The 72,089-nt window shown below is 35.6% G+C and overlaps 1 protein-coding gene across 2 annotated transcripts; it reads right to left on the bottom strand.

The window, feature by feature from the left end:
- Positions 1-34,257: 34,257 nt before the first annotated feature.
- On the bottom strand, positions 34,258-49,659 carry LOC149779569 (twist-related protein 2-like). 2 transcript variants are annotated; one of them, XM_089940303.1, is made up of 2 exons: positions 48,895-49,659; positions 34,258-36,194 (listed from the first exon to the last, which is right to left on the bottom strand). In XM_089940303.1, the coding sequence occupies exons 1-2, from the start codon at positions 49,436-49,438 to the stop codon at positions 36,148-36,150; spliced, it is 591 nt and encodes a 196-aa protein (XP_089796429.1). In that variant the 5' UTR covers positions 49,439-49,659; the 3' UTR covers positions 34,258-36,147. The 2 variants fall into 2 exon arrangements, with proteins under 2 accessions (XP_089796429.1, XP_089796427.1); XM_089940301.1 differs by having other exon boundaries at positions 48,757-49,657.
- Between the last annotated feature and the right edge of the window lie 22,430 nt (positions 49,660-72,089).

The raw sequence follows: 72,089 nt of genomic DNA, 5'->3' as shown, positions 1-72,089 counted from the left end.
GTTCAGTCCATTTATGTAAATGGACATGGTGGCCTCCTCAAACAAAGTCTGCCATCTTTTCCCAATCATGATACTTTTCAGACGCAGCGTTAATACTGCGTTAATAACCCGTCCACCACCTAAAATTTCAGCTCTGTTGTCTGTGTAGACCCGACGAGGTACGTAGACAGGTTTCCGCGAGCGGCGTGCACATGTATATTTGCCACACTCCCTTTCTTTGCTATTTTAATGGATCGTCATGGCACATGTACAGCACGCTTCGTCACTACTATCTCTTCCCCATTGGTATGGCGGTCGGCGCTCCGGTTAGTTCTTTTGACATATTCTGGTATGGCGGTCGGCGGTCCGGTTAGTTCTTTTGACATATTCTGCACCATTCCTGGCAGTCCCGGGCAAACAAGTAGTCCATGTATGCACGATGTTGCCTGGTCGACGTCCTCTTGCTGAATAGAATATAAAAAATATTTAAAAAATGTTTCTATCGTGCGTCCGCCATTTTTGTTTATAGTAGATATTTAAATTAGAAGCACGTCCGCCGATTTTGTTTATAGTAGATATTTAAATTAGAAGCACGTCCGCCAATTTTGTTTATAGTATATATTTAAATTAGAACCACGTGACTCATAACCCGCCCACTCTACGAAGATGACGTGTCCGTTTTTGCTGTCACGTGGGGTTTCCGTAACAGTTCGTGACCTACAAGTTTCAATTAAAGCGAACCCCCCATAAAAATTCATTTTCTCTCGTTTATTTGTCAATTATCTAATTTAATATTCACAAACTCTAGCTTTTTGTGAATTATTTCAGCTTATAAGTTGACACATTCATTATTTTCATGATCTTTAGAATTCATAAAATTACAGACACTCTGCACTATTGTGCCCTTAAGTAATTCTCTTTCACCAAAGTTCATCCTGATTTAAATTTACTATTATATTTCAATACTTATATTAAACTACTAATATTTATTCAATATAAGCATGGTATGTATAAATGTTTAAGTGTCAGTGCCATTTTATGCATTACATATAATCTGGACAATGAACATTTCCAACAGTACGCGAGAAAACAGTGGACGTTCATCCACTGACAGTAAGCAGAACTTGTGTACTGAATACGATCGGCAAATGCTAATTAACAGACAATCGCAACAGAATTCTCCTGCCTATTATCTTTGGCTATTACAACAACAGACCAGTCAGCTGTTGGCGCGTGCCTCCGTCTGTGGTAGACCAGTTTTACAGAGATTATATCATCTATTAATTAGTATCCCATTGGGCTGGTAGAGAATCTAAGACTGATTACCGGACGGAACATTCCAACGCTCCTGGATAATGGACAATACCATCCATTGTTTTGACCTATTCATAAAACTCTCTCTCTCTCTCTCTCTCTCTCTCTCTCTCTCTCTCTCTCTCTCTCTCTCTCTCATGGATTCATGCAGATGCGGACGCGCACGCACACATACTTACGCGTCACGCATGGTAGAGAATCAATGCAAGTGATTGTGTCAGTACGAACAATTAAGGTACTCCTTACTTGTGTATATTTTTTAAAAAATAAAAAAATAAAATAAAAAAAATATAAAAAAGCAAAACAGCAATGGATTCACTGGTTTCAGGAAATTCAGACCTTCACTTAATCCGCATTGCTTCTTAATGATTGGATGGAAATTTAGTAAGGAAAGGATGGTAATTTAATAAATAAAGGGTGAAATCGTATTAACTCAGCTAAAAGAAAATAATGAAACAGTCAACTATTGTGATATTATATTATTCAAGTACTAATTTAACTAAGGCAACACTACTTAAGTTTTCTGCAAGTGTCAGTTATTACTTCTGTATCCTAAATTTACTACAACTGACAACTTATCAGAGACCTGTGACTCTGCAACAAAAACTGTGCCAATTAAAACAACTGTATGTTTAAAGGCAGCCTATGTACATTTGTAATGTTATTTCTCCAAGAAGATTCACTGTGGTCATGTTTATGTGTTTAGCATATCCTGTATGTGTGATATTGTGGTAAAGTTTGCCTGCTCATCATGTCCTATCTGTGTGTCAGTGTGGTACATTTTACGTGTTCAGCATGTCCCGTATGTGCGTTTTTGCGATAATGTGTCCGTGTTCAACATGTCCTGTATGTGTGTTATTGTGTTCAAGGGCTCGTATTTAACATGTCTGTATATGCGTTATTGTGGTAATGTGTACATCCTCAACATGTCGTGAATGTGTGTTACTCTGAGAAAGCTTATGTATTCATCATGTCCTGTATGTTATTATGGTAAAGTGTACGAGTTCAACATGCCCTGTATGTGTGTTATTGTGGTAAAGTGTATGTGTTCAACATGTAATGTATGTAAGGATCTTATTCTGGTAAAGTGTATATGTCCAAGTGTAAGTTGTCATTTCCTGTATGTTATTATGGTTAAGTCAATGTATTCAACATGCCCTGTATGTGTGTTATTGTAGTAAAGTGTATGTGTTCAACATGTCCTGTATGTGTGTTATTGTAGTAAAGTGTATGTGTTCAACATGCCCTGTATGTGTGTTATTGTAGTAAAGTGTATGTGTTCAACATGCAATGTATGTATCTTATTGTGGTAAAGTGTATATGTCCAAGTGTAAGATGTCATTTCCTTTATGTTATTATGGTAAAGTGTATGTGTTCAACATGTCCTGTAATGTGTGTTAAGGTTCTCAAACTTACGTGTTCAACATATCATGTATGTGCGTTATTGTGACACGAGATTTCAAGTTCGCAGCAGTGCAAGAAACAAAAAGAAAAATACATTTCTTGAGATCACAGATAATCTGGAGTAGTTGAAATGGTCTTGTACAGAGTATCAGAACTCGTATTTCCGACAAATCTGCACGTTTTTTTTTCTCTCCAAATATTACAAACGGTATGTAAGAAAAGAAATGTGGTGCAATTGGTTAAAGAAAGAATTGAAAGAATAGATAGTGACATGGTGAATTTCTGTTTAAAGCTTTAGGAGAACAAGGTATAAACTGGCCTTAAAACGTCAACTTCTATACAACTGCTTAACTTTTGGAAAACAAAGTACATTCAAATTTAGCTAAAATGTAACGGTAACTTTCATTTCGAATATTAGGTTTTTTTTTAGTTTCCATTATCTCCCAATGGTTTGGTGTATGTTTACATGCAGTTTCCATTATCTCCCAATGGCTTGGTGTATGTTTACATGCAGTTTCCATTGGCTCCCATTTGATTGGTGTATTATGTATACATGATAGTTTCCATTAGTTCACAACAATATGGTATACGTTATTATTTACAGTATCGAACAACAATTGCTTCTCTTCTCTGCGTAAACAGTATTTACAGCTCTTAGTTTTGTTGTGGCTTTCCTCTGTGAGTAACGTCTTTTACGTCATTTTCTGACTACCTTCCCCAGTTTGTGTGTCTTGAACTTTAGATTTGTAAATTTATTGTTTTTATCTTTAGTTTCAATTTTACTCTCATGTTTGTGTAATGAGTTTTAGTGATTCAGATCAAAACAATCCAATTCAATCTAAGTTATGTCAACATAATTTAATAGCAGTGTCTAATTTGGATTTATTTCATCATAATAACGAGTGATGAAAAGAGCACTTTGTCCACGACTGATTGCATCACCTTCCTCTCGTGACCCGTGTATCACGTCTTCCTATTCTCTAGTCTTCCTATTCTGAATGCTTCATCTGTTCCTGGACTTCCTAGTCCTTTATTCTGAACACGTGATCTATTTCCAGACTTCCGACTTCCCTCTTCGAACTGGCATGTCCCTCTCTGAAAGATGTTTCCTTAAAGGACAAAATTACCCCTAAATCTCGATACGTATCAATTTCTATGCGTTCCTAAAATTTTCTCACTTACGTTACTCAGAAGCATATATACTATCCGAACACTGCATAAATTCCGACCTAATTCGAATTTCGACACTTTACAGGATGTATGTATGTATGTGTGTATGTATGTATGTATGTAGGTAGGTAGGTAGGTAGGTATCGGTATGTATGTATGTATGTATATATGACTGACTGACTGACTGACTGACTTTATTTCCTCTTCAACAGAGATTACATCAGATTAATCAAATTCAGGATAATACAAGATCAGGAAATGCAACAGAAAAGTGACAAATATACAACAGTAGCACTGTGTGAGCTGTGTACTGACAAAACGAAATACCTCAATACCTGCAATCATACAAATCTGTAGTCAGAGCTAACTAGCATTTGGCTTAGCATGACACTGATCTTCTTTGCACATTATCTTGATGATGATAATACTTCAAAAATGTTAGTACGTCTATATTTGCATGTGCTTAACATTAACTTTGAAATAGTAAGGATAAGGAAATGGAACACTTATACCAGTGTAACTATATATGTATTTCTTTCTACATGACAAATGGATGCATGTAATTCTGTTTGTACGCATGTATGCAAGTGTGTATGACTGACTGACTGACTGACTGACTGACTTTATTTCCTCTTCAACAGAGATTACATCAGATTAATCAAATTCAGGATAATACAAGATCATAAAATAGAACAGAAGAGTGAAAAAAATACAATAGTAATACTGTGTCAGCTACCGTATTGACAAAACGAAATATCTCAATACCTGCAATTATGCAAATCTGCAGTCATTTGGCTGAGCATGGCACTGATCTTTTAACAGTTGTTTGATGATGATAATATTTCGAAAAGTTAATACGTCTATATTGTTATGTGCTGAACATTAAGTTCGAGATAGCAACGAAAAGGAAATGGAAAACTTATAACAGTGTAATTCTATATGTAGTTCTTTTCATATGACACATGTATTTATGCATATATATACTTGTTTGCGCGTAAACGTGCGTGCATGCATTTATCTATGACTGACTGTCTAAATGACTTAAGATACTGACATAAGCGCATAATGAAAATCTTTTTCCAGATAAAAGTCCAATCGCCCTTACACAATCGGTTGAAAAAGATCAATTTCATCCTATCTATGTATGCTTCCATTGACCAGAGTCCTAAGGTACTACTCGTTGCCTCCGTAGGCGAATATTTATCGAAAGCTTGCATACGTCGCGCTGCATATCTCTGGCATAACTCAAGAAGAAGCAATACCATCTGCCATCACCAGTATGAGTCTACTTCATACATACTCATAATACCATAAATGCGTGCATGTCTGTCTGTCTATGTATGTATGTATGTATGGACGGACGGACGGATGGACGGGTGGATGGATGTATGCATGTCTCCGTGTGAGTGTATCTATTTATGTAGGTAGGTATTTGGATTGCATGTATATATGTATGCATGTATGCATGTATGCGCGAAAGCAGGCTAAAATACGGGTAAGTAAATACCTAGAAGTGGACAAAATCACACACACACACACACACACTCATATATATATATATATATATATATATATATATATATATATATATATATATATATATATATATATATATATATATATATATATATATATATATATCACAAACTAGTAAACCCTCCAGAACGGAAAATGTAAACGAAGAACAATCAAAAAAATACAGGGATGAAGAAAATGCAAAACTCTTGGAAGAACAGGAATTACTGACATTTGACTAGCATCTTTAAAATGAATTATAGCATTAGCTCTTCCTCGTAACACACCGCGGCTGACAGTTGTAAATAATATGTATGGAAGTCAAACATAAATTGGGTCAGTTAACCTACTCTAGAAGAATATTGTCACACATCATATTCAGGTTCCTTTTGTTCTTCTGTACATCAAATATATTCCTTCTGCTGCCAAACACATGAATTTGTGTTATGTCCGGTCATCCATTAAGGCCATGTTTTCCACTCTCTTACCTTACATGACATGAAATAGTGTGGCATACTCCTGACTTAAAGCCAGTGTCTAGCGAGCTTGTGATTATGCCAAACGATTAGTTTAAATTATCGTCTAGTGTATGAGTTTCTCGGTTTTCAAAATGCTGACGTCACACGTCACTAATCAAAACGAGACAGCCGAATTATGTCTTCTTTTACTTTTATTTCAAAAATAAATTGTCATTATCCCTTCTTATGTCGTCTTACTATTCGAGAGAAATTCCCTACATCCAATTTTGCAGCCTTTTCCATCTCATCGAATTTTTTTCTGTGTCTCTGTGTCGTGTCTAACTGTTTTTTGAACTTTCTCTTCACACTCTTGTATTCTGCACATGACTGTGACGCTCGTCTATCATACGTAAAGTTCGTTTCCTTCTCATCTCTTTATGCAGTTCGGACACGTTGAGAAATTTGTAGTAGTTTTTAGATGCATAGAAGGGTTTTCTTCTCGATATCTTTATAAGCTGAATCGCGTAAAACCCACGCAACAGTACCAAGGTCATGATGGATATCTCCAATGTCTATGTATTGCTTAAGTAGTCTGATTGTTTTTATTTCACTTTTGTGCATGTCAAACTGGTCTGAAGAAGATGTTTTCCAGTTCATTGTTGGTTGATAATGCGACAATAAATATATGTTTTATGTTCATTGCTTTCCTTCTGGATAAAGACACTTTTTTTTAAAACAAAGTACACAAAGTGAAGGATAATATTTACAAACGGCTTACAAGTTTTACAACATTTGAATGACGCCAAAACAGGTCAATAACTATGCCCTTAAAATCATTTAACATTAGAATATATCGCATTCGTACCACTAGCAACAGACAAATAAAAATATAGCTTGCTTATTTTCAAAGAGGTCATAAATGTCAATTAAGGTTCAGTTATGTACCTGGATAAATGCATGAATGCAAATCGTTCGTATCATTTTCATCCATTTGCATTTCACGTTTAACATAGTAGTATGTCTTTTATTAATGAAAAGGATGGTGCTACATTGTACTGGCCACGATGATCCAAAAGTGGGGTGGTTGTTGAGAAATTTAGAATGTCAATAACAACGTTATCCTTTAACGGTTTTCAAACAGCAAACTAATCAATTTAAATGTGGCATCAAACTTTATGGCAGGTGAAAGCACAATTAAAACAACATTGTGTGTCAATACAAAAATATCATAAAAGTATTTTTCTTCATTGTTCGCTGTTTCTCTTATCCGCATCTTATCGTCAGCAGATAAGAACTTCTGGTGGGATGTCTGCTGACGTAGTCATTAGTTGTTTAAATACCTCTTGTAATTATGTCTGACTAGAATCCATTCTTAAAACGCGTGAAATAAAATGACAAAGGCTTTACTTTATCCCAAAGTGAAAGTAAACAACCTACTTAATCCCCCAACCCCACCCCCCAACATCCAGTGCTGGTCTCCTCGTCAGATTTTAATACTGAGCAAAACGTAAAAAAAAAAAAAATATTATCACGTAAAAACATTTAACGCAAAGACAATTTCAATTTTCTCTCTCTCTCTCTCTCTCTCTCTCTCTATCTATCTATCTATATATATATATATATATATATATATATATATATATATATATATATATATATATATATATATATATATATATATATATACACACAAACGCATAATCCACCCAAAGTTTCGTACAGTCACTTATAATCGGTGCAAAAAATTATCGTTCTAAATTTATTATTTTGTATCATTACACCATTTTCATGAATACGTGTATAAATTGATGTTTTGGCGTATTTAAGAGCGATGTCTTTTGTTTTACGTAAAACTATAAAAGTCTAGATCATACAGCATGAGACAGTACTTGAAATTGTTTGTAAATCTTGTACATCAGTGAATAAATGTCCTGATGTGTCAGTGTTATTCTTAATGTCCTAAAGTCAAGAACTACTATGATTACCATAAATTCTGTTAGTCATTTAATTCCACAAAAAGGAGGTAAACATAAACGCTGAGAGGATTGCTACACTGACCTCTCGTAAACAAAAAAGTGGATAAGAGCGGAACGTTGTGCTAAATAAAATTTTTAAAATTTGTTTTCATTTTTTATTTTTTTTTATGGAACATTTAACACCTTGTTGGCTATATCATGCTGAAAAAAAAAACGGGAACGAAGTGCCATTCGCAAGGACACACCAAAACAGCCAATCCAGGCTAGCCTGCCCCTTTATAGAACCTGAGTCCCTTAGACTGCGAATTGGACGTTCTACCAACCGAACTTCCCCAGATGCGTTAAATAAATCTTAAGGAAATGTTGTAGTAAGGTTTTTGTGGATTAATCGCCAATAATTAAAACGTAAAAATCGTTAAATGTTCTTTGATTAAAAATGTCATAGGGAATACAACGGAATTTTTAGAATTCGTTTTTTTTCTTTCATTTTTGTATTGCAAGTTATAGAAACGATAGAGCTAAGGTTTAAACGGCGATGGTAAACACCCTTTCACTCAACATATTGGTATAAGAACTAGCTATAGTTAGTGGTGATTGGTTTGAGTGCAATTTATTTGTTTTGGTATTGTTTAATAATAATAATAATAAGAAGAAGAAGAAGAAGAAGAAGAAGATGAAGAAGAAGAAGATGAAGAAGAATAATAATATAATAATAATAAACTTTCTTTAACTAGGATAACACATTTTGTCATGACTAACCTATCTGCCATGTAGTCCCAAGTTTTTGTAATTGGCTATGCTAATAAAAAAGTTAAAATAATACAAGACTATGCACATAACCAGGTATCGTCGCACACTCATTCATACATATTTAACATGAATGACTATGTGTGACTATACTGGAAAACATGTACACATATGAACAATATTCTATACACAGGAACATACATTTCAGCATAAGTCGTACATATTATATGATATAATGATAAAGTCTTCTCTTCAGAACCTTTAATATGTATTGCTGCTGGTCAAGAAATAATTTCTTTAATGATATTTTAAAAGAAGCAAGGGAATTTGAATTGCATATCCTCAGTGGTAAGGAATTCTATGCAGTAGGTGCTGATACAGTAAATTAGCTTTAGTAAATATTGGTTTCCGATGATCGGAGATTACGCTCAGAATTTGATGATCTTAGTTCATTTAAGTTAGAGATATAATCTGGAGAAAGACCGTTTAAAGATTTATATGTCATGATTCCTTTAAAATAAAGAATACGTCTCTGTATAGGTAGCCATTGCAGACTTGAAAACAAAAAATTCGAGGGAGTCATAACATGAAGTTTCAGTGTGATTCGGGCTGTCCTTTTCTGGAGTTTATCAGTTCTGGACAGATTATAATTGTATGTGTTTCCCCATAAGGTACATCCATGATCTATCAGTGGTCGTATATAACCCGAAAAATAAAGTTCAAGTGATTGAGGAGGCAGAAATGTCGAAAGTAATTTTACCAGAGTTCTTCTTTTGACTATCATTGCACATAGGTTATCGATATATGCATTCCAGCTGATATGTTGATCAATGTAGATAACAAGAAGTTTTTGATTTTTGACAATAGATACGTCTAAGCCATTTTGAGTTAGAAGTAAATCCATGTTAGTAGATAGACGCTGCCTTGTTACGATTGTAATACATTTCTCTTTAGAGATATTAATATGCATTTAGTTTTGATGACACCAAACTGTTGAGGACGAATTGAAGTTTATTTTTAATGGAGCCTAGAGATTTACCAGATAAATGCAATGTAGAGTCGTCATCAAAATTATCTGTGTTAGAGTGCGCTGGATACAAGGCCATGTCATTAATAAACAGTAGAAAAAGAAGAGGCCCTAATATAGATCCTTGAGAACACCACTTAAGATATGACTTGATTAGGAAGTATATTTACCCATGCAAACAACCTGGTGTCTGTAGGTGAGATACAACGTGAACCAGGCAACGTGGTTTGGAGAAAACTTGTAGGCTGAAACCAAATCGAATGCTTTCTTAAAATCAATGAAGACTGCGCCAGTAAGTTCGCCTGATTCTACTGCTAGTAGCCATTGGTCTATAAGTTTTGTCAATGCAGTTTGACATGAATGATTCTGTCGAAATTCTGATTGTGATTTATGGAGCAGTGGGTACATGTTACGATATCTGAAAATATGTTTGCTGACATGTTTTTCAATACTTTTTCAAAGTACAGATACAACAGATATGGGTCAATGGATGGATGGGTCATTCTTTTCATTTCCCTTATAAATTGCGAATACTTTTTCTAACTTCAGTGACTCCGGGAATTCACAGGAAGTGATACAACAGTTAATTATTTCTTTCAACAACTCTGAGACTGATAAAGCCCACATTTTCAGAGTTTGGGGTGAATTCCATCTAGACCAGATGAATTTGTTTGTGTCACGTTTATTGCGAATATGTCATGTATTCTTATTAAGGGATTGTTGCAGCAAACATGATCGGATACCCTTTCATTCACGAATTGAGTACGTTTGTATAAGTTTGTTTTGGCTTTTATCGATGATTTTTTTTTATAACGGCACAGCCAACATTTTTAAGGTTATATCGTACTAAAAGCAAGCAGTATAAAGTGCCTTGCCGTAGAACTCACCACTGAAACCGATCCGGGCTGTTCCTATGGCGGAAATCGAACCCGTACCATTCTCTGGCCACTCGTCCAACACCTTAACCATTGAACCAGTGCTGTTCTCAGTCGTACAACTTAAATAACATTGTTATAGGCATTTTTCACCTGTCTTGAATTTCATGGGTCATGTGGCAAAGAGAATGACCGATTGGTAAATCAGTTTTTACATTCGATTCAAAGATACGATTATTAAGGTGGTTTTACGACAATACCCTCGTAAACCAAAATTATGTAAACATCAAAACGTCCGTTTCAGCATTAGTAATGCACACGATGAAAAATAACACAACTCTAAACATTAAACGATAAAAATTTAGTTTGAATCAACTGATGAAGCTTCATCATACTGGGTTCCAAAATTGGAAGACAGATATAATTCTAGAAAATTATTTCCAGAAACATTGTCACTTTCTGTATTCGTTTTGGATAGTAAACAATAACTAGTTTACATATCGGATAGGTTTTGCCGAATACACGGAATATACCTGAACACAGAGTAGTGCCTTGCCCCCTATAAAGAGTCATTATTTCTGAATTTGTTGTAGGGTTTTACCAAATACACAGAATGATTGTACCCGGTTATACCCGAACAAGGTGTGGGAACGCGCTGAAAAACCAGACAGAATATAGCCGGACACGAGGATGAAATTTGCCTAATGGGAGGGAACTGACCTTTATTAATATTGTTTTAATACAAAAAGGAAAATGGGAATCAGTCAGACTAATGTGTTCAGGTATTAAAAGTATTACCCAAGGTGGTCCGGTTTTCCTTGAGAAAATGCAAGAAATATTTATTAGTAATTACAGAAAATAGAACAGATAATGAAACAAAATAATGCATCGAGATCTTCTGTGTGTGTGTGTGTGTGTGTGTGTGATTTGGACTTTTAACGTAGCTTTAAAAAAAATTCAGTCATATCGCTACGATGTCTGCAGTGCGGCAGTTTATAATGATGCCTATCACTGAGGCCTCTTTCCACGACCTCTCGCATATATATGTGTGTGTGTGTGTGTGTGTGTGTGTGTGTGTGTGTGTGTGTGTGTAATCTAGTTAATCAGTGCCCTCTTTCTAGTTATTCGGTGCCATCTGCCTAGTTTGTACTATCTGTCTAGTTAGTACTATTTGTCTAGTTAATCAGTGCCCTCTGTCTAATTATTCGGTGCCATCCACCTAGTTTGTACTATCTGTCTAGTTAATCAGTGCCCTCTGTCTAGTTATTCGGTGTCATCTGCCTAGTTTGTACTATCTGTCTAGTTAGTACTATTTTTTATTGTTGTGTTACTTTCTGCATGCTATCTGTCTAGTTAATAATATTCATCTAGTTAATCAGTGTCATCTGTCTAGTTATTCGGTGCCATCTGCTTAGTTTGTACTCTCTGTCTAGTTAGTACTATTTGTCTAGTCAATCAGTGTCCTCTGTCTAGATATTCGGTGTCATCTGCCTAGTTTGTACTATCTGTCTAGTTAATCAGTGCCCACTGTCAGGTCATTCGGTGCCATCTGCCTAGTTTGTACTATCTGTCTAGTTAATCAGTGCCCACTGTCTAGTTATTCGGTGCCATCTGCCTAGTTTGTACTATCTTTCTAGTTAGGAATATGTCTAGCTAATCAATACTATCTGTCTACTTAGTACTATCTGTCCACGTATTCAGTAACATCTGTCTAGTTTCTCAGTGCTCTATGTCAAGTTAGTCATTATTACCTGTCTAGTCAGAGCTATCTGTCTAGTTAGTCAGAGCTATCTGTCTAGTTAGTCAGAGCTATCTGTCTAGTTAGTCAGAGCTATCTGTCTAGTTAGTCAGTGCTCTCTGTCTAATTTGTCAGTGCTAGAGCATAACTAAATGTAAATTATCGAGACGTGTATTGACTACTTAATGGAAAATCCATCATAAACAAATGTGCGCCGGCAGGTCAGGATGTAAGCTATTTCTTTTACTGATTACTACTAACAAACTGCATAGACCCAGATTTGCCAGTATGTTATGAGACAGCAGATCTGAGTCTGTTAAATGTGCTGATGGACTAAACATGTGAGCGAGTGTATACCTTGTTTTTCCCTTTTCATATCACATAAAGTAACATGTTCGTCTTTTATTGTGCAATGGCTTTAATTTCACATGTCCTGTGATACAGTATTGTAACAAAATAGTTACAAGGGGAAATGTTAAAGCAGCTGTCGTGTGACACTTCAATTACCCAGCGGAAATAATACTTTTTCCTCGTCTTGGATTGCTGACTCCGCGTCTTTTAGGTTTTTTCTCTCCAAAACCTTCAGTTGCATTTTTTCTCGAACCTAGTATTTTGACAAACTTGTAAAATGGTACTTCTCTGATAGATATGAGATAGCCCTCACGTTTGTTGTTGACATTGCGAATATCACGTTCATTCGTTTGCTTCTTTGAAAGTTCTGACTCAGTGAACTCGTCCACATCGTTCATTTTATCATCTATGCTTTCGATTGGACGAAACAGTCGCTTTAGTTCATTCACAAACAAATTTAATCAACCAAAACTTAAAGCGTCAACTACACGAGTGTACATGGTTTGTCTATGAAGTAGTTCCTCATACACTATTCTATCTCTAGGCACTCCTGTCGTGAACGTGTGCTATATGAAGGTGTTCAGTATCGTAAAATGCTGCACTATTCTGACAATCTAAAGTTAACGGAGACAAAACGAGCATATGATAATAACGCATTTATTTGTTGTTCTGTGATACAGTATTTATCTGTTCTTGTGTGATTCAGTATTTGTTTGCTGTTCTGTGATACCAGTATTTATTTCATGCTCTGTGATGCAGTATTTATTTCTTGTTCTGTGATACCGTACTTATTTCGTGTTCTGTAATACAGCATTTATTTCGTGTTCTGTAATACGGAATGTATTTGTTGCTCTTAAAAATTATTGCAAACTTTATATGATATTCGTAGGAGACATTTAGGATTTTTGTTAGAAGATTTTTTTTAGCGAGATTGGAATGTACAGTCTCTCCATCTGTCTCTATCTCCATATACTTCCTGACACACAGTTAATATGTGTTTCATTCACTCCTTTGAATATCATAATGTATTTTGTCGCCACTTGTCATGGCATTGAGAGACCAATTTAGGATACATTTCAGTAATACATTATTGTGAGCACGGCGATGATTGACTAAAATTCCTCTAATATTGACATGAATCTAACATTGTTTATGAAGTGTGACCTACATTATTACATTACACGCTCTTACATTTTTACATTACACGCTCTCGCTTCTACGTGCCTGTAATTATCAAGCACGTGAAAGGCTTCATTTAGTCGATTTAGCACTTAATGCATAGCATATGTGACCTGTATGCATCTACCCAGTCTCTTGCTTGCTTAATAGTCTTAGAGTACACTGTATTTTGATAATGTCAGGATTGAGGATGCCGCTATTCATCGCATGACTCCATCATGGTAGTGGGAAGGAATAGGACAATTTTTCTTTCAAGAGTGGTCGTGCAGTTGGAATGAAAAGTGTACGTTCTGCTAATTCGATGAGAAAAATGATAGGAAAGTTAAATCACAAAAATGGTACAATACCTTTAATTCATTTTCACCAAAAATGTATTCGAGATTCAATTCAAAGTAACCAACTTCCTTTATGTTTCATAAAGTACGTACTGTGTTCTACTTTGATGGAAGAAATAATATTTTAATTTACTGGATCCTTCCCTTTGCTAATTTCTGCAACGTATACGGTCGATTGTAAAAGGGAGGTCATTCTTACACACACATACTGACTGACAATTGAAAAGTTTCGCCTCATAAATCAACAGATTATCTGTTGTAACGATCATCTGACGTACAAGCTAGCTTGGGTATATATTTAAATAATCTGGGGATGACTGGGAATACATTGTGAATATACATATACATACACACACACACACACACATATATACATATACCTACACACACACACACACACACACACACACACATACATATATATATATATATATATATATATATATATATATATATATATATATATATATATATATATATATATATATATATATATATATATAGAGAGAGAGAGAGAGAGAGAGAGAGAGAGAGAGATCTTTAATTTCTTTGCCATTTATTCTAAAGATCATGTCATAAATGTAAAGTTATCTAAACACCAGATTGCCCCCATAAATGTTATTTATTTTTCTTATTTCGTTAAAACCTGTCAACTATCAAATCCTTGCTAAATGAAACAAAGCTTTCATCGTTGTTTCGTAAAACTTTCCTTTTTCATCTGAATTATGTTAAGCAGTGTCTTTTTGAATAAGTGATTGTTATAACTAAGACAAGTTATACAAGGATGACGGCGTTATTTTGTGCATATGGATTTTAAATTTCATTTTTTATGTGCGGGACTTCATTATTTGTTTGTTAGGTGATTATGGTCACGCACCTTTAGATTTGTTATTCTACCAAATACTCCTTGTCCTTGTGTCGCTGAAACTCATCTGGTACACGCTGCCTTTGGCACGCTTAAACCTTTTTTTATTATAGATGTTGCATGATTTTTGCTTGAGTTAAAATATTGCTCATCTTCCGTTTGTGAACAACATTTGTTTTTCAGGCTTTAATTATTTATATTAGCGCTGCAATCACAGAAACATGTCATATATTTTAAGACAGTGAGGTCCTCTGTAAGCTGTTGGTTTTGCATCTATCGTCTATTTATTCTACTGTCTATTTATTATATTGTGCATTTATTCTATTGTGTATTTATTCTATTGTTTATTTATTCCATTGTGCATTTATTTAGAATAAAAAGGAAACTCTGACGGAATGTACTTGGCCATTTTTTGTATACGGCAATATATATATATATATATATATATATATATATATATATATATATATATATATATATATATATATATATATATATATATATATATATATATATATATATATATATATATATATATATATATATATATATATATATATATATATAGTAATATTTATGTTGTTCAATGCTTTTATCTCAAGTTGTTATGATAGTATGTTCTTGGAGAGTTTGAAGACTTTGAGATGAAGCGTTATATTTAAGCTAACGTTGTCTCTTTACGCAATGAAAATGTTCCCATAAAGCCATATTGCTGCAATTAAAGCTAAACAATCTCTGTATCCTGATTAATAGGCAATTACATCTCACCACGGCCCATAGCCTTCTTCGACCAACCAAATGTCTGGTTCACGTGCAATGTCTGTCATTTCTACTCAAGCACTTCATCATCCGTCTTTCTGCCTCATCTGGCAGGCAAGAGTTACCACCGAGAAGATATTCAGATGAATTTAATCTCCACGCGCACTGTCAGTTAAAGGCGATGTTGAACCGCGTTCTCTAAACTAGTTTGAAGAATGAATTGATCTGGCATTATTTCCAGATGCGAAGATGCAATGACCCCCCAAAACACACACATACACACATTTTATGTCTTTTTAAATGGTTGATTTTATCGATTTCTTTACCTTCTTAAATAAAATGTTTACCATGTTTCCATCGACATTATCCCTTTTCATTCAATAAAAAAGAAGTTTAAAAGGTGTTTAATTTTGCCGACATTTTAAAACTCCATGAAAGAGTTATAACAGTCATTGATGTAAGGACTTGTAGCTTTGTTTTTGGTTGTTTATGAGGGTGGAGGTGGGGAGGGAGTTATACACACTCTTGTACTTAATACTTCACTATATATTTATTATTATCAAAGAATAACAAATGCCCGGTCTGAGCCATCTGGGTAAAGTCGATGTCAAGTCAATGCTGATGAGCATATCATACATTTGTGCGCAGGCCATCTATTTTGGTTACTTTATAGACAACAGGACTAATAATCACAAAACTGTGGGTGACTTTGAGATTTTAGAAAGTCATTTTACCTATGTGATAATCAAATTCGCCCTCAAAACTAAACACTGTTCTGTGATTTCCAGTCCAGATCAGTGTTTCTGAGAGACAGCTGATACAATCCAAACTATTATATTTGCAGTCCAAATATTATCATTCAATCCATTCTGTCAGGCAAGATGTAGTCTCCAATGACGTTTCATGCAGTATTTACATCTAAACTTTAAACACCTCGCATTTTACTTCGATTGGGCACCATACATTTAGATTTTTCAAGAAACATTACTCTTTTGAAATGTATCGTTATCTACTTAAACCAACACACTTCTTATTTGACATTATAACATCACTGGTTCATCAGTTGCTGACTGGAGCTATTTTCCTAATATCCTTTTCAGAAACCAAACGAGAAATGGGTATACATGTTTTAGAGACCGTGAACGAAATTCATAACAGTAAGTTAACGCGAACAGAGAAGACTGGTTCCGCTCCAGATGTCAATCGTATAGAAACGAAATCTTTGAGACCTTGTTTACTGTATTGCAAAGTATGTCTCTAGTTGAATCTGGCAGTTATTTTTATGACAGAGTATGGCTGGTTTTTGCGGAGTTCAAACTTTATAAAAATATTTTTTTTTTCATCATTTCCAGGAAGGAAACGGAACAGACGAACAGATGTCGTGTTACATTAAAGTATAGAGTAAAAAAACATTCCTCAAAGAGAGTTATTCTTGAAGATGAGACATTAATGAAGAAAACTAACTCGATAGATTGATGGATGGGCGATCTATGAATTGTTTTTGATGATTATCTTTGTATAAATAGTTCTATAATTCTTGGTTCTTTGTTTAATTTTTGCTGAGCAGATATTACATATTACTGACATGGAATGAGCTACCAAATCAATGTCTTCAGCACGATGTCCAGACTTGTGATACTGGTAACAATTAATTCATCGCATTGACTTCAGCACTATGTCAGACTTGTGATACTGGTAACAATTAATTCATCGCATTGACATCAGCACGCTCTAACCAGTAGACCACTGGAACGGATGCGGGGGGTCGTGGGTTCGATCCCCGGCCGAGTCATACCAAAGACTTACAAAAATGGTACTAACAGTTGCCTCGCTTGGCGCTCAGCATTAAGAGGTTACTGTTAGGACTGGTAGGCCGGGTGTCAGGATAATGTGACTGGGTGGGACATCATGCTACATGTCTGCGGCATGATGCCCCAGTGCTAGACATCACTTAAAACTGTCACACTGCAGACATCGTAGCGATATGACTGAAAAAATTGTTAAAGCTACGTAAAAAATCAAAATCACACACACACACACACACACACACACACACACAGACTTCAGCACTATGTTCAGACTTATGATACTGGTAGCAATTAATCATCGCATTGACTTCAGCACGCAGTCGATACTTGTGGTACTCGTACCAATTAATTCATCGCATTGTCCTCAGCACGATGTCCAGACTTCATATCATTGTCTTCAGCACAATATCCCCGCTTTGTCGCATTGTCCTCAGCACGATGTTCAGACTCATAGCATTGTCTTAAGCACAATGTCCAGACTTCATTGCATTGTCCTTAGCAATATGTCCAGACTTCATCGCATTGTCCTCAGCACGATGTTCAGACTCATCGCATTGTCTTAAGCACAATGCCCATACCTCATCGCATTGTTCTCAGCACCATGTCCAGACTTCATCGCATTGTCTTAAGCACCATGTCCAGACTTCATCGCATTGTCCTCAGCACGATATTCAGACTCATCGCATTGTCTTAAGCACGATGTCCAGACTTCATCTCATTGTCTTCAGCACAATATCCCCGCTTTGTCGCATTGTCCTCAGCACGATGTCCAGACTTCATCGCATTGTCTTAAGCACAATGTCCAGACTTCATCGCATTATCCTCAGCACGATGTGCAGACTTCATCGCATTGTCCTCAACACGATGTCCAGACTTCATCGCATTGTCTTAAGCACAATGTCCAGACTTCATCGCACTGTCTTAAGCACAATGTCCAGACTTCATCGCATTGTCCTCAGCACTATGTCCAGACTTCATCGCATTGTCTTAAGCACAATGTCCAGACTTCATCGCATTGTCCTCAGCACGATGTCCAGACTTCATCGCATTGTCTTAAGCACAATGTCCAGACTTCATCACATTGTCTTAAGCACAATGTCCAGACTTCATCGCATTGTCCTCAGCACGATGTCCAGACTTCATCGCATTGTCTTAAGCACAATGTCCAGACTTCATCGCATTGTCTTAAGCACAATGTCCAGACTTCATCGCATTGTCCTCAGCACGATGTCCAGACTCATCGCATTGTCTTAAGCACAATGTCCAGACTCCATCGCATTGTCTTCAGCATGATGTCCAGTCTTGAGATACTGATACCAATTAATTTATCGAATTGTCTTCAGCACGAAATCCTGGCTTCATCGCACTGTCTTCAGCACAAGGTCCAGACTTGTGATACTCGTACCAATTAATTAATCGCATAGCCCGCTACGCGATGTCCTGAATCATCACATTGTCTTCAGCACGAAGTCCAGACTTGTGATGCTGGTACCAATTAATTAATCGCATTGTTCTCTACGCGATGTCCAGAGTCATCGCGTTGCCTTCAGCACGATATCCAGTGATACTCGTACCAATTAATCGTATAGCCATCTACACGATGTCCAGAAGCATCGCTTTGTCTTCAGCACGATGTCGATACTTGCGATACTGGTACCAATTAATTAATCGCAAAGCCCTCTACGCGATGTGCAGAGTCATCGCATTGTCTTCAGCACGAAGTATTATACTTGCGATACTGGTACCAATTAATTAATCGCATTGTACTCTACGCGTTGTACAGTCATCGTATTGTCTTCGATACTTGCGATACTGGCACCAATTAATTCATCGTATTTTACTCTGAGCGATGCCCAGAGTCATCGCATTGTCTTCAGCACAATGTCCAGACTAGTGATACTCGTACCAATTAATTGTATAGCCTTCTTCACGATGTCTAGAGTCATCGTTTTGTCTTCAGCACGATGTCGATACTTGCGATACTGGTACCAATTAATTAATCGCATTGTACTCTACGCGATGTGCAGAGTCATCGCATTGTCTTCAGCACGATGTCGATACTTGCGATACTGGTACCAATTAATTAATCGCATTGTACTCTACGCGATGTGCAGAGTCATCGCATTGTCTTCAGCACGATGTCGATACTTGCGATACTGGTACCAATTAATTAATCGCATTGTACTCTACGCGATGTGCAGAGTCATCGCATTGTCTTCAGCACGATGTCGATACTTGCGATACTGGTACCAATTAATTCATCGCATTGTACTCTGAGCGATGCCCAGAGTCATCGCATTGTCTTCAGCACGATGTCCAGACTTGCGACACTCGTACCATACTTACTGATCAAAATATTTATCCCACGAAAAACATCAAAGTAAGAGCTCAATGGAGGCATAAGAGAATGAAGTCATTTAAGAAGAGACAGTGTACTGGTAGCTAATAGCTCTAGTAATAAATCGGATTTCATGGCAGGTGCATGCCATACATTATCTTGTGCCGTCGAACATAAATAACACAAAATGACTCCAACTGAAAATCAAGATTTAAACAGGGAAACATGATACGAAAAATTAAGGCTTTGATCTTAATGGGGCATCGGGAAGTAAAAGATAATGGAACGATTTTAGATTCTAACTCTGTCCAGCACACGCGTATAGGAAATCTACTTGGATATTTCGATTATTTCCCTGGCATTCTGGTGAATTACAACGATTGATGCACTGAACCGGTATATTCATTTTTGGACAATATAATATTTGGTAAAGTACGTTTCTTTTTTATTTAAATAGTGCAGTTACTTGATACAGAAATATTTATCATACATACGGCGATCTAAAATTATATTTTTCGGAAAGATTGACCATGCGGTTCATTGACACTAAACCATGCTCTCATATTTCTATGAAAACAGTAGCCAATAAGATTTTTTCTAGAGGTCGACACATTACTTTTATAAATTCGTTTCCCTCTACAACTTTCGTTGGTTTTAGTGTTTTGAGAAAAAAATATTTAGTTTTAAGTAACGTTGCATAGTGTGTACATGTTAGGAACGTCAGTATTTCTTAGCGCGAAAATCAATATCGCTGAGAGAAAGAGGGACGGGGGTAGGGTTGTTTGTTTGGAGTGTACATCATTCATATAGATATGCACAGTAAATTCAAAACTGAAACAGTTTTAACACTTCATGTTGAATGCGTTACCCAAAGTCAGAAATATCTCAACGATTCTATTAAAATTATACTCGTGTTATTAATGAGAGAGTGAGATGCAATAGCAATGTTCAAGTTTGTTTCGTAAAACAAAAAGCATCAGTATTAAATATGTAACAATCAGCATATATACAGTATAAAGAGGTACAAAGAAATTAAAATATCAAGCTCGGTCTTTAGTTTTTGTCACCGTTTTGACACATTTAGATAGAAAAAAATATAATTCCAATGAAATACATTATAAACTAGAACAAATATTAGACAGTGTTACAAAGAGCAAAGCAAACCCCGTCTCTCTTTAAAGGAAAGGTTGTAATCTACATTATTCGTACAAGTACTCGTGTTGCTTTTCACAACCTTAGATTAATTGATAAATTTAGATTTATTTCTCGTTGAGGTTCCAAAGCTTTCCCAAAGTTTTGTCTATTATAATAGCTGCAGTCCAGATATGTTGCTCTGTCCATTGGTTAATGGAAAAGACAAACCGATAATGAAACTAAATTCACACTTCAGACCGTCCCAATAAATTACAGCTTCTATTTCCTGTATGATATACTTTTGCAGAGGTCTGACTCATGAAGTAATATATGATTGCGCGCAGTCCTAAATTTCAGTAGAGGAATGTATAGCATTTTCGGTTGCAATGCTAAATAACATTCAATTCTTGTTTCAAAGTATAATATTTTTTCTTATATCATTTCTCTTATAGTTTCCTCATACTTTCACACGCCATACTGCGAAATGAAAGGCTAAAGAGGAGTTCAACCCTGTGAGATAATTAAAGGTAGGGACCGTGAGTTGATTCGACGATTTGTTCTACCAATCTGTAATGTTATGTTGCGGCTTAAGTGCCAATTCAAACAATCCAAATTTTCTAGCCAATTAGATTTACTTTATTTGCATGGATTAATGAAAACACATCAGTCAGTTAAAATGGGAAAGAACAAAATAAAAAATAACTGCAATTGCAAAATTTGTATTACAAGTAGCATAGTATTGTTGCGTCCTTTGTATCACAGTATATTCTCAGTTAATACGCGTCTGACATACGTTTCACCGCTTGATTTATCGACAAATTTAATAAGCATCTGTCGTTACCATGGACGCCAACCAGCTTGAGGAATGTCACATTCTTACGAGGTGGCAGAATACAAAATAAAGGAAAGAAGCTGAAAATGCGCTAATATGTTACTTGGCATGGTCCTTCGACGTTATTTACGGTATTTCAATGCGCTTAACATATTGTAGACTACATAGGTGCTAAAAGAAGTTTGGACTCTCATCTTCCAGTCGATGTGCCTTAATGATTACAATACTTGAGCATTTGCGTGTTCTTTGACGTTGCTGAGAGCTTTTATGGCTTGCAATCGCCGTCTAAATAACAAGGCTGTAATACTTATGGCACATAATACGCGTTGTCATAAAGGTGCCTTTGCGCATGATGTATTAGTGGGGCGATTTTGAGCGTGAATATTTTTTTGTGTGATTATTTTCCTTGAGAAATCGCAATAGAGAATTGACACAAACAGAGTTACGTTCCAACTGTTCCTCAACCTTCTGAGTAATTGCGTTCATGACATGCGTCCTATCAGGCACTTTTTTCCTGCGTCACAATGTTGCCCGGCCTGTATGAGTAGGTACATATTTAATCAACGGAAAGTCTTTATGCAAAAAACGAAACTTCCCAAACTATATAACGCGTGCTTGTCCAAGTTAAGTGTAAGTTAGGTCGATTTAAATTTTAATTTAGTTAGGAAGTAGAGAAAAAAATTCATTGAAGAAACCATTTGTTTTATTACGATCTCTGGTTAAACGTGTCAGGAAGAATTGGAACAATCCTAAACCAAACGCCACAATTTTAAATTTGTTGAAAACACTCGTTACAATCTGACATTAAAAATGGCGAAAATAATTAGGATCTGCAAGTCAAATGTAAGACATGGAGCAGTTTTATGTGGATCAAATGTTAATGTCTCTTTTTCTATCAGGAAATCAGAAAACATATATCCGAAATAAATTCAAAAGGGTATAAATATGTCAAAATGTTTTACATGATTCAGATTTGGATTAAAACAGTAGTTCTTTGATGTACACCTTCTATATTTTAGAGCGACTTTCAAGTCTTCTGGTTGCCTTTATCACATTCTCCGTTACAATCATTGCTTCATTCTGGCATCTTCCTACAGTATTTTCTGATCTTTACCAGACTTAATTCTTTAACTTTTGCAATCCAAGCAAACTTTAAAACAAAAGAGTTTAAAATGTATTTATCGACGCTAAAGCGGACCTCTGAACAACGTGAGTACTTTCCAAAAGTGCTCATTTCTTAACACTGTTTTGTTTTTGCATGCGATTATTCAATGGCATGTATTATGCAAAGGCATTTGGTTATATGGTTATGGATAATTTATTATGTTAAGCTTAATAAACTTTGATTAAGGGATAACATTTTTTGAATAATATTATACCAATATATAACAATCTGAAATCCATAATTAAATATAATAATGCGCAATGGGTGAACTATATTGCATATTTGGGTAATGCAAGGTGAATGTCTATCGCCATTTTCGTTTTCACTATAACTATTTCGATGAGGGGTTTCATACCACATGGTATTGACGGTATAGATATTGCTATCTTAAAACGGTTTTGTTCTTTTGAACGCAATTTATAATGTTGATGTTTTAAAGAAACTGATCCGGCGACCTAAGTGGTTGGAGCGTCAGCCTCTAATACAGGAGGTCGCGGGTTCGAACCGCGGCTGAGTCATACCAAAGACATAAAAATGGCACTTACAACTGCCTCGCTTGGATCTCAGCATTAAGATTTCAGTGTTAGGACTGTTCAGCTAGGTGTCATGATATTGTGACTGAGTGGGACATTATGCTACATGTCTGCGGCATGATGCCCAAGTGCTAGACATCACTAAAATCTGTCACACTGCAGACATCGTAGCGATATGACTGAAAAATTGGTAAAGCTACGTTAAAAATCTAAATCACACACATACACACACACACAAACACACACACTCTCTCTCTCTCTCACACACACACACACACACACACACACACACTGGGATTACCTTTTGTATGCATATTCCGAAAGATGGAAAACTTAAAGTCAGTGCATCAAAAGCAGAGTAATGATAATTAGAAACGGTGGAACTCTACTTAGAAATAAATACATTAGTTACCATAATGCAAAATTAGACTTTGTACACTAGTTCACAGATTTCGGTGTTGTTTTTACGACAGGTGGTCATTTACCAATACACAGACAGCATTAGCTGACCAAGTTCGGAAAGCAATATTTTAACTTGAGAAATAAAATGTATACCTTGTAAGTTAATAACCCCACTTATGGATTTTTGATCTCAGATCTAAGGGTTTATACCAGCCAATATTACTTATGGATTTCTGATCTCAGATCTAAGGGTTTATACCAGCCAATAGTACTTATGGATTACTGATCTCAGATCTAAGGGTTTATACCAGCCAATAGTACTTAATGGGTGTATGTACATTTTTGAAAAACAGATATTACAAAATATACTCAAACGGATCGGAAATATATTTAATATGTTTAGCAAAAAATAATAGTAATGATTTAGGAGAGAGACAAAATAATTTTTTTCTTCATATCTGGTTAGAGATTTAGTGTCACGATCAATACGTTATGAGGATTATTTTAATCAAAATGTCGCTATTATTTAATTATTTTACATCTCTTGAAATAAAGACTTTTGGACCCTTTTATTCAAAATTTGAAGGATAGAATTAAAATTTCTTTCTCAGTTATATAATATAAAAATATTGCATCCTTTGGGCCAAAATGTTTCCTGGATATTATCACCAGCTCAGTGTAGAATTGTTATTGCTAAATTACGAGTATCATCTCATATACTACAGACATGATATAAAAACTGGTACATGGGCATGGCCTCGTTAACCATGTTGTTTTTTCTTCGTGTACTTCTCGGTCATTCTGTTATGACTGATTGCATTTAATTATCAGTTTTCTATCGAAACAATGTTTTCTCACAGTTTGTTTTGACTATTGGAATTAATGCAAACTTTTTTCGTTATGTCGTAATTTTTATAAAATCATGGCGTTAAGCATCAGAAATATTTTTATTATTGAACAATGATTTTTGGACAAACATGACAGAATAGGCAGAATGTTCCAGATGAGACTGGCGATCTTCTGCAAAGAAGCGCAGTACATCAGAGAAATATAAGATGACTTTTAATTACTATCAGCAGTGAGTATACCGCAAAGATCAGAAAACATGCATATTTAGATAACAGATTGGCGATAAAATACGATAACAAACAAACACGAATTTTAGGCTAAAGACATGTTGCTCTATATAATGATCGTATATATCAACGGATCAACATATTTACAAGAGTGTAGTCTCGGCTATTCATCAATAATAGTACGTTTAAATCAACATGCAAAATACGGTTCACTTGCAAAATATGTTTCCACTCTGTCATGATAATTTTATAAGCTTCGTTTCTTTGCTTATAATTTATTATACAAAACCTAGTATGTTATCAAAGTTAAATTAAACGTTAACTGAAAGTTCATTTTTTCTCTAAATATTAAACAGATCCGAAATTTAAGTTCCTCTTTGGCACAGGAATTTAAACCTTAATTTATCCAACAGTTATTTGCTTTTGCAAGCTTAAATTTTACTACAGTTATTTGGTTTTTTATATATACTTAAATCTCATTTCAAGCTTGAACATGATGCTGTCGTAATCACCGGATTATTATAATATATCCATCTAAATGTAGAATTCTATTTTATTTTCTGGAGCCTTTTCAAGGCTTTTGAATCTCGTGTTCAATACATCATGACATAAAAACCGTCATCAATACTAGACTTAAAAGTCCTCTCAGTTTCATATTAAACGTATCTTTTTAATAGAGAATAGCCTAAATAAAACTGCATTGTTTTGTCCAAAATATTTGTGTCTTCCAGAAGCAGTTTTCCAATGACGGTAACAATTAAAGGACACTCGCACTAGTTTAATTTGTACGCAAGGATTCATAAAGCCGAGGGCACGTGCGTAAAAAGTCAACAGCACAATTGTAGGCCACATGATTATCACTATTCCACAATTCGGTTTGAAAATACCTATAGTTTACTAGTGCAAAACACGTCGAGAAATTGCATCTTAGTATTCATGTTAATTCGCATTTCATCTGATAGTACATGAAATCGAACCAGTGATCGTAAATGCTTTGCAGATTGGCTTTGACGGCAATTTGAAATATACAGCAGATCAAACTGAATGCCAGTTGCTGTAAGTAAACATGGTTTGGTGAAGGTGACGGAAAGAAGTTTATACTAAGTGGAATACACGGACATGGCTTCAGTGTATTTTGCTCCAGAAACAACAAGCGTAAACAGCGGAATTTACCTATGATGTTTCTTGCATGCAAAATAACCTCTGTTGCTGAGAGTGGATCTCTGCGAGTATTCTTTAATTTGACTCCGATATCGTAGCTGCTTCCGTCTGATCAAAGTCATCTTACTATTATACATGGCTTTCCGTATAACATTTTAAAAAGTTCACGCGATTTGTGGGTCTCTGAATGTACTTTTCTCTTGCACTTAGCATTGTCAGTCGTTGTTTGTTTTACACCATTTTTTCCTTAAACGATAGGCTTTAAATGACGATTGGTAAACCTTGTGGAAGAAGACACAGGGAAACCACCACGTGAAGCAACTGGCAAATTTTCTCCCATACCCACATTGGCAGAGACTGAGACTAGAACCTATACCCTTGCGAACGGCTTTAGCTGATAACAAACGTTAAGAACAATTGATAAAACATATACATGTTGTTCGACAGACAAGGATATTCAAACATTCAGTTTTTACTTCGGAATTTGTTTATCTATTTGCAAGCATGCGTTGAACATGCGATATAAAATATTTAACAAGGAGAGAGAGAGAGAGAGAGAGAGAGAGAGAGAGAGTTTGGTCTACGAATAGTGGACAAAGTAAGAAGCACAGGGCGAGAAAAATCATTGCTGCAATACATGTTGCATGTATTCAGATGAGTGCGAACTCTTCAACAGAGAGGCACGGTAAATTAGAACAATAATACTTTTTTCACACCTCAAACAGACAGGTAACCCGCCAAGAAGCCAATAAAATGCATGTCATGACGACTGGCGTGTGTTGGAAGATGGACGAGATGCGATAGATCAGCCAAGCTGAATGTAAGAGCAAACACAACTGGTACCATGCAACGGATGAAAAACACGCTTTGTAACAGACCTGGATGTTCCTGTTATGCGAATATAAAAACGAACAACAAAATCATACTATTTAAAAACTGTACAGATTCCTCTCACATAACGTTTGTATTTTAGGTTATGCACTGTATTAACGGAGAATATTGTAAAGAATATGTGTGACAAATTGGGAGATTTTTGCTTTCACTCGCTACGTTTAGGGGCCTAATGAAAAATTATGTATGTGTGCAGAAGAATTGCATACCTTACACAGAAATATTCTGGAAAAGCTCCAAATAATTTGGACATTTTCAATTTCTTAAGTCTTTGTGATGATTTAATATTTTAGTGTAGCCCATATTTCAGAACAAAATCGCCGTCCCAGATTTCAAAGGGAACTCACTCTAAGTATAAACGTATCTTTAGTAGTTACTTTCTAACACGTCGCTTTTTAAAATAATGCTTGAGAAACAGAGAAACAAAAGAAACACAAATTTCAGACCATCTGCATAATAAAAATAAACTAATTAGTGAATATATTGAATTATAGTGGGGAATGAGAAGTAAATTTACATTATTATATGCTCATTTTTTTTCCCCGTTAACTTTACATTGACAGAATCGTTTAATATTCCCCGATACTGAACGCGCGCGACAATACACATATAGCATTCACGTGAATAAAGGAACTACTTTCTTTTGTAAATAAACAATGGACTCAGACGCCAGCACTTTTGATTTGTAAACAAATCATGTACACTCGCGTAAGAGGCTCTTTACGTTATGGTTGTTTATTTGTTTCTGAATGAACTAAAACATGTTTCGTGGACTGCAATAAGCCCCAGCTGTCTTGACATTTTGCGTTGATACAATGTTACGGATTTAGGCTAGCTACCTTGTATAAATTGATGGATTAGGTCCTTACAAATAACAAGGTATATACTGTTTTCTTCAGCTGGTGATAAGAATGGCAAAATAAAATATACTTAGTTTTACATCCTGAATTTCCTCAAATTGTTTTTTCTTAATTCTGCCAAATCCGAATTACATGAGTCATGTCATAGGTTTTCAAATATTTATTACACATTTCGAAAGTGTGCTGTAATTTCGATGATAAGTGCAATTGCATCCTCCTTACTGCACTCAAAATGAAATGCACATTAAATTCCATAGCGTTTTTTTGAAAATTGCAATTGAAAGACTTCATATTTTCCCCACGTTATGATTTCAAACATTCAGTGACAGAAACAAAAACACATTTGCAGACGTAAACACGCTTCTCCCACGCCACTTCAATGCGATGTATTTCATGTATAATTTGCACAGATGAATCCAGTCCAAAATCACAAACTTTCGTCGAATCGAAACAAAACACCAAAATATATTCACTCCAGATCAAATGGAAAAGTCGTTGCAATGCCCAGTCATTCACAATATGACTGCAAATTTCAATTTTAACTAGACACGCAATTTTCTTTCGAAAGTTATGTCGACCGCGCGACTAAGTTCAAATTTATCTGGGCGGAGCTATGTGCGCATTAATAATGACGTCATTTTGTAATGTCAAATCTGCGCTTGTGTTTGGAATACGGCATTCATTCATTTACGTTGTTTCTTGTAGTGTATTTTGTTTACATAATTAAACCTTAGTTTGAATAAAAAAAAATGAGCATATAATAAAAAGGTTACTGCATTTGTATGGGAAAATATGAACTCGTTTTGTCGGAAGGATATACTGCACTCACAAGTTCGTGCAGTATTCATTCCGAAAAACTCGTTCCTATTTTCCCATACAAATGCCGTAACCTACAAAATACTGTGGTTAGAGGTGATAAACAAACAAGACTGAGAAGTAAATTTAAAACACTGTGGTTAGAGGTCATAAACAAACAAGACATTGGGCACAGAAAGAAAAATTGTTCGTGAATTCAATTTAAAAAAAAAAATATTCAGGGTATAGTTCATGTTTCCTCCAGCGACTCCAAATCACCACTATTATTTACATAACCCTCCTCGTTTTTAGACCCTTCCTGGGTGACGTCATAGACAGCCATATTGATAGCATGCTGACCTATTTACGATTAGTTTAACATGTTGTTGGGAAGCTGAAACAAAATCATGTGGAAGAAAATATGTGAAAATTACTAAAAGAGAAAGCGCACAACACAGGCTTTCTCGTGGTTCTATTTGTAACATATGTATTGATTCTGATTCTGATTATGTCTTATTGAAATGACCAATACTGTATATAGCCTCATATAGGAAGAAAACAGCCCAGATGTCTACCATCCAGGTATAATAGTCCGCAAATCAGTGGGAAGGGTCTATATGTAACAATCACTCTCGCTAAGATATTCTGGGGAAAAAATTCCTCAAATTTGCTTTCTGCTCGTTATTTGCACAGAAATTCGCTTGTGTCAGACAGTGTTGTTTTATTATAATACTGTATAGCCTCATATAGGAAGAAAACTCCCAAGATGTCTACCATCCAGGTATAATATTATAATAATCCGCAAATCTTATTGCTGCACTATGTATTGTGCTCCTCTGTGGACAAACTTTAGTGAATGTATGAAAAGAAAACTAGTTATTGGTTATAATAATAGTCTTCGTTTTCCTAAGGTCTTCCTAGGTGGAACAGTGCCTCCAACATGTTTGTAAATTACGTATTCAGTTTTGATGAAGTAATGAGAGAAAGTATGTTTTCTCAATGATGACAAGAATATCTAAAAGTAAGAACTGTATATTGAAATCCTTTTGGAACTATGACATTCATTTAAATTCTCATATTATTAGTAAATGGAACAAATTACTCTTTAAATGTGCCATTTAATTTCATTCTTAACAATGCATGGCAAAACTAATTGTTGTAGATGTATCTGTATACTTGTATGTATGATATATATGTTCTTTTATGTTTAAAATGTTTTTACTTTATCATTATATTTTAATTTTGAGGTATGGACTTTGTAGTCTGAAATAAAGAATTCTTATCTTATCTTAAATCAGTGGGAAGGGTCTATATGTAACAATCACTCTCGCTAAGATATTCTAGAGAAAACGTCCTCAAATTTGCTTATTGCTCGTTTATTGCACAGACATTCGCTTGTGTCAATGTTGTTTTATTTTTCCGTTTGATAAATGCCTATTACGTAGACATTAGTTTCATTTGCAAGCTAGAATTGCTGAAGCTGAGACATCGTGTGCAATAAATCAACAACACTGCCTAAGTCACGTGACTATCGCTGATACTAAATTCCTTGCAAACCTTTGTTCTTTATTGACACTAGCTTGCTAACACAAAACAGGTGCTGGGACGATTTGGGGGTATTCTTGTCGTTTTGCATCTCTTATGCATTACTTGAAGTTGTGTCATTGATAATATATAGATTGCACAGTGATCATAACAAATTTTTCTTAGGTCAGCATGGTCCATGCGATTCCATCATCGCATAGTATTCACGACCCTGTTGAGCATACCGTCCTAGCGTTACGCCAAAGTTCTTGTATCTACATTGTTCTAATACTTTTTGTCATGGAAAAGAAATTAGGAACCTGAAAAGGGTTGAAACTCGGAAATTTCTTGAAATAAATAAGCATCTTAAAGTGTTATCTTTATTATGACAAACCTCAATATTGTTTTTAGAAAACAAAAGACGGCCCTGTTGTTTTTCCTCGTCTTGGTCTTACTTACGTACATAAGAAGGTTTTAGCCCAAAGTGTATTAATCATCGTCCTAATTTGTGTACACTGAGTTTAACTCAAAAACTATATTTCATAATACCACGAAAAAATATTTGTTTTTACTGTTGTCACAAGATTCACACATTCTCGCAACCAAAAACTAATGCTTTCGCCTCTCTCTCTCTCTCTCATATTTAATTTGCAGTCAACGGAGATTCAACTCGGGTACGCATGATACGGCACCCATTGTCTTGCCTGCACGCACCAACTTCAATACTCTCTCGATCGTACACATCATCAAAAAGTTGTACTAAAATGACGCTGATATTGGCATTCTGCGTAGCAGAGAACCAGCTTTTTGTTTTAGGAAAGCAAATTCAATATACTTATTTGGTCCATATTATTATGATGGTTTATTTAGCCTTGCTTAGAGTTCAGATAATACCATTTGTCTAATGCTAAAGAACCAGTCACATTAAAAAAAATGACAAGCCTGATTTGATGAATTTCGTCCTTATTTTATCGGGATAATCCGTCAAAGTATGCACGAAGAACATATAAAGGTTTCCCCGATCTTTTGTAGAAACAACTAGGGGAATGTAACCGTTTCCCCGATCTTCTGTAGAAGCTAGTGGAATGTAACCGTTTCCCCGATCTTTTGTAGAAGCAACTGGTGGAATGTACACATTTATGAGACTTTTTATAGGAGCAACTAGTGGGATATAAACGTTGTTAGGCTCTGTTGTAGAAGCAACTAGTGGGATGTAAACATCGTCCACATCTTTTGTAGAAATAACTAGTGGAATATAAATGTTGTCCCGACTTTTTTTGTTCAAGCAACCAGCGGGATGTGAGCATTTTCTGATATTTTGTGTAGAAACATCTAGTGTGATGTAAACGTTGTCTTTTTTTAAAGTTTTTATTAATTGCGCGCCCTTGGTCGATCAGGCAGTACTAGACGAAGTAAATGCATATAACTGTACATCTAATGTCCAGAAATATTATATGTTTTCGATTTTACATCCTATCCAAAACAAATTAATCACGCCTGGTGCAAAGGACACGAAACACAAAATCCACTGGCATTCAAAACTCCTCATATGATTTAGTTTGTGTTATTATCTTCAACAAGTGTCACATGTGTAAAGAAAAAAAGCAAAAAATTAAAAAAAAGAACGAAGGAGGAATTGACCTCAGTTAAAAGATTCGAACATTGATTGTTGTACTTAAGATAACATTTACGAAGAATTGCTTTATTCATCAGAAGTAATAATAAGTTTTAGCAATATTTGGAAACGGAATGAGTGATAATCGTCCTTTGTTGACCAAATAAACACAGGTAAACCACCAATTTTCCGGCACTCTTGGTTCCAAAGCCATGCCGGATTAACAGTTTTGACGGACCTACCGAGGTCACGCATCGCGTATATAATGCAGATTCATCTGCATTGTACAAACTGCTCAGGACTGATGCGCTCATCAAATACAAGCTTCTGAAACTTGTCCACAAACTCGGCAGCTCCTTCGTGGTCTGCAGACCGTTTTGCTCCACACACTTTATGCATGGAAATTATATAACGCTTCTTGAACCTTTGAAGCCTTCCTTCACTATAGTCACACTCATGTCCATTACCATCCTGCCCTACAAGTCCACTCCGTCACTACGACGTGGTCGAAACTATTCCATCATCCACATGCTCAGTACTCTTACCATCTTTCATAGTTTTTCTAATGTTCATTCGCTTCTTGGAATCACTGTCTGAATAAAATTTCAATATTTTGTTCCTTTGCTTCTTTATATCGTAAACAGTTGATGAACCAATACCATACATGTCACACAGCTTTTGTACGGAAACACCACGGTCCAGTTTTTTCAACAGTTCTACTTTATCTTGTATCGATATTGACTGGTGTTTACGCTTGACACCACCACTGACACTTACATCTTTCTTAGAAGCCATAGCTAGGGTTAAATGTAAGTAAAATAAGCTAAGAATCGCACAAAATACAAGTATCACCAACAAGAACTGCACTGTAAACAATCCAAGTGAGTGCGTGCACAGTAAACTAATTTGGCAGTGTCGGGAATTTCAAGTGCCCTCTCGTGATTTTGTCTGGATTAAAAAAGGTGCCGGACCATCCGTTGCCGGAAAATCGGTGGCTTTCCTGTACGTAATTTTTATTGGCCTAGACATAAAAATGAGGATTGTAGTAACGCTAAAGATACTTGATCTTAGCAACAGGGTCGAGTTTTGATTCAACAGACATATACATTTTATCTCCACATCGCTATTAACAGTCGTGTCAATAATTTCATGTATGATACCCAAGTGGACGATTCTAGTGCATAAGCAAGTTTGTTGTGGCAGAGTTCAACAATAATATTCGGCTATTCATTTCTTCAAGTTTCTTTTGTTTGTTTTTTTTACTAAACGTCTTGTTAATGTTAGTCCATTCGTTCAAGTGAGGTCTGAGACGCAAACCTTTGCCACATAGTACACAAAGACAGTAGATATATTAAATGTATGTATGTATGTATGTATGTATGTATGTATGTATGTATGTATGTATGCATGTATGTATAAACGTATACAGGAATGCATACAAGAGCGAGTATGCATCTATTTATGTACATGCGTATGAATGTAATTTTTGTTATATAACTGAAACAATTAATAAATAAATGAATAGATTGCTGGATGGAAGAGTAGCGAATGTCTCGTCTATCTACAAGAATGACTGCCTTGCTCACAACAGTTTACTTTTACTTTCAGAATAAATTTCTAGGGCGCTTGCTGACTAACCAATTAAATACCCTTTGATTATTTGTTATGTAATGTTTCGAATTTTTAAAGTATACCCACCAAAGGCATCCAGTCTATATCTTTTATGTAGTGTGCAAATTAATTTTGAAAGACAAGATTGCAGACAAAAATGCTGCATCAACTGATAAGGCAATAATGCTGCATGAATTGTCAACTGACAAGACAACAATGCTGCATGAATGGTCAGCTGGCAAGACAATAATGTTACAAGAACGGTCAACTGAACAGACTAGATAAATGTCAATATGGGATTTATCAAACATCATACAATGGCAGGGGTATGAAAGATTTGTTTCTTGCATTAGTAACCTTATCTCGATCCTCCTACAGTAGCAACCCTGTCTCGATGCCCCTGAAGGCTATGGAAAGTGGAAGAGGTTCAACCCGCTTTCTCACGTGCTGTAAAAGGTGATATATAGACGTGCTCCAGAATTTAGGGTAAATCCTAATTCTATAGAGGAATGCACTTTTGTGCAAGAGTAGAAGGTTGGCATGGTGATTCGCTTGGGCAGTTTGATATGAGGTGCATCATGTGTCGGTCTTCCAAAAGCCACGTCTTCCACTATTTTTAAAAGATTGTGGCTCATGCAAGAATACAATTTTACTCCGTATTTTAGCGATTTTACCGTTTTTGCTTGTATCTATATTTGTTATGTTTTTTATTTTTTTGAAGTTTTCTTCAACATGTGTACTCTCTCTCTCTCTCTCTCTCTCTCTCTCTCTCTCTCTCTGTTGTAGGGGCAGAGTTTGGCAAGTAAGACTGGACTAAGCATCACATTTCTGTAATTTATTTCTCACTTGTAACGCATACAAACATGGAAAAGAAATATATTAAAATATACATGAGGAAAATAGAATAACACACATTGTAACCAAACCGTTGGTAGGAGCGTGCTCATTTCTGTTTGCAATCTCTACCACATCAAAAAATCTAAGACCAAAACGAAAGACGGTTTTACTTTCGATTTACCTTATACCCAGACGTCGCTATATTAATTAGAAACATGACAAGACCTACATTTCATAGAAATTAAATAGATCTAATTGTTCGACATGTACGTTGAGAATAAATTAGCTAACAGACTGCAAAGAAAGGAATTTGTTTCAATCGTACCTCTTGAGAAATAAAATATTTGACTGGAATCACTTTCAATTTCTGAATATTAATACGAGCTAAATTGGAAAACGAAGTTGAAAGATGCATGAAGATTTGCATGATGTATGATTATCAGGAATAATTTCGATGTTATGGGATATCTATTTCAATAAATGAATTCTTTATTGTTAGCATTATCATTCAGTCCATGCAAACACAAACAAAATTCTAACAATACAAATATCAATTTTTCTTACTAAACTGCGATTGTCATCAAATCAAATATTTTTAAAAAAGGAAAGAGTGAAAAACTGAACAATCATTCACGACAACAAAATATATAATGGATTCTAATAAATCATAGAAGATTGGTTACAACATTGATAGAGACACTGAAATCATGGGAGAACTACTAAATTTAGATCATTGTGAAGTTTTAGAAGAAATCTGGATTGAATCTTTCTTTTTCTTACAAATATATTCCTTTCTAAATAAGGATATATATTATAATCAGATCAAAGAATGGAAATTACTTGGATCTTCTTCAATTACTGACAAATGAATCAAATGAATTAGATATGTAGACAAATCAATGCAGGACACAGACATCTTAAGTTTAATATTGCCTTTTGAATCAGACATAAATAGCTTTTTCAACAGAAATGAAATCGTTTTTACAAATCAGTGATAAATCTATTTACATGCATAACAAAACGATTTTTGAAGCAAAAATAAACATAAGGCACGAACTATATCAATGACAAATTCTGTTATCTGCAGTTTTAAAATGTCTTATCTGTGCTTTTCAAAAGATAGATTTGAAAATTAGTAGTCCTTACATGGCGAAAGAAGACACCTAGGTAGATATATCAAAGTTCAGTACACAAACCATACTGTAGCACACATACTGATAAGTATTTGAAACTGATGAGAAAATCTTTTTCCCTCTGTAACTGACATTCTAAAGATTCCGTCCATACCGAAAGCAGATTAGGAGATGATTTTTAAAACAATAAAGTTGATGTAAGTGGATTAGGAAGTGACCCTTTAACGTTTGAATCACTGGACTCTTTTGAGTCAAAATGAAGGCACTCTGTTAAAACAGCACAAAAGCTTTGAACATCCTGTTTCTAGTAGATTCGATGCATACAAAATACTAAAGACTGTATAATATAACACACTGGTACTTTATGATCCTTCACAAAAATGTCATTGAATCCCGATATTTTCTGCATCCATCTTCAAATGTTTTCAGCCGAGAAAACTGGATATAAAAAATTCAAGACGATTGTTTCTCCTAATCCTGATAGGAATTTTGGGAGGTTTGATCAAATTTTCAGATAATAGATCGGTGATTGGGAAGTACTGATCCTGGAAAATGGATATAACATTTCAATGAGATCGAGTGTTTCCTCCAGCTGCTAGATCTATCGGGACGACTTTGATGAAATATCATGACCCATCAGCTCAAAAGGGTCACCAGCTGTGACGTAACGCAGAAGGTGATTACATCTTGGGATTCGACCTTTCAACTGCCTTAGTTGTCCACAAGTGATAAGTTCAAGATCAACAGGGTGTCTGGTAACTGATGGTTGTCCTTCCCGTAGTGGAATCTGAAAATTGAGAAAGATGTGTGATATGATCCATGTGCACAATAGTAGAATTAAACAGTAGTAGATACATTCGAATAAGAAATTTGATGATTGATACTCGAAACTTTGTCAGCAGCTACAAATGAACAGTTCAAACGCGATACATGGGGAACATATCCACATTCGCATCACGAGGATAAATATCCCGTGGTGGTCTTGCGAAACAAGATGAATTATGTATGATAAGGACAATACAAAGCCACATTCGAAAAAGCGATAGCAAGAAGCATCCAGATCGAATTGTAACACGAGCAGCTGAATACAACAAGTAGCTGATGCAAGTACACTACACAAAGAAATTATACGGAATTAAAACATAGTTTGTAAAACTGCAGCCGAGATATACAGAAACATCTTACGAATGAATATTTGCTTTCTACACGACAGAATGATTATAATTTACAACTGCTCTTCTCCTTCATGCCCTATGGACAACTCTGTCTGTCTGTTTGTCTGTCTGTCTCTTTCTTTCTCAGCCTTGATTGTAAATCCTTAATATACCATATTACGATATATGTTCTTAGTCATACCTAGGTTTGCTCCCACAAAATCAATACACCATATTATGATACTGTGTATATTCTTAATCATATAAAGGCTTGCCCTTTGTGGGGGAAATGGCATCAAGGTCAAGCGGAACATAGCGTGCGTATCTGAGGCAACAAGTAATTAAACTATGTCGTATTTATAGAAAAAATAACTCAGTCTGTTTGGTAATTGTTTGGAGTAGTCTGCAATACCTATCTTAAACTGAAGAATAAAACATCTTAGGCTCAAAAGCGGCAAGGGAATTAGAGGTGATTTAACCATGAAGGGAATTACAGTTGATGTAACCATGGCATGGCAATTACAGTTGATGTAACCATGGCAAGGGAATTACAGCTGATGTAACCATGGCATGGCAATTACAGTTGATATAATCGTGGCAAGGTAATTAAAGCTGACGTAAACCAAACACGAACATTAACAATATTAATTTTATGTTTTATTCAACAAAGCTTTACCAATTCTGTCATTTTTTTTAAATCATATTTTTTTCACGAAACTAATGTCAAAAAAGTTTCGTTTTTGATCGCGGCCGTACATTCTTCAAAGAACTCCCTTTAGAATACACGGTGCATTTCAAGAAACAAAGCCTATCTTTACGCGGCCGAATGATCTCAACGAAAGACACATAAGATTCGTTTAGGTTCAGTGTCTAATAGTGGTTTTATAGCCGTGTTCATCATTTAGAAATCCCTTCATGTAGTGTCATTTTCAAGTCGTAAATAAATGTAATCTCTCTACCCTAAATGAATATTGACGCTTCGCTTAAATAGCAGTTCACGTTAAATTAGAAAAATTATACAATTAAGGATTGCAAGAGTCGCAACATCGTTTCAAAGGCTTCAAGCCACATTTTCGGATACATGAGAATTATAGTATATAAAATCTCAAACATTATGACTTCAGATCAGAAGACGAGGAACCAAAAACGCGACTAAAGAGAAGAAACGCCTCTCCAGTGGAAACCGTAAATCAGCTAGTAGCATATTCTACTTTGTGTTGCATACATTCCGGATTAGCGTGTGGATTTACTTTGTGTTGTATACATTTAGGATTAGCGTCTGGATTAAGCATATGTATGACATGGGCACGAATATCAGAACAGATCCTAATGGCGCAAAAGCGACCAAAAGTCTTTGTCAGTAACTGTTCAGAATACTAACGCAAAGTAAAGACACGAAAGCATGGCAAGTTAAACGTTATGGTACTTCGATGTTGATAATCGATATAGCCAGTACAGCTACTAATTTCGGTTGGATACATGCGGCATAAATAACAAATTAGTTGTGTAGGTTCGGGCTACAAATATAGAATGCATCCAAATGATGCAAAAATTACGTTTGTTAAAAATAATGGGGCTATGTATATATGTTCCTTCGTACTTTTTATCTAATTAAGAACAATTTAGAAGACTTGCTTCTGAGGGTGGTGCTAGAATGGAGCGTAAAAACATGACTTGGGAGCGTTCCAAAAACTAATTAACTCCACTTTGTTTTAAATCTAATAAGAGAATCTATACTGCTTGATTACAAAAGTGTATACATAAAATGTAGAAACGTCCCTGTATCGACCAACATATTGAAAACTATGTTCAATAAAGAAGAAATCTGTGTCATGTCCCTACTCTAATTTAGCGCTTTCCCATTAGAGTCACGTATCCTCTCTAGGTAAGTACATTATGTTTCCTGTATTTTGTAACTAAGCAATTTAACGTCAAGTAGTTACAAAAATCACTTTGAAAGTATAATGTATCTATCAAAAGAACATCCATAATGATATAACTATGGTTCCAAAACGCTACATACGCACGCACAGACACACACACAGATATATATAATCTAGTACGTTTTTTGGGGTTCCAAAAGGCAGATGTGTGAATTCGAAATCATGCAAATAATTTATATTCCGCTATGTATAAAATCGGAATATCAATAGTGAAATAAAAATAACGAGAACATTTTACGAGTGTGTGGAAATGATATCAAAATTGTTGTAGTTTCTTTTTTGCTTCTCTTATGTATGTCTAACAACGTGCTCGCTCTGTTAGCCAGACTTTGCTTCCATATCACACTGAGACATCGTTAAGAGTTCGGAAAGCGACCTGACAAAGGCGATATGAAGAGCTGAACGGTAAAACAGACGCTAACATCGAACGTCGCTGGGGCAAACTCTGCGAAACAATTCTTCAATGATGGATGCTTCAAAATTGCTTATATATCCTGTTTCATTCCTACTTTTTAAGATATTTTCCCACGAAAATATTTTCGGTACATAGCGTCAAATATATAAAAACGCTTTAAAAAATATATATATGTTTAGTGAAAAAGAGATATACAATCATGTGCACTTATCAGAAATAAATGTTTAAGAATAAAAAGAAATTATTGGATTATATTATTGGATATAATACTTAAAAGGAGCTTGGACTGGTTTCACTAAATGAAATAATACACTGAAAAATAATATATGGCTGACAATCTATTGCATCTGCAACATAAGGTTTTCTTAAAAGCGTTGTAAAAAGGAATCCAAATTCAAGGTTTATTCTTTATATATTTTTAGACAAACTCTAACTGTATAAATGTTCAGTGCCGACTGATGCATCAGGGTACTTAATACACAACAGCTTATTTTTATAAAGCAATCCCACCACTGAGAACAGCTAATGAGATGTTATAATTCCAAAATGGCCAACAGGTATTCCTCATTCATTCGCTGTAAATGTTTTGACCTTTAGTCCGAAGACATTGTAGTAGCACAAACTTCCGTGACTTCGGTTTGCACGAAAAATTATGTTCATAACCAACTTCTTAATGCAAGGAGTTTGCATGAATTACATAATGGAATGAGTGGCCCTATTTCTTTCTATAACGATACGTAAAATGTCATTGGTATTTTTTTTAAGGTAATTTATTTTTCCCGCATTGGTTGTTAAAGGAGCTATTTCTTCTGTGTGCTTTGGTTGGTTGGATGTTAAAGGAGCTATTTCTTCTGTGTGCTTTGGTTGGTTGGATGTCAAAGGAGCTATTTCTTCTCTGTGCTTTGGTTGGTTGGATGTTAAAGGAGCTATTTCTTCTCTGTGCTTTAAACGTTCTTCTGCGGAAGGATTATACATTCGATTTTCTTGCTAGTCTACTACAAAATATTTAAAACCAATTAGTAAGTCTTGATTGCTCAGTGTTAAAATGGTCAGGACGACGGAATGTAGGTTCTCCCGTTGATAAATCACTCTCGTAGGAAATTTACACCCCCATCTTTCTCACCAAAACTTTCCCCTGATGGTTTGAGTTGTCTGGTAAAGTCGACTCCCTACAGGATACAGAATGCATCTCTCATAATGAGTGTTCCAGCTGACAAATGGCATGACAGTTAACTGAATGGAGCAAGAAAACCGCAACAGGCACGATCACGGCCGCCTGAACACGGTCCCATGATCAGATTTCTTGACAGCTTTGAAATTCTATTGACAAATGAAAGCCAGTCTGCGACATCGGTTTTACTCAAATCATAGAACTGAAAGCAGTCTATTGTCGAATTCCTTCTTTTCGCTCTGGGTTGAAATATGCAAATCCGAATTTCTAAATAGAAGATTGGGGCATTCTCTCAAGTTCTTAGAAATGATTTCGAAAATAAATTGTTTGATTTAGATACCGTAGTAGCCCTCAGTACTCGATAATAAAACAAAATATGTACCAACCTAATATATTGACCCCAGCCATAGCATTTATACGAAACTATGTCGGTATGATGTACAGTCAACACTCAGTTCAACTACATTCATTGTAACTAAATATTCGGATTCCAGCATGTAGGTTGCGAAATTTGTATAGTCATGTGACTCGGAATGCAAATGGCGAGATCCAGGTCAAATTTCAGCATCTATGTACTTTCGTCTCGTCTGCCAGCGGATTAAAAACATGACGAATACTGTGCTCACGATTTTTGAGCAAATAAATCATATTCCTATCGATTTCATACAGATATATCTCGATAGAAAGTCGTCCAAGTTTGCTAGGCCGGCTAGAAACCGGCTACCCTATGCCGACACCAAATGGTGTCGGAGAATTCCAACTTAGGCAGTTGACTCTGACCCTGCATCCCAACATAAATGTCCAAACATCAAAAATAGGGTGGCAAGAGTTGCGTGTTCAATACAAACTCGACTTCCGTTTATTCAATACAGCATACTCGACAACATTAAAGGCATGTCTGTTGGTCGTGACCAGACATCATCTGTTGTTTGTGATGAACAAATACCAATTAACAGACACACTCTCCGCTCCATTATCGTTCGCTATTACAACAACAGATCAGTCAGCTGTTGGCACGTGCCACCATAAACTGTAGAATGCTCTTATCGGTATGCTATTAATGAAATAGTCTGCCACCGTTCTCGAAGCACCGTGCCGGGTCTACCGCTTATTACTGACCGGTCGAGTTCTAATGATACGATGTAATGAACTGCAGCTAATTGTGGTAGGATATATTTATATTTACAAGCCTAATTGATAAGCTAACCTAACCCATTAAAGTACCTTTGTAGAACAATCAACTTCTTTATATATGCTAGGTCTATCCTCGGTTAAGTTTCTTTTCATATTTTAAGTCTTACTGGTTATAATTATTTCCCTTATTGTTTCAGTGACAAGCTGATTAGGTTTCATAATGTTTTCAGCCATTTTCAAGGCAAAATATAAAATATCGACCCTGTTAACATATTTGGATGGAACTGGGCCAAACATACATCTCTCTCTCTCTCTCTCTCTCTCTCTCATATCACGTGACTATGGCAGGTATGCGTGTAAGTTTATTTATAACTATGTAGCTTGTGCTGCTTTTAGAATCTCGTGTTTCACCCAGATCTGTCAGTTTTTGTTGTGTCAAGTGGGTTAGCCGACACAGTTGGTCAAGCTGACCACACAAAATAAGCTCTTGTATTTACTGGACATTAACACCTTATAATCCTCGTCCTATGCCTTTCCCTAATTTATTTCCTTGACATATCATTCTCCCTAATTTATTTCCACGACCTATCATTCTCCCTAAAGCATTTTCTTGACCGATTATTCTCCCTTATGTATTTCTTTGACCCACGATTCCCCTAATGTATTTCCTTGACCTATCATTCTCCCTAATGTATTTCCTTGACCTATCATTCTCCTTAATATATTTCTTTGACCTATCATTATCCCTAATGCATTTTCTTGACCTATTATTCTCCCTAATGTATTTCCTTGACCTACGATTCCTCTAATGTATTTCCTTGACCTCCTATTCTCCCTAATTTATTTCCTTGACCTATCATTCTCCTTAATATATTTTCTTGACCTATGCATTTTCTTGACCTATCATTCTCCTTAATATATTTTCTTGACCTATGCATTTTCTTGACCTATCATTCTCCCCAATGTATTTCCTTGACCTATCATTCTCCTAATGTATTTCCTTGACCTATCATTCTCACTAATGTATTTCCTTGACCTATGCATTCTCCCTTATGTATTTCCTTGACCTATCATTCTCCCTATTGTATTTCCTTGACCCACGATTCCCCTAATGTATTTCCTTGACCTATCATTCTCACTAATGTATTTCCTTGACCTATCATTCTCCTTAATATATTTCTTTGACCTATCATTATCCCTAATGCATTTTCTTGACCTATTATTCTCCCTAATGTATTTCCTTGACCTACGATTCCTCTAATGTATTTCCTTGACCTCCTATTCTCCCTAATTTATTTCCTTGACCTATCATTCTCCTTAATATATTTCTTTGACCTATCATTATCCCTAATGCATTTTCTTGACCTATTATTCTCCCTTATGTATTTCCTTGACCCACGATTCCCCTAATGTATTTCCTTGACCTATCATTCTCCCTAATGTATTTCATTGACCTACGATTCTCCCTAATGTATTTCCTTGACCTATCATTCTCCCTAATGTATTTCATTGACCTACGATTCTCCCTAATGTATTTCCTTGACCTATCATTCTCCCTAATGTATTTCCTTGACTTATCATTCTCCCCAATGTATTTCCTTGACCTATCATTCTCCCTAATGTATTTCCTTGACCTATCATTCTCCCTAATGTATTTCCTTGACCTATCATTCTCCCTAATGTATTTCCTTGACCTATCATTCTCCCCAATGTATTTCCTTGACCTATCATTCTCCCTAATGTATTTCCTTGACCTATCATTCTCCCCAATGTATTTCCTTGACCTATCATTCTCCCTAATGTATTTCCTTGACCTATCATTCTCCCTTATGTATTTCCTTGACCTATCATTTTCCCTAATGTATTTCCTTGACCTATCATTCTCACTAATGTATTTCCTTGACCTACGATTCTCCCTAATGTATTTCCTTGACCTATGCATTCTCCCTTATGTATTTCCTTGACCTATCTTTGTCCCTATTGTATTTCCTTGACCTATCATTCTCCCTAATGTATGTCCGAGAGACTCGAAATGGTTGTCATCAGTTCATACTCAAACATTACCTTTTTAACCCCTTTTTAAGTAGACGTATTCGTGTTCAAGAAGGAAAAGGAAGAACTAGTAACAAATCGCATAATCCTAGAGACAGTCTCTCTCTCTCTCTCTCTCTCTCTCTCTCTCTCTCTCTCTCACACACACACACACACACACATGTGCGCGCATCACATGTAACGAACTTGTCTTCGAGAATCGGAAGTGTGGGCCAGCAAAAACAACGAAATGACAATTTGTTCGTGTAATCAGAAATAACAGAACTATAACCGCCTTTTCACATACTACTAATGTAGGCACCAGTAATCAAGGCCATGTTGCTAGTCCACCTTCATAAATACCATGAATTTTTCATGAGTATAAAGTAAAAAGTTAAAGGTCACAGGAATGTATTAAGCGTGACAAACTGAACAGAGGACTGTCTAAGTTCGAGTCTTGGGCTTAGCCAATGTGGGTATGTGAGAAAGCTTGCCAGTAGTTTCCCGCGGGTCAGTGGATCTTACCGGTGGAATTTTAGGGTTCTTCCATTCACCAGTTATACTGGCCGCCTTGAATAGCCTACCATGTGCTGTAAAATGGCGTTAAATCACATACACCCCCACCAAAAAAAAAAAAAAAAACAACAACAAAACAAGCATTAAAACTTCGAGTGAGACAGGTAGACAGGGAGATTACCTTATATTCTCCGCTACTATTTAAACTACTTAATAACATAATTCATTCTCGTCTTCCATCTGATAGGGATCAATATACACGCGATATTCTTAAGAGTAAAAGAAAATAAATAGTTTCCTAATTAAATGTGAATGTTGATCAGATATTGGCTCCAGACGGAGTTATGAAAAGAAAGGAAAGGCGAATCTAATTTTTCAGTTTTCCTTTCAAATCTGGCTGCAGTAAGTAATACCAGTCCCGTTCAATTCAAACGTTAATTGGAAGGGGGAAAAATACCGGTTTGCTTGTGTCAACAGTTTTTCATTTGTAATTTTGTGTGCAGTAACTAAACAGACATGACGTTTACAGAATTGTCGGTTGCGAAAAGCCAAACGCATGCGTATTTCTCAAATTGCAGTGGCACAATTCACGACACACAGAAGCAAAAGAGGAGTAAGTATTGTAGAAAAAGTACACAGAGTTCTTAGTGTAAATAGTACAAATACTTTGATGTAGGTTACGAGAGAGAGAGAGAGAGAGAGAGAGAGAGAGAGAGAATCCCATTTCATTATAGGAGAATGCAGATTTTCAGAAAATATAATCTTGCTCTTGATACTGTCTTGTAGCAATGGAGGCAGCCTCGTAAACAGGCTGACACTATTGTAGAACTCATGAATGGGATAAGCAACACAAATGAAAGAGTTGCCTATGGGCAAGTTACGCCCGATTAAGTGTAGGACTGTCAAAAACGACAATGCACATAGTACAATGTATTATATATTCATGAAAGAGTGCTGCAGACAAATGAAGATTGAAGATAAAAACCACTTCAGTGTACGTGAAATATTCTGTGATTATGTAAACAGTTTATGAAACAAACTTTTTATCATATCAACCAACAGTAAATGTGGCCCTAGAGCAACCATACATCATTCGCCAAATAATGAAAGATGAGCAATACCTAACATAATTATATAACTAATTATTATTAAAAAAAACACAGACTACAGAACTGTGCAAAAAAAGTTAGCCAGAAATGTGTTCGTATTCACATTAGGAGTCCGAAACCGGGGTATCTAAAACAAAACTTTTCTCGCTGTTTCTTTGCAAAGAAGTCTATGCTTGCGTCAACGTATCACTCGAGCCATCGTTTTCAACGTATGACAGGTGTATCAATCCTTACTTTTGATCCAAAAGGTGTTCCTCCTACTGGGATTCTCCCGACAATATGATGCAACTGAACGGCAAAATTCTTAGTCAAACTGGGACAATAACTGAATTAGCGTTTGATGGAAAACGTTGTGGAACATAATCTACGTCTCCTCAGAATAAAGCATAATAAAAAAAAATGTGTTCCTGTTCAGGAAGTCCTTAAAGATATTGAGTGGAAATTGAAAGGCAAACGTACCTCAAACAGATGGCACTGCTCCTTAAAATTGTTCTGAAAAATGGTAAATGTCAAATTTGATCTAGGTCTTCACAACGTAAAACACTTCATACCACATGTGTCGGTCTAAACTCCTAAAAAGAAAATCGTTTCGCGGAAACTTAAATACAAAAAGCTCTAATTCACACGGAGGACATTAACATAATGTTTAGCCGGAAATAGGTGAACAATTAACCATACCTAGGTTCTCATATGTCAAGCCTTACAACAAATGTAGTTTCATTCCATGTAGAAAGAAAAAAAATCCTGTAAAATAACGGTTGAATTATGTCTTCACCTCTCCAAGAAAAATTCTCAACAAATAATGTACTTTAAAAAATACATTCGGATATGTTCCTCTCTCATCAATGCTGGATTGATGATATGCCGGATGTTTCATCAAAAGAGCTGGAGGAAATTGACTAAATTCTTCTAGTAGCCAATGGAAAAACATAAATACTAATACTTCTTCCATGTCCCTCAGATACATTTGCTTTTAATTTGTAATCAATTTTATCAATAAAATATTTAGCTGGCCATTAGAAATAGTAGAATTAATGATTTGGAGAAACCAAATATAATTTAGACACAAAATCCTATCGGTGGACTTATCGAATTGTGTGAGCACGACAGGTGCATCATATGTCAAAACTTGTATATCAAATACCGCATATCCGACATTTTAAAGTACAAGGTAAGCTATGGTCGTCGATTTAGGGACCGACCAGTGTGTGTGTGTGTGTGTGTGTGTGTGTGTGTGTGTGTGTGTGTGTTGTGGTCTGTTTTATCTGTTTTCTTTTAAGATAATTTATCTTCAACTAATTCAAGGACTATCATTAGTTCTTTTTCTATAAATCAAAGCAATAATATATTTTTTCAAGCTTTTGAGGACCGGAAATCTTTGTCAAAATATCCCCATCCATCTTGTGAAAATGTAATGGTCGGTCCCCGTTTTGTGATCGCTTTCATAGACAAGCATCTATCCTATGACACCAGCATTACAGTCATAAGTAAACATAATCTTACTTCAAACACTGTAATATTTTTATCCGAATAATATGCCCTGTGGGTCAAAATGCGTCAATATCTGTCATAGTATAAATTTCTAAATGTGACGCTAAAGTGCGACAAATCTGATTACCGCCATTTCTAATAGCACAACAATGGTGGATACTGTTTCGTTTGCAGCCAACGTCGATGCCACTGTTTAAATCCAGTTAAAGAGGCGGTAATTCGACCCCTGGGTTATCTTATCAACCAGAGTTTATTGGCCGATTGCATCACTGATAGAGAGTTGAAGAGCTTGCAATTACCCCTCCCGCAGAGAAATCTAAACTCGCGAAGAAACTAATATGTGGTACATCGTGATATTTAGATATTACACAACAGAAACTACAGCGATTCAAATGCAAGGCCATGAGAAAATACAAAATTCGTATGGGAATATTCGTATACTTTGTTCTTACGTGAATTTGGATAATAATATAGTTAATGGCGAGATTTTAGTTCCTTCACCGATAAACGGCAAGTAATTGTTTGCCTCAGCTTGATAAGAACCGTGAAAATTCACAATTATTTTAGTCGTCTTTTCTTAAATTCTTGTTCAAATATAATTGATATCGCTACCTGTACTTTTATAAATGGCACCTAAAACTGTATACGAAAAACACGCAAGTCAATGATGTTACACATAGTCGAGCAAAGTCATGGTTTGTACTAGATAATATAATGTAACTTTCTTCTTTTCTAAACACTGCAAATTTCAAACATAATATTCCAACAACAAAAAATATACAATTTTGACAACCAAACTAATGTCAAATTTGTATGAAACATTCTTATTCTTCTTGTAATTATATTTAATAAATTTATAACATACATTCTCTTTCTTGTTGTAATTATATTTAACAAGTGTTAACATTTAAAAGTTATTTGCATTGTTTGCTTTTATTTGTTTATGGTCTTATTCAAGTCAGTACTTATAGTAATTAAGTGATATACTTCATTTAAGTATTTACGTGATATACTTCATATAAGTAATTACGTGATATACTTCATATAAGAATTAGATGAAGATATTAGTTTAGAGCTCCACAATGTTTCCTCGATATTATTTTTAAAATTGTTGGCATTTTTTAAAGTTTTTAAATATATTTTTATAATTATCTCTTTTTTAATAATATCAAGATTATTATTATTATTATTATTATTATTTACTTATAGTTTTTGTAGTAAAGATATAACACTCCTTTGGATACTATTTTCACTCTTTAGTTCTGTTTGTGATGAATCATACAATAATAAACTCTCTCTTTTCGCCTCTCTCTCTCTGTCTCTCAGTCTCTGTCTCTCTCTCTCTCTCCAATTAATACAAATTTCCTACCCATTCTCAACAAAGAACCAAGGAGTCCTACAAGTTTCTTAGCATAATATGATACCAAAATTTATTTCGCTATTATTTTTTCTTGTTGATACAGTGGATAGTATTTGCTAATCACATTAAAGAGGCCACGGGGTGTTGACACATCCGTTCTCGGAGAAAGCAAGCGAAAGTACCTCAGAAAATTTGTTTGTCGTTTTGGTGTCAATCGGATAGAATGAACCGCGAGTACAATCGTCTCTACTTAGGACTTATTTGTTCATCAGGTGTTCTTGTTGATGCGTTTCGCGATAGGTAAATATAGTTAAGTTGTTTATGAATATTATACAAAAACTGAGGAAGTAAGTTTTCGCACCTATATCTCTTAACCAAAAACATCTGAGAAAGACACCGTCATAGATTCTTGACAAATATTTGTTTTCTTGCAAATAGAATATAACAAGTGATAAATAATGAAATTTGTTTCTTACACCTCCCCATCACAAACAAAAGCCTCAAAAACAAAACAGATATACCTATTTTTCTACAACAAGCTAATAATCTTCCGATGAGACAGCGCAGATAGCAATCTGTTCTATTATCACCCCACCCCAATCCCATGGTGTCATAAAGAAACATTGGAAAGAAAATTGATATTTATCCTTTTCTCGCATTTAAAATCTGTTGCTTGATTGAAAGCAAACTAAATTTATTACAAAGTAATAATTCCAATTTTTTTAAATAAATGAAACGGATTTTCTGCATTTATTTACTTTGTGAGTGATTATGTAAATTTACACATCAATGAATACCCAACCATGATCATTTAATCCTATAATAAATTTTACTTTATGTATGCTGATTTTTATCAGATAAAACATTTAGCTGATATTAATGGCGATGGTGAAGTCAATAGCAAATATAATAATGAATAAACAATAAGTATTAATCACCAACATTTCTTAGAGAAGGAACGAATTATTGCCAATGATTGCTCAATTATTATATACCTTAGAAGTTAAAAATTTCCTAAAACTCACCAGAAAATGGAAATAGCTGCCTTAATTATAAATGAGATCCTCAATGACTGGGTAATGACCAAGCTCCTTCCATCCTCCAGACTGAGAAAGCGTAACTAAGACGTTCGCTGGCCACGTACGAACAACTTGCCAACTTACCGTCCGTGCTTGTATCTTCACTCCTTAACACCTGATACAGAAAATCAATATATCGGGATGCGAGTTTTAGGGTTTGTATTTTGCTCAGTTTGTCCGAGGGCAACGTAGGAATAATTTGTCTGAGTTGAGCAAATGCTTCGTTCAAAGACTGTGTTCGTTGCCGCTCTCTGACGTTAGCCATTACACGTTGAGTTTGAAGGTCTTCGTAAGTCTGCGGACTTTTCCGCCTTTTCTTGTTCGGCTGACCGTGCTCACTGCCTTGAATACTGCTGCTATCAGAATCCGGAGAAGAAAGATTCTCAATACTGTCACACCTTTTGCTGAATGTCCTTTTCTTTAGAAGCCTCTTATCCTTTTGATAATCCAGAATTTCGGAATCAGTCACTTCTTGTCGTACCTCTTCGTACTCCTGTTTAATGGGAATGTTTTTAAAAGGTTGAGAATGGTTATGTGAGTTCTGTTTCTGGACCGCAGCTATATCCAAAACACCCGTGTCCAATAAATGTGGATTTTCCGGAATCATCCCCGTTTCTGTGTGCACCATATATTTAAGTTAATGTTCAACTAATTCAAAACCTATTACCAAAGATGACCAAAACCAGTCAAGACTGCTACTCTTTTCACACGCTAGTGTCGGAGAAATAGATCACAACCATTCAAACTTTGGTAATTTTTTCCACACGTGCTCTCGTGGATATCGTTGCCAGGGTAATTAACTCTCACAAGATGGGTACTTTGGTTTCACTGAACGATTCCAGCAGACGACAGGCCCTTTATCCCGGGATTACAGCCCCGCCAAAATGGGAGGTTCTGTGTGGCGAAACGGCTATTGGTGCCGCTTGGATTTGGTAGGGATAATTTAGCATACGTCAATCAAAGTCTAAGACAAGCAGAAGACGAATGGGATATTGAGTTACAGCCTACGGCTCCATGCCACTGGATGGATAAAGATCCTGCAACAGGCTAGAAGGTTATTGGTGAATCTCAATTCTGTGTTTTTTTGTTTGCTTACTTTTAAGTGCAAAGTATATAAACAAGTATTGAAGTTCTTCCCCAAATTCATAAATTTTACCTCGCACATTTTTGTTGTTGTACAAGCTGTTTACTAAATATTATAAGCTTCTTGTGAAACATTGCGAAACTCTTTGTATTGCAAACTGATTCAATAAATTGTTACAGATTTAACTCTCTCTCTCTCTCTCTCTCTCTCTCTCTCTCTCTCTCACACACACACACACACACACACACACACATTTAGTATTCTAATGTACTAGGAGATAATCCGGAATAAACTTATCTAGCTTGGAAGTATGTCTTAATCCTTAATCCAATAGGAGCCATATGGCGTGTTAATATTTAAAAACAATTAGCCAAAATATCTTCCGATGCATGAACCATGCGTACAATTATTGTCAAATGGACATATGCTAAGAACCAAAATATTTTGAAATTACTAATTTTATCCTAACCCACGGCAATCCATTAATACCATATTCACCTAAGGGTAGCCTAATAAAAAGCAGTTAATCAGTTATCGTCTAAATTATGCTAAGACACAAGCAATAACATATTTGTTGGATGATATATACAGGAATTGGCGTTATTATCAATCAGAAATTCGGATGCTGAATAAAAACAAGAGCATCCTATTCCCTGACAAATCAAATCTGTGCCATCGGAAATTACGCTGGCGGAACCGTTGACTCACGAAAACTATTAAATAGTCATAAGTCACATCTGCATAACCTCGCCAATTACAACAGCTCTGCTGGACATTCAGTGCAACAACTCTGCTGGACATATAGTACTATACTACGACTGAGATGGACATACAGTACTGCATCTGATATGGAAATTTAGAGTACTCCCTTGAGACACTACCGATACAATTTAACTCTGGGTGACCGGATCTCAAACGCACATACACTGAAGTATATCGTAATCTGCAATTCAGAACTCGCTGGGATTAGGTCTATATGAAGAAAAAATTCTCAATAAAGTCTTCTCAATGTTATGCCAAGTATCAGTTCATGACCCGAATGTAAATATTTGTAACATATTTAAACCGTGTAAATATTCACTGACTCCTTACATAAATTATTATTATTATTATTATTATTATTATTATTATTATTATTATTATTCAGGTATACAAGTTTCAGGACATATTTCATTTACTATCCAGGTTATAATATAATTTTTAGTTCATATGGTAGTGTCTGGTCCAAAACAACACTGCGTCTTGCTTCCGTCTTTCTTTCTTTAGGTTGTCATTAGGTTTAATTTGTTTGGTTCTCCTTACCATATAGACGAATTTACGCAGATCGACCCACCATTGATGATACTGAATAAATTATTATTCTTCTGCAAGACGATCTACATGTCTTTTACAAATTATGAGAATGGTTTACATCTTTACTTTTCATCCTTTGTTTTGTACATTCCCCTGCCAATCATATATGTAATGGTTTCTCTCAACATTTCTGCTGTGTTCGTTTTACGTAAGTGTTTTTCTTTCCGTGACGTTACTGAATGTGTGTATGTCTCTGTCTGCTTATCTGTCTGTCTTTCTCTGTCTGTTTGTCTGTCTGTCTCTCTTCATATATATATTCCTGTTAAGTTAGACCGCTCTGGTGGCCTAGTGGTAAAAGCGTCCGCCTCGGATGCGGGAGGTCGTGGGTTCGATCCCCGGCAGAGTCATACCAAAAACTTTTAAAAATGGTACTAACAGGTGCCTCGCTTGGCGCTCAGCATTAAGAGGTTAGTGTTAGGACTGTCGGCCTGGTGTCAGGATAATGTGGCTGGGTGGGACCGTGGGACATCATGCTACGTGTCTGCGGCATGATGCCCCAGTGCTAGACATCACTATACACTGCGACACTGCAGACATCGTAGCGACATGATTGAAATTTTTTTAAAGCTACATTAAAAATCCAAAATCACACACACACACACACACACACTCCTGTTAAGCTATATAAATATATATAGATAGAAAAAATAGCGTATTATTGCTAATCAATAAAAAAATAGCGTATTATTGCTAATCATTATTAAACAGGTTTGCTTTTATATGTTACTGTAAAACTCTAATCGGCTTTACACTAGACATGTGAAACATGCGATATTGCGCTTAAAAGATGGAAATAAACAGTATGCCAGAAAATAATGACGTCTTAAAAATACAATTATGACAATCTAATAATTCAGGAGGCGAAAATGTGACATAAACTGATGTCCTAACATGCAGTAATCACCATCGATTGAACTATTGACCGCAGAAAGTCTGCAACATTTCCGATGTACGATTTTTTTCCTTTTAAAACGTACTATTATTTTACTATTTGCAATACATAATCATTATAAATATCAGCTTTGTATTTGTCATCTGATGATATTTATGAATTAAATAATATTCCAATAGTCATTGCCTAAATTGCATTGATTGGTGTATGCCTTTATGATTATGCGAGCAGAGTTGTATTGTCCGCGTTAGCCCTTTTATCATCACGATTTAGTATCTATCGGCTCTTTGTTATTAGAAGCTTTATAACTCCGTTTAAACAGCTGATTGTAAGCAAGTCTATGCTCACTGCTGATTGTAAGCAAGTATGTGCTCACTGCTGATTATTTATGCAATACCTATGTTTGCTAAGTTGCATTTTTCTTTCAGTGATATCTTGTATTATATTACATGTTCAACTTTACCTGGCACCAAAATATCCACTATTGTACTGATGTGCCGTATAACGCTACTATCGTATAACGCTACTACGCTACAATGTGACCTTGTGTGAAACATGTCACAACATCAGTATAGTTTTTGCTTTCAATTTTATGCATTTTTGCGTCATATTTAGGAAATGGGGAAGCAAACCAACACGTGTCTGATCCGTATTTTACCACTAATTGACCGAAACGCAAGAAATAGTGCTAACTCTATTACCCGTATAAGTATAAAAAGAGAAGAAAAAAAGGGATGGGTGGTGATTTTGTTGCTTAATTTTATTTAGAATAATTTTATTCAGTTTTGTCAGTTTGCTTAGATTTACATACATTGTTACCTACAGTGGAGAAAAATTAATACGAATTAGTTAGGTTGGGTACATAGGAATAAAAGCGACCGATAAGGCGTGGGCAACCAAATTCTCTTTCTAAAACGTTTCTTAAGGCTAATAAAAGTGTTACATATTGGTTTTAGTAAATAAAGTCAATATACATTTACTTAAATCCCCCGTAATATATGCTTGTATATTAAAAATTGCAAGACAGTTCCCGACAAGCTATGTTTTTCCAAAACTTAAACTTAGACAAAGAGACATTCAGACAGACATACAGGCACTTTTGTCTCTCCTGAAAGCAAATTTCAAACTGTCGACAGTAACTCGTTAGACCTTCACACTGTTGACAGTCATTAGAAATTCACACTATCGACAGTCACACATTAGATCTTCACACTGTCGACAGTCACTCATTAGACCTTCGCACTGTCGACAGTTACACATTAAACCTTCGCACTGTCGACACTCACTCGTTAGATCTTCACACTGTCGACAGTCTCTCATTAGATCTTTTGCACTGTCGATAGTGACTCACTAGACCTTCGCACTGTCGACAGTCACTCGTTAGACATTCACACTGTTGACAGTCACTCATTAGACCTTCGCACTGTCGACAGTCACGTACTAGACCTTCACACTGTCAACAGTCACTCGTTAGACATTCACACTGTCGACAGTCACTCATTAGACCTTCACACTGTCGACAGTCACTCATTAAACCTTCGCACTGTCGACAGTCACTCATTAAACCTTCGCACTGTCGACAGTCACTCATTAGACCTTCACACTGTCAACAGTCACTCGTTAGACCAACTTTATTGACGAAAACGCTTTGAACAACGCTGAAGAAATGTTACTTTTGGCGGTTGTAGTTATGATAATGATTCTGACTATAATGATAACTACTATAGGCAGAAATGGTGATGACAACAAACAGACTGACAGACAACTAGGAGGACAAATATACATATAAATAAATATATGGGTGGGTGGATAAAACGATGGTTTTATGAATGGATGGTTATATGAATAGATGGTTATATGAATGGATGGTCATATGAATGTATCGGTCGGAGAGATAGATAGATAGATAGATCCGTGCGTACTTGCGTGCGTACGTACGTACGTACGTACATACATACATACATACATATGATGTTAACAAAAATGTGCACAGATTTGTACATATTTCCAGATACTATTTCTATATTCAAACCTTTGGCCAGAAAACGCAACAATATCGAAACTGCACACAAAGGGATTTTTCAAGAGTGCCAAAAAAGTCAAGAGAATATCACCAGTGAAAACGTTAAATGAAATAACGTGCGTTATCTTTCGCCAATCTGTAAGAATCTAATTCGATAGTTGTAAACTTAAGTTTGTTTTACTTCAAAACTCTTAAAGTTAGTTAAATCTTAAAGGTCATTGCTTGCATTCCGGAGGAATACCTTTTTTTTTATCTAGAAAAACGTTCGAATTTCATTTTTACCATGGGAAACTAAAATAATGCTTGAAGCTTGAAGTTCTGCTGGGCGCAGTTATAACGCATAAAAGTTATTTGTTCTACGGGAAACTATAGTTTATGGCAAAATATGGTACAGTAGGCGTGAAAGATGTCCAGTTTCGAGCTAAATTTACGACAATTTGGGAGGGATCTTCAAAATACCCGATAGGATATGTGCCAAAAGATGAAACAAAATTTTCACAAGAAAACCGGGCTATTCTTTTATCTTTCTACTGATCAAAAACACGGCTCGCAAATTTATAGCACTCTAATTAAAACTGAGATAAGGTTCGTATTCGATGCAGTTTGAAAATACCACTATAACTCCGCACGCGGTTATGGGCGTGCGTTCAACAGTTCTTTTAGTCTCCTAATGCGTTATATGACCTCCGGTCAATCGCGCATACTCTACACCCGCATTTCCGCAAGTTGAAAAGTCCTGAATAGATCCTTGAAATGTCATCGTACTCGATCGGAATCCTTCGCAGACTTAGCAGCCACGCGTTCAATTCCATATTGACATTTTCACACCCAACTGTCAGGTTGCGCAACATCGCATGGTGTTAGTGTTACATAGGGAAGAGAGTAGACAATTTTCGTAATGGTTCATCGTTGTAATTGGTGCCAATAGATCCTGACTTGGGTCAGATTTTCCATCCTCAGTCCATTAAGCTTTGACACATCGGTAGTTAAACAATCCGTCTCCACTGAATGTTCTGTAACATTTGTTTTGTTAAGTAAATTTTATTTGGTCTAAGCTAACGTACACATACGTTTTTAAATAATGTTTTTTTTACATGGACCCTCAATTAAAATTCTCTTTACACGGCATATGATCGTTTTTCTGTTTTGAACTTTTCCAAAAATAATAAACACACTTACTTTGCATTACTTTTAAAATTCGAAACATTATATAACAAATAATCAAAGGGTATTTAATTGGCCAGGCAGCAAAAGCCATAGAAATTTATTTTGAAAGTAAGAATATGCTAAATAAAACCAAATAAATTATTGTGAGCAAGGCAGTCATTCATGTAGATAGACGATATTTTAACTAATCTTCCATCCAGTAATCTATTCATTTATTTATTAATTGCTATGTAACAAAAATTACATTCATATGTACGTACATAAATATATACATACTCTTGTATTCTTGTATGCATACTTGTATGCATACCTGTATACATACATACATACACACACACACACACACACACACACATACATACATACATACATACACATACACACACATACATACATACATGCATGCATACATACATACATACATACATACACACGTACGTACGTACGTACACACACACACATACATACATACATACATACATACATACATACATACATCTAAGATGTCCTTGTTGCCCATTAAAAATTACGAAATTAAATGCTAAATTAGAATAACATATACACGAAATGAACTAGATCAGTCTTTCCATACCTCAAAGTGATTCTCATGATTGACAATAAACGTGTCTGTTAAACAGTGCATACAAATTTCCATTCTGATCAAATGCTTTATATTTGGATACAGGAGTGCCATTACCGTGATATTTTTTTCATTTCTTTCTAATGGAAGTGTGGGAGATTTTGCATGTTTCCATACCGAATGTGAAATAGCATAACAGAAAAATAAAAATGCCAAGACCACCAAGTGGAATTACAATCAACATGCTTTAAGGAAATTTTGGGTTAAAAGGCTTATTCAAAATACATTAGTCTATTAGTTGAAAATTTATTCAAAATTTAAATCAAACCAGTCTCTAAATGAGTCGGTTCCAAGTGGTTGCAGACGTCCACTTATACCCATCATACATAAAGGAAAAATGATTATATATATATATAATGCCCAGCAACAACAAATTTTATCGTCTCCGCTAGAAGTGTAGCGGGATATAGCGTTGAGATTTTTTGCGGCTCTTATTTCCGAAAGAGAGTAAACCTGAAGTGCTTCACAACGGACGAACAAGAGAAGAGCTGACTTTAACAGTTTATGAGACCAAAATACTTCCGTTCTGTAAGCTAGGATTTACCTATTTCCCACGCTATTCAGAGACTTGCTGGAAATCTTTCATTCACAATTCGTCAGCATAGCAAACATAAGTAACATGATGACAGCAACATCTATGGAAGACTGGTAGGGCTAAAACAATATGCATTATTTAATAGATAAAATAAGTAAGTTTAAAGCTCTGTACAATCGATGTAGTACGAGCCCTTGCCTTCGTGAACACGAATGTATGTGCATTCAGTTTGTAAGATATTGCACTTAACGAAAAAGGTATTAAAAGGTATTGTAAGTTTCAGTGTGGTTAAGCATAGCGTGGGAGAAGAACTGAGAGAGAGGAAGTATTCGCGCCTCTGATAAAGCATATTAAATTAACAACACCTGTGTGTGTTCAAAACTATGCGTATATCTTATCTAAAATGCTATCTACAAATCTCTCTCTCTCTCTCTCTCTCTCTCTCTCTCTCTCTCTCTCTCCGAAAGTTTGGAACCACCGCATTAGCGGTTAAACTACTTCCATATAACCGGTTAATGACGTGATTGGTTTGACAACTCCTATTAGATTATGGGGCTAATAAAGTATTCCACTTGTTACGTTTACTACGATACCCACGCATAAGGCACACTTTGTACAATGTTATTACATCACTAGCTAGTGCCACAGTATCATTTCGTTGATAAAAACTGAATAGATTAGAATTTTGTTGATTTCGAGTATACAAAAAACACATGGTCAATGCAGTACATGGTTCATATATAATACACTGTTGCATAAATGAATGAATTATGGCAATACAAATATGTATGCACATAAATCCTCACAGAGAGAGAGAGAGAGAGAGAGAGAGAGAGAGAGAGAGAGAGAGAGAATCTAAGTTGCAATGCATTAAAAACATGTTTACCTAGGTATTTTACAGTTGTTAAATCTTAAGATTTGAGTGTTTGTAATATACGATTTTCTAAATGATATAAAGGGCAAAATGATACACTGGTCAACAGTGAAATCATTACTGACTTGAAAAGGCCCTAATCTGTAGTATTTTGGTGTGCCGAACACGAATATAACCGTGAAAAATTTGTATTGGCTCTCGTTTTGAAGATATTCATATACCTCATTTTCTATGTTTCACTGTGTAAATTTCTCCAGTAGGACTGCAGCAACATCCGGAATAATGATGTAACATTGCATAATACCATCATGCTCACATCATCCACAGTTGATTGCATCATTTTCTGATGCAATGCAATACTAATGCCATGCGGCTGCTGAAGTAAGTTGACGTCAGCAGTGTACTATACATGTGTAGGCCTATTATACTAATGCCAGGCGGCTGCTGAAGCTGACGTAAGCAGTGTACTATATAAAGCCCAATCAGATAGGTTCAGCATTTAAAATATTTTAGACGTTGTGCGAGACAGTTCAAGCTACTGTTACATAAAACTTATTATTTTATCCATTTACGTACAATAAAGAACAGTAATGCCTCGAAAGTGTGTTAATACCGCGGACAATTTTTGCTATATTTGTGGGGAAGTGACATTTGCCAACCAGAAGAAAAGTATCAATTCTCAAGTGAAGAAGGCATATCATCTTTACTTCGGATGCAAGGTTGGTGACCAAGACAAGCCTTGGGCTCCGCATATATGCTGTGCTACATGTACAACACAGCTTTCACAGTGGTTGAATTGCAAAAGGTCATCAATGCCGTTTGCAGTCCCAATGGTGTGGAGAGAGCCAAGCAACCACCTAAATGACTGTTACTTCTGCTTGGTTCCTCCTCTTTCCGGCGGAATAACGAAGCGAAAGAAGTCGAGAATAGTCTACCCAAACATTCTGTCTGCATTGAGACCAGTTCCACATGGTGAGGGACTTCCTATTCCAGAACCTCCAGCAGAATATTCTCTTGATTCATCTGACGAAGACAAAGGTGAGTCGACCTGTTCTTCTCCTGGTCCATCAGCATGCAGTGATCCAGATTTTCACTGTGGTGCATCATCAACCCCACACAGAACAACACAGGAAGAACTAAATGACCTGATTCGTGATTTGGACTTATCAAAGAACAAGGCAGAATTGCTAGGATCAAGACTCCAACAATGGAATCTTCTAGAAGATGTCACAATTACTGCATATCGAAAGCGCCACCAGCAATTGGAGCCTTTCTTCAGAAAGGAAAGTAATCTGATATTCTGTTCCGATATTGAGGGCCTCATGAATGCTTTAAAAATCACTCATGACCCACAAGAATGGAGACTATTTGTGGACTCTTCGAAACTGAGTCTCAAGGCTGTGCTTTTGCACAATGGAAACATTCTTCCATCTATTCCAGTAGCGTATGCTGTCCACATGAAAGAGACATACGATAACTTAAGGCAGCTACTGAATTCCATTGAGTATAACAAGTACAGCTGGCACCTCTGTGGTGATTTGAAGGTAGTTGCCCTTTTAATGGGACTGCAGCAAGGATATACAAAATACATGTGTTTCTTATGCGAGTGGGATAGCCGAGCAAGGGAAATGCACTACATGAGGAAGGAATGGACTCACAGGCAGAATGTAGCCATTGGAGAGAAGAATATCCAACACCCAGCTCTGGTTGAGGCTCAGAAAATCTTGCTACCACCCCTTCACATCAAACTAGGTTTGATGAAGAACTTCGTGAAAGCCATTGACCGGACTTTGCCAGCATTCCGATACCTGCATGAAAAATTCCCTCGACTCAGCGAAGCAAAGATTAAAGAGGGAGTTTTTGTGGGTCCTCAGATTCGAGAGCTTTTCAAAGATGACCGGTTCAACAACTTGCTGGAAGGTGACGCGAAACAAGCATGGAATGCTTTTCGCCTAGTTTCTACAAACTTCCTCGGAAATGTTAGGGCAGAAAACTATAAGGAACTAGTAGAAGACATGTTGATGAAGTATAAGAAACTTGGCTGCAATATGTCTCTAAAGATTCACTTCCTTCATTCCCATTTGGATTTCTTTCCTAGCAACTGTGGTATTGTTAGTGATGAACACGGCAAACGTTTTCATCAAGATATCGCAACAATGGAACAAAGATACCAGGGAAAATGGTCCACTACAATGCTGGCTGACTACTGCTGGACACTCCTCAGAGATGCTCCCGAACAGCTGTACAAGAGACAGGCGAAGAAATCTAAGATGTAGTCAATGACTTGATTTTTTATAGGTAGGCTATTACAGTTGACCTTTTACTATTGGAATGCATTTCGTTATGTAAACATTAATTTCTTGCAGATTACAAAAAAACTAGAGCCAATTTTGCAATTTGACTGTCATATTCGTGTTCAGCACATAAATATTGATAAGAATTGACTAATTTTATTTCAGTAACATGACTTTTGTAAAAATTTGTTGTCCAGTGATATCCAACTTCGATTTCGTTATTTACATTATCTACAAAAGTTCACGTTTCTTTCATGTCTTTTGCATCCCACATGTCTGCCAGTGTCGATATTTAATGTGGCTCATAACACAAGGACTGGGGAGTCTTGGATAAAATATGTCCTATGGGCTTCCATACACACTGGCTGAGCCAATTCCCAGCTGTTCGTGTTACTGTAGCTCTGGTCTTCGTACGATATTGATACGATGCTGTTTGTTATCATTCTTTGTAACCTGTGGTGCATAAACTAGGGACTGGGGCGAACTGTTTTTGTATCCCCTATTTTAGTCCATTTTCCGAACTGCGAGAAATGAGAGACAGCAGGTCACCCAGACTTGCCTCAGTCTTCATTATGATTAATTACACTGAATAAATAAATAAACAAAAACAATAAAGGTTTTTCTTTTTTTAAATGAAGTAATGAATGCATAACATTTTGTATATCTATAATATAGTTTAGAATTAACAACACGACGACTAATTGCGTCTAGTACATGGAAAAGCATGAATTTGTAGTTACTAGATGTCCTTTTGGTTTGTAATATTTTTCATTTGCAGCAGCAGTTCCCGTCCCATGTATACCCCAGAGAGAGAGAGAGAGAGAGAGAGAGAGAGAGAGAGAGAGAGAGATGAATTTAGTCCGCGCCAATCAGTTTTGATACAAATTCCGATTGGACCTATACCGGAGAGTTACTGCAAGATATTTGGTCGTGACAGAATGTTGTTTTAAGACTTTACGTGTTTTTTTTTTTTGTAATGGCAGCGTGATCTGAACTAAATTTATCGTGTCTAAATAGTCTAATTAGTATGGGTGATCAATACGTTACGGTGCCACAATTGATCATATTAAAATATTTCATTCAGGCTATGTATGAAAAGTCTACTACACTGATGGTCAAGATTTTATATATATATATATATATATATATATATATATATATATATATATATATATATATATATATATATAACTTTTTCAAGGTTGTACCATACTACTCAATTTTTGTTCAACACTGCTCTTACGGGTTTGGACAATGGTTTGTTGACCTTGAGGACCTTGATTAGTTTATACGAAACACACATTTCAAAGCTCTCTAAATATCGGACAGTTTTGTAAGTTGTAGCATAATGCTAATTTTTGTTGGATTTATTTCTCCAATTTTCAAATTTGCGGTATAAGTAATCGTGCTGGTTAAATATCAAGCGCATAAACCAGCAGGAGCCGGGAGGATAGCCGAGTTCCCTACTGGGGCGAGTAGCTCTGCACGGTTAAGACAACAAAAGGTCGGACACCCATCAAAAGGGCGACGAAACCTGCCGCTGTGTCAGATGACATTAGAGGGTTTAATAAATAAACAAAACGCTCCATTTTACAAGATAGATGATTTAGCAGCATCATGTTGGCTTTTGAAATGGTAAAAGAGGGATTATTTTGCGCTTATGTGTGTTTTCACACAAAGCACAGCGTCGGAAATTAAGCATAAAGCAAACAGCATTCACTATTTCATTTCGTGCAAGACCACAGGTGCCAAAATGTCGACAATCTTAAGATGTAAACATTAACATAAAAATGGCGTAAAGTGTAAAGTTCATACATTTTCTTGAATATTACAATTTTACAATCTTAAAATATTGATATATCGAAGAGGATTTTGATGCTAATGTTCAATGCTTGAAATTATTGGATATATTATCATTAACTTATTGACAGCAGCTACGTGATGTAAGCAGTTACCGTTTAATTAAATTCTTCCATAAATGTATATGCAATTCTACATCTGAGATATTGTAAGAGAACAAAATATGAATTGGACACGTTTATTTATCGAGTTGTTCTTCAAATAAATCTAGGTCTAATTTGCCCAATGATACAAGTCTGTTTTGTTTGCTCTTGCTGCCGTCATTGTTTTTTGTTACGTTAATAATTCAGGCGATATTGTTTTGAAAATCTGTTAAATTGCGGGGTAATTTTTTTAATACAAGGTTCTTTTTATAACATAAGACAGTAAATAGATAAAGATGCAGTCATCATAACCATGGATATTTAGTATATTGATCCCCACACCACCCACCCACCCCCGTCTCGCGCGCGCGAGCGCGCGAAACTTAATTGATAGACAGAACTAATGGATTACCAACGGATATACTGCAGCTTCGCATTCATGGCAAGTTATTACCACCTCCCAGCGCCTAATGGTTTTATCAGTTACTAAGATACCATAAATATTCGTATCTTCTTTATAATTTGACATTTGCCTGGCATAACGAGAGTTGTCATTCACTTGACACTATTTCCATTTGGTCTCTCGGTTGGCGTTCCGCGCTCATTGGCATTTGAAAAATAGGGATATGTTCCATATCGGAATGCTAAAATTCATAATTTTTTGCATTTTGTTTTTGTGGTCAGGAAGAAGTGGTTAATATGTCGGTCAGTAGTGTTTTTGTCTCTCTCAAATGGTCAAAGCTAGATCAAATGAGCTTATGCGATGCCATGTAGGTAGTCCATTCGCTAGCGCTACTACTGAACTAAGGCGAGGATTGACACGAAACTGTGCACATACATTCACACACAAACGCGTGGACACACACACACACACACACACACTTATCTCAAAGTTAAATTGATTATAATTGATCGTGGTGCCCTTCGGAACTCTAATATCTAATTGTATTGTCACTAGGTTTTACTGAAAGGCTTCGTATGACACGTATGCGTAATAGTGACGACCTGACCTCCAAAATGGCCGCGATGGCGGTAATCTTGAAACTCTCGTCATTGCGAATATTTTTGAACGGATAGTGATATCAACATTTGGTTTTCACTAAATGACTTCGTACTATATGTTGTTAGACCTTTTTGAAATGATCCCAATCTGACGTATTACAATGGTCACAATGTTCATCTTTAAATCTTGTTATAGCTACTTTTGTTTAAACGTATGATAGTACTGACATGGGGTGTTTACTGAAATACTTAGTTAAATTTATAGTAAGCATTAAATAAAAATGGTGCAGTAGCCCCCACCCCTACCCCTCACCCAAATGTCAGCCACAGCGGCCATCGTAATAATTTCGTTTCCAATACTTCACCTGAATGAATAGCTGTATCAATATATTGTTGTTTCTGAATATAAATGGTGCTGATCAAACGGCCAATATAGAAACCATAGTAACAATCTTTAAAAAATTGTGTTATCACAACTCCTCTTGAACGAATGATAGCACTAAGTGGGGATTTTCCCTCAAAGACTTGTCTGAATGAAAATTTGACCACAAACATGTCTTTGTGCTTGTGAAAAGTTTTGAAGACCAACTTGATCTTGGGATCAAGTCTAAGGTCACTGCTTGTACTTGTATACTTCACTGAGCCCATGGACACTGGAACTTGCACGCATACAAACAAAAGTTGACTACATTTTGTACTTAGATGAATTACAAATATGAGCAAACAATAATTACAAGAACAAACATACAGACGGGTTCCGTTGGTGCACACAAAATTACCCTGGGGTGTATACATCTAACCTTGGCATTTTCAGAATACTGATTTCTGTCTACTTAACACAATAATCACAAGGCGCAGACAGTGGGGGATGCGGTTTCCTCGAGTTCTCTGACTATGGATTTGATAACGATCATATTACTTATTGAGCTTTTGTTTATAATATCGCCGCAGTGAAGGTGAGCCTTATCAGGAGGCTGTCCACGTTACAGAAGCAATCTTCAACTGCAGGGGTGAGAATAAAAAAACTTCCGTGCTGTCCGTTCAGTGCGATATAATTGTTTTATATATTGACTGCTTCGGACTTTATTCTAAATGCTTTATTAAGTCAAATGTATGTTGCATAACGTAATGTTACTGGATAGTACTGTCTGTTCGAGGTTATAAATTTTATAGGTGTACAGACAACTCTGAATTCAGCTATATATTGTATGCATTACTCGACGAGAAATTTTCTAGTTTTAGAATCCAGTGCTACTGTTGTTGTTGGAGTCAGATTCATGTACGAACGTGATCAATTCCTGTCTATGCATGTGTAATGTTTATCGTTGTGTTCATAACTGCACGTGTGATGCATTACAAGGTTCAGTTATTGCATTCTCAGCTAATAGTTTATGGGAGTTAGAAGTAACGGTGCGAGCCAGGTAGGTTTAAGAAATAAACTTCTAAATCAGGTATTTGTGTTAAGTATCTTCGGTAGATAGATCCACTCCAACCCAGTTTTGTCCTGTTACAAAAGTCACTGCTTACATTTTTATACTTCAGTTATCATAAGAACACTGTAACTTGTAAGTATCCTGGTCCGTTTTAGGCTCTTTACAACAGTAACAAGAAAAGATTGGAGACAACAAGCTTTGTAAAATTTAACAAATAATTTATTTCCCTAGAAAAACAGGTAAAAATGAGAAAAAGAACTTACGGTTTTACGAATCAAATCCAAAAATAATCCAAGAATAATCCAAGAATTAAAAATAGAAGTCCTAGAAATAAAAAGTCCTAAATGAATCTGAGTTGGAGACCTGTAAAAAAAATCCAAGATGGAGGACGTATGCTGTGGTCAGTGTTGTCCTGATGTGTCAACAGTTCCTTGTTAAACCACAGAAAATAATATTCCAGTTTTGAATTCCGAATAAAATTTCAAGAAATGACTTTGTCCAAGAATTTTATATGAGCACTTAAATATTTCCAGGAAAAAGAATTAATAATTTAATAAAATAGACTTTCAATTCAAACTGGTAGCAACAAAACACCTTTAAGTGTTAATGGTTTATAGCCCAAATGACTAATTTCTCTATAGAAAAAGGTTCTACACTAATTTAAGACGCAAAACAGATTTCCGTATGAGGGTCACGTGATCATGTTTCTAGAACAAGACCTTTACATGCCTAATATCACGTACTACCAGTATGGCATCGATTTCACTTTATGAATCTATATTAAGAAATAATTTTTTTTTAAAAAGTTATTTACTTCAACTCGCTGATTCTGAATCAAGGTCTGGAACTAGGTCAGCATTTGATACAACGTTTCTATTATTAGGTGTTTACGAAAAGAAAAAGAAAAAACAGTCAGGTGAAACTAATTTCTGGAAAATGTCAAATCCAGTAAATAAAGTTACATTACAATAGTATGTAATTGAATAAAAAATTAAAACTAACAAACAAACAATTAAATTAAATCAAATATAAATTAAATCAAATATACATAACAATACAAATAAACGTTGACCTCAGTCTGTAATTTATCTGCATTCCAAATATAAGTAAACATATAGTCAGCGTCGAGTCATTCGTTTATTTCAGGGTGAATGTCTTGATTCGTGTTTCTGTTTGTAATGGCGTTTGACCATGACGACATAAAAAGTATGAATCGATTATGAAGAACTTTCTTCCATGTTTGAAATTTCTCTCTAGGTTGCACTCTGTGGTTTCGTAATTTGCATTGGGTTTGATTTAATTTCCCCAAGTTGTCCTCCCTGGTTTTCATGGCTTTGTTAACAAAATACCGTGTATTTAATTCCCTTTATTTTGGAGTATGATTAATTGATTTTATCTGGGTTTAAGCGTAAACAGCTTGGCCTTACGTCAGATGTGTACCCATCAAAACCTACTTGCATTTCTTGGTTATTTTCACTTGCTAGACTTCAAAGGTACATTGTACACCCACACCCACGATAACCTTATTTTTATACTTCTATCTATTTTATAATTCATCATTTGCACTTCTAGAAGTTGGTATTACCTACTCTGGCAGAATTCGTTTGCCCTATTTTAAAAACTGTTGAAGTTAGTGTAATTTTGATTAGTTCAGTCAGATTTTTAAGCGCACGGGAGCATTCATTTTGATCAGCCGTGTACTTAAATCATACACAATTTCTACAACTACAACATCTAAATAAATTTCTGCCACAGTGCGTGAAAGTAGCGTGGATGAAAGCTTACATTTTCTCCAATGTGCATGCTGCAAATGCAAAAACTTCACCTTACACCAGTCACTCTGTCGGTAGTCTGTAATATCTGCAAAGACCACATCATTATTGTTGCTGTATGATTTTGGTTTGGTTGCATAGCTCAAACATTTAAGTCGCAAGCATGTAAACAGTCTTTTTGAATAATTCTCATATATTTCTTCCACAGAACAGTAATTTTATTAGTAACAAGGTCCCACACAAGCCCAACTGCCCCCTCCCCCAAGAATGCTGGCTTTAAAAAAAAATGCCCATTGCATTTTGTCAACATTGCAACCAATGTTATAATAAAAACAAGAACATGAAACTTGCCACAATTATTTTTGAGATATCACTAATAAATTGTTTGGTTCCAACAGGAATGGAACTGATCAGGTTCACACAAGTCAAAAGGTGAAAAATGTTATAATTCTTCTAACAGTAGTGTATAGAATCAACGGAAACTGGTTTGTCATCATTTTCTCATCAACTTATTTTGCAAATGATTGGAAATAAAATATTGTTTACAAAAAAATCCACTTTTTTAAAATTTAAGTTGGTTTTATTTCGGTGATCTAAGACTTCTAACCTCCCCGTAATTAAGGTCATTCTACTCACAATGCATATTGTGTAAACTTGATCAAAATACGCATAATCAGCTTACTGGTATATATAACATCAATGCTAATGCACCATTCGAGTCAGAAAGGTTTTAAGGTTGCGCTCGACAGTTTCGTACTTTTTCATAGAATTTGATTAATAAAGAAAAATAATTTATCAGGTTCTCGTCAATGGTTTTCCTGGTTATTTATAAATGACCATGTATATCTGAGGTATTAAAAAAGAACTTTTAATTCCCTTTTATTTTGGTGTATGATGTATGGATAGGCGTATTTTGGGTTATAGATTATACAGCTTGGCCTTACTTTAGATGTGCACCTATCAAAAGACTGCTAGCGAATTGCAATGAAATCTAAAATTATAAAATAAAATAATAAAAAAATAGCCGATAGTTTTTTTTAATACTTTTAAGATATTGTTTAATTCATTCATTGCACTTATATAAGCTTTTATCGCCTACTCTGGCAAATTTCGTTTTCTGTTTTAATTACTGCTAAAGTTAGTGTACTTTGATTTAGTTAAGGGAGCATTCATTTTCATCGGTTGCGTGTTTAGATATTGTACGATTTCCACCACAACAACATGCAAATACATTTCAGTCACAGCACATGAATGTATCATAGAGGTATGAAAACCTTCCCTCCACTGTGCATGTTACAAACGCAAACAACCTCACTTTACACCTGGTAATCTGTCAGTGGTATATACTATCTGAAGAGCGCAACCCTAAATACACAAGATTTTAGGAGCCAATAAAGGTGGAATCAGCGAGGGAAAAAACCCTGAAATGTTACGAAATAGAAACTCAAAGTATATACTGAATAGATAAAAATTATGCGTTTCGTACCTGCTAAGAACAGTTGTAAGCGGATAGTAAGCAGTCTTGACCAAATAATATAATTATTGAACTAACACTGCCATATACAGTTACTATCTGTACCTTATCTCATTTAGTATTATCCACAAATTCATACACAATGCAAACGATTAATGTACACATAGTATTATGTCTGTTAAAATGATTCTAGTGGGGATTTAAGAATTCCAACAAGGTCATAAGTAGATTACATAACTTAAAAGCAGGGCGTGAGTAAGTTAATGTCGACGAGCAATTCAAAACGGGGTTAAAGAAAATGGAGGAGAACTTAAAATGTAGATATATAATCAATGATACAGACCTATGAATTATTCTATTTTATACAGAAATTAGCCAATGTATTGTTTAGTCACCGACAGAAAATTAACCACCAGAAAAGGCTAGATATTAAGTAAACATGACTGATTATTCACTTGTTCAGATAGGAATTTTTTCGGCCCAAGGGAGGTAACTGCTACAATAATTGTCTAGTTTGTAAGCATTTGCCTGCATATCCAATAATGGCAGCTAAGAGATTCCTTAGTGTCATTCTTACAACGAATATTTTTTTTTTAAATACGCATTATTAGGTAATATATTTAATATCTGTTAGTTTAATGGTGGGGAAGGTTTGTTATAACCGTTCTGAACACAGTACGCCCTCTTCACCTTCGCAGTTATTAATAGGTTGCTATGTGAAATCAAGATACTTCAATACACGGAGATGATGCAAACTTTGCAAAGACTGCTCATTTAGGAAGCAGCTTAACTGAGGAGCCTAAAAATCCTTATTTCTACGTGCTAGAAGAAACCGGTGATTGTAACTTTAAGTCTTTTATAAGATAAAACAATTAAGTCCTAATATTTCTGCGAACACGTTAAAGGCATGAAATATCAAATAGCAAAGATATATCAAAAACAGAAAATATGAACCAGAACAGAGAATAGAGAAATACTATGCCAATCTAAACCAGCCAAAAACAAAGATTGAGCCAGATCCACAAAGTAAACGTATCACAGTCTACATTCTGGTTGATTTATCGCTGAACTGTGAAAGCGGCGGAGCGAACAAAAACAAATACTTCATTGTTTGTTTTCTCTGACATAATTATATTTCACTTTGGATATGTAAGAACTGTACCTACAGTACACGCTACTTACAGCACGACTCTATTATCAAAGGGAAAATATAAACATTAAAAGTGTGTTCCTTTTGTTTAAACCTATCTACAATTTCTCCATTCATTTCGTTTGGGATTATTGTCTTCAAAACAGTTCAATTAGAGTTTTGTCGTTTCAGTAAAATACAAAGAAATATATATATATTTTTTTTTAAAAATCTTTTATTACAGAGTTGTACTTTATACGATCCTCAAACATGTATTTTAAAATGTACACCTATAAATGCTAGCTTGCTTGGGTTAGTTGTTTAATTTTAATTATATTTAAATCGTAAAAGATTATCACAGTCATCAACAAGAAACAAAGCATTGTTCCTTGACAAATGTCTGCCTGTAACTCTAACCACTTGCCTTATGCATCTCATAATCTATCTCAATTTTGTTTTTCATCATTGTATCGTAAGACTTATGTAACTGAAATGTTTGGAAGATGATACGATACAGCCCATAGAAGTTTTGTACTCAGTCTCTATCAGAATGGTGCAAAACATAGTCTTCCCAGAGTCAGTCATATTATGAGACTGATTTCGGTACATCTGTGCTAATTCTCTTTGTTATTCTAAAAGCACAAATGCATTTCAAGATTGATTTTAGCTGATTGCTTGGAAAGATAATTGGGGCATTATATATATATATATATATATATATATATATATATATATATATATATATATATATATATATATATATATATATATATATATATATATATATATATATATATATATATATATATATATATATATATATATATATATATATATATATATATATATATATATATATGTGTGTGTGTGTGTGTGTGTGTGTGTGTGTGTGTGTTCTGTGAACACGTAACTGTTTTGTTGGTTCGTAGGTGAATTCCTTGTTAAACGTTCGCTAATTTATGATCACAACCATGCAAAGTGTTATCAGGTGTGCTTCTCAGATCATGACGGGTAATTGATTGTCAGTGTGAAAATAGAATTTTAACCTCTCTGAGCTTGTGTTGTGTGTCGAAGAAATGCATTGTGACTTCTGTAAAACTGTTTATTTTGACAACCATGCGAATAAACCATATTTCACAGACCTTCAAGTTCAGTGCTATTTTGTTTTCTTTTACTGGATGGAAAACTGTTTGCACTACTTTCCTTCTTTTGCACGTTCTTAAAATACCATTGTAGCTCATAATGGGATACTCAAGTACAGTTCATGTCGTATTTGCTACTATATTCATAATTGTCTCGCGTAATATAGCCATAAAAGAAAGCGATTCCATATCTATATTTGTCATTTACCAGTTGTGCAATTGATTCTGAAGCAATTTTGTTATAGCTGCAAACAAACGTTTTCCACTTCATTGTCACGGTTTTCAAATTCTATCACGTCTGAGGCTTTTACTTGTGTTATATTAAATCTGAAATAGCAAGGAAAATTATACGTTTACCGTGGACACTAGTCTATTGGAATCTTAAAGTGTAATGATCTTCTTTTTTTTTTGTTCCATTCCCTGTAACTTGAAAAGTTTCTTTATCGGCAGTTTCTTTACATTGTCCTCTGCAGATTCTCAGTTTTTCTTTCATAATACCTCGTTTTGTTCTAGCTGGATCAGATCACTACAAATTGTTGTATGTCATGAAAATGGTGCTGTCATTCACGTTAAAACTTTTGTCGGTTCTAGAAGACATGGTTAAGTCTCTTCTTTCAAACGTATTAACCACTACAATACGTACTTCTGTCGGTACAATTCGACCGCCCCGGCGGTCTGGTAGTTATAGCAACCGCCTCGTCTGCGGAATGTTGCGGATTCGAACCCCGGCCGAGTCATACCAAAGATTTATAAAAATGATACTAACAGCTGCCTCGATAGGCGCTCAGCGTTAAGAGGTTATTGCTAGGACTGGTCGGCCTGGTGTCAGGATAATGTGACTGAGTGAGACATGATGTTACATGTTTTTGAGGCATGATACCCCGTTGGCAGGCATCGTTATAAGCTGCCACACTGCAGAGACCGTAGCGAAATGACTGAAAACTTTTAAAGATATGCTGTCTTTAATATTTATTGCCCACAAAATGACCGCGGAAAGACCTCTTTTTTTACAAAAAAAAGAAACGTATGAGTAATTTACACGCTAACACACATGATAAGCGCAATGAATATCTGCACGTATTTTACAATTCATCAGAAGACTGGTAAAAATCAGTTGAGGTTTTCTAGATATTTCTAAACTAGCATCAGAATCATTATACGTATATCGAGAAAAGGTATTATTCAAACGCGGATTGTTCCCTCAATCTTTCATTCAATCATTCAAGTGTCTTTGCTCTCTCTTTTTTTTTTTTTTTTGAGCTTCGTGGTTTTCTGATTTGTGTTCATGTGTTCAATTGGTTCGTTTTGAGTAATACTGCTCGACCTTGTGAGTACGGTATTAAATCCGTAAAAAAACGAGTTCATATTTTCCCAATAAAATGTAGTAACCTTTTCATTATATACTCATTTTGTATTTCTACCTAAGGTTTAATAACATTAAATACACACCATAAACATAATTTATTTTGTGTTACAAAATAAATACACAACCGTAGATTCATCAATACAGAGTAAGAATATTAGTGCGCACGTAGCACCGCCCAACGACCTTTAAACTTTGTCGCGCACTCATAATTAGTTTTAAAATAATATTAGTTTTGGGGTACTAAAATTGAAATTTTGAGTCATGTGAAAAAATGCGCATTGAAACAATTTTCTAACTGGTTTGGGATGGATGGATTCTCAGTCGATCCAACTCAATTCTGCTTTTGATGGACTGCATTTAGGTCTATTAGCCGGGTCAATTCCGTACGATGTACATGTGATTTTAACAGATTTTAACAGAGGAGAAACTGGCTTCAACTGCAACTGTGTTTTTGTTCCGTCATTGATTGTTTGGAATCATAATGTGTGGAAAATATTAATTCTCTTAATTTAAATTATCAAAGAGACGTTAGGGAATATCACCTTCATTTTGCTTTGAGTGCAGTAAGGAGAACGTGATTTCTGTTGGAAATGTAGTCGACCTTACAGTACAATTTTTCTGTGTGTATCAAGTTTTGGGGACCCTTGACATGGTTCTTGTAATTCGGATTTGCAGAACTAACTAATAAAGTACATTTTGAGGAAATTCAGGATGCAAAAATGTAATTATATTTATTGCCATACTTATTACCAGCTGAAGAAGACATACTTATGCCATGTATATTGCATGCTCTTTGTTGGAGGGACCCCAGCTATGTCCATGATATGTATGGTTTCTATTGCTAAAGTTAAACGGGGAAAATTGCAAACCAGCTGTGCGACAGTTCATTTAGCCGATGGAAATAAGACTTCATCATCGTCTTGGCTTATTGGTTCTAAAGCGTTTAGTTTTCAACCAATACCTTCAGTTGCATTTTTTTCCCTCGAATTTTGGATTTTGGCAGACCTTTAAAATGGTACGTCTCTGATAGATATGCGGTAGCCGTTGGCCCCAATATGCCCTTCTACACTATTGGTATGGACTCTAGAGCGCACTGGTCACAGTCTGATCCATTCTGTTTGTTAAGAACATTTCTCCTAAATAATTGTTTAAATGA

The sequence above is a fragment of the Sinohyriopsis cumingii genome, chromosome 17 (genome assembly GCF_028554795.1).
Source record: "Sinohyriopsis cumingii isolate HCF-2022 chromosome 17, ASM2855479v2, whole genome shotgun sequence".
NCBI classification, from domain to species: domain Eukaryota; kingdom Metazoa; phylum Mollusca; class Bivalvia; order Unionida; family Unionidae; genus Sinohyriopsis; species Sinohyriopsis cumingii.
Note: the sequence above shows the minus strand (reverse complement) of the source record. Positions and strands in the feature narration are given on the sequence as shown.

What these genes read in the sequence shown, in the direction of transcription:
- LOC149779569 (XM_089940301.1), bottom strand. Translation starts at nt 49,438, where the DNA reads ATGGTGCACACAGAAACGGGGATGATTCCGGAAAATCCACATTTATTG.